General features: G+C 45.5%; 1 protein-coding gene across 1 annotated transcript; it reads left to right on the top strand.

The window, feature by feature from the left end:
- Positions 1 to 11,471: 11,471 nt before the first annotated feature.
- Positions 11,472 to 61,748, top strand: WNT9A (Wnt family member 9A). Its single transcript, XM_057402882.1, has 4 exons — positions 11,472 to 11,625; positions 45,421 to 45,680; positions 49,532 to 49,794; positions 61,140 to 61,748. The coding sequence occupies exons 1-4, from the start codon at positions 11,531 to 11,533 to the stop codon at positions 61,611 to 61,613; spliced, it is 1,092 nt and encodes a 363-aa protein (XP_057258865.1). The 5' UTR covers positions 11,472 to 11,530; the 3' UTR covers positions 61,614 to 61,748.
- Positions 61,749 to 71,288: the final 9,540 nt, after the last annotated feature.

Raw genomic sequence — 71,288 nt, 5'->3', positions numbered from 1 at the left:
ACCAGCAGGTTGAAAGAGGCGATCCTGCCCCTCTACTCTGCTCTCATGAGACCTCACTTGGAGTATTGTGTGTAGTTCTGGTGTCCTCAACACAAAAAGGACATGGAACTGTTGGAACAAGTCCAGAGAAGGGCCACGAGGATGATCAGGAGACTGGAGCACCTCCTGTATGAAGACAACCTGGAGAAGAAAAGGCTGCGTGGAGACCTAATAGTAGCCTTCCGGTATCTGAAGAGGGACTACATGGATGTCAGAGAGAGGCTTTTCATCAGGGACTGTAGTGATAGGACAAAGGGTAATGGATTTAAACTAAAACAGAGGAAGTTCAGGTTAGATATAAGAAAGAAGTTCTTTACTGTGAGAGTAGTGAGGCACTGGAACAGGTTGCTCAAAGAAGTGGTAAATGCTTCATCTCTGGAAGTGGTCAAGGCCAGGGTGGACAGAGCCTTGGGTGATATGGTCTAGTGTGAGATGTCCCTGCCCAAACTAGATGATCTTTAAGGTCATTTCCAACCCTAACCATTCTATGAAAGTCCTGCTCAGGGTGATCGAATGTGTCAAGGGTAGTTATAAAGGACATCTCCCTAGCATATTGGTGATTGGTGTTTCCTTCTATCAACTCATAAACACCTGTCTTGGGAAGGTACAGATCTGGACTCTGCGAGTGACCATCTCAAGAGAGTGGGGTTGGGTGATCAGTTTAGATTGCATGTAGAATTAAACTCCTGACAAATTAGGGGGGTTTGGAGTGAAATCACCATTACCCTCAACCATCTAAAGTGCATATTTGTCACTGTCAGATAAAGACAGGGATTTTTAGGTCAATACGTAATTATGTAGTTTGGTAGTCTGAATACAGTAAACCAGAAAATTTGACCCAGTGATTCCTGCTTTGACCCTGACAAGCTCGGACTTCTTATCTGGATGAGTCCAGGTGCTTTCAGGACTAAAAGTAGTGATGCATTCCCTGTATTAAACATATCCAAGCAAGAGACACCTCCAAAATGTCCTCAGTGAGTAAACTTTGGCCACCTGACTCCGAGATCCACAACATCTCTTCTGAATCTACTCAGATAGCACAGGGTGACATATGCAAGTCTGGGATCCAGAAGGCTACAGTTGTATGGTGTTCAAGCAATCAGTATAAAAGGTATTACTGAGACTCTGAAATCCTCAATGGTGATGGCCCTCAGTCTGATTTGCTGCTTAAAATAGTTTGGAGTGAGCTTTGCTTGCTAGCTTGCAGCCATTTATGTGATATCTGTTAGTCAGCTAATTTAACTGTTGAAAAACGGTCTGGGGTTTGTAATATTCATTTTATGTAGATCTGTGTGTGTGTCTGATCATACAGACATTTTTTCATACACATATAATTGTGTGTATGCACACATCTATGCACTTATATATGTTGTTGCTCCTGTTGTTTCCATCAATCTGAAGTCAGAGCCTCACAGCCTGGAGTTTCTTCTCTCTTATTCTCCCCATGTCAAAAACTTTCTCTGCTCACAGCTGGAAAGTCAGCCTGTCACATGAACTGCAGGCAAGGAACATTATCTGCATGGGTTTACTTGTTGAACAATGTAAGTAGATGATTAACCATTAAAGCAACAGAGTTTGCTGACCCATTAACCAAATAGGAAGGCTCTCTGGTTGGCTAAACAATGGGTCCCATACAGAAAGCACCCCGGTTTGTCCATCTCGTCAGTGCTGTTGCTGACAGACCTGTGCAGATATTGCGATGTAATGACTCAGTTTGGGCTCTCACGCAACAAATTACGTGCCAGAGGCCAGTGCTCCCCACATTCTCATCTGCACTGGTTGACCTTGGAATCTAATCTTGCCCAAATCCATGCTTTGTATCAAACTGTGCGAGACTTAATAGCTGCCATTCACTTTTCAACTTCATTTTTGCATGCTATGTGTCTATGCGTTGGAGACATGCTATGTCTGAATTCAGGAGCTGCTAAAGCATGCATATTTACCATCTGGAGGCACTGGCCAAACACTCATCAATTCTTGCATGAGGAAGAACTAATCATTCCTTTATCACTCATCATTGCTAATTAATCCCTCCACTCCCTGCCATCCTTACCTTGACTGTCAGACACATTCTCAGTCAAATCATCATTCTTGTGTTTTTGCTTTATGAATGCTCAGCTGTCCAGTACTTATTACCTGTCCTTATCCTTGGTGGGTACCACTGGGTATTCAGGAAACTGATTCTCCCATTTTTCTAATTTCAGAATAAAAGGAAACCTGATCATGTGATCACATGAAGGGGGAATATCTTCTATCTGGATGCCATTGAAATCATGATATGACACAAAACCAGATGCTGGAATGGGAATATACTCTATTTTCTTTTTTTTTTTTTTTTTTTTACAGGTTAGTGCATGTATGTGGACTGGGTAGGTCTTCTGCATGCTGTACATTTGTTATATAACATAGTCCTTGTGTACCTCAGGGTTCTCAGAACCTGGGATGAGGGCTCAGGTGCTAAGCAGGCATGGGAAACCTTTGCTGGAGATCTCTGAGTGGAGAGGGCTGGATACCTCCAAGGGTTTTGTTGTATACCCAACCAGATGCATCGTGGCTGACCAGCCCAGTGACTGCAATCTCGACTTCTCAGCTTGAGTTTTCTTTCAAAAGGTTCTCTTTGCTCACAGGAATGGGGACTTATTCATGACAAGCTCCTTTCAGCTCGGGGCTCATGAGCCAAAATATGGCAGTTTACTCATGCTCTAACACAGGTAAAAAGACCTAGCTCCTACACACTCTGGCTGAAGACCAATCAGACAGATGACAGCATTCAAAACAATGACATTTCAGTTACAGCAGTAAACCATAAGCCCAACTTTAAAAGAAGGCTGAAAACTGTGAAATAAAACACTTTTATTAGCATGAAACATCCAAAAGTGAAATAACACAATCAAAATAGCTCTTCATCTAAAAATAAAAACAAAGAGAGAGTGCTGGAAAATACCTGACACACATTCAATGGGTGGGCTTGATATTGTGACTACAAAAATATTTTTGTTCAGTTTGTTTCTGGCTGTTTTGCAGCTGACAGGTTGCCAGATCTCTTGGCTAGATCCTTTCTGCTTCAGGATTCAATAAGATGGGTTTGCTACCTTACTTGTACAGCTTGAAGAGATGGTGGTGTTGCTGGACTTGGGAAATGACCCCCCGGTAAATCTCTTAGAAATACCACCCTGTTTTGAGCCACTGCAACTGTCAACACTTTCAGAGAAACTGCCCAGAGCTGCTTAGAAAACAACCAATGGCTTCTCATCGCTTTGACATTTCAAACAGGGAGTAGCGGGAGTGAGGAACAGTTTTCCCCTTTTGTTTAAATACACATGGCTGCTTGTAGGACGGAGGAGTACAGGAGGACAGGTCCCTGGGGAGATGCCTGCCATCCAAGAGCTGGCAGTGAGTGGTTTTGGACAATGCTTTTGGCTCCTCTTCGCCAGCCCACATGGACTCAGAATAGGGGCAAGAGAGGTGAATCTCCTGAGGGGCAGCCAAAGGGAGGTTGAACCCAAAAAACAGGGACTAGAAAGTGGTAACAGAAGTTCAGGTAGTTTGGAAAGACCAAAGTTATTTGTTTTGGTTTTTGTTTAAGTTTTTTTTTTTCCAGGCTTTCCAGCAAAAAGTGAAATCGGAGAACAGCAAACGTCCTTTTGGCTCAGCTCGTAACAGTCCATTTGATCTCAGTTGCTGGTTGGGTTTCCTTCTGAGGGCATTTCACTCCTCCCTTAATTGCCTTTCCTTTGCACACAGAGATTTTTTTTTTGTTAAGAGAGCATGTAATTTTCAAAAAAAAAGGTCATATTTTGAAATATCCAAGGAAATCACTTGGCATTTTGGACCTGCCTTGAGAATGTTGCAGTGAAATGTTTAATTTTTTCCCCAGAAATTTTCTCTTACCTTTCTTCCAGCCCACAAAATTTCAACATGAATTTATGAATATCCTCTGTCCCCAGTCTCCATTTCCAGAAAATTCACTATTAAAAAAGAAAAAGAAAAGAGAAAGGACACTATCCAGAGCTGCTGTTCATCCACTATTATGATTTCTTGTTCTTTGGCATGTTAAAATCTGATCCAACATGCTGGATCCTTTTCAGTGGAGTCAGTGGAGGTAACCGGATCAACTGAAGCATCCCCAGCCCTGTCTACCAATCCACACCTAAACACTAACAAGCAAGAAACAGCAGCCCATCTCAGCCCTGTGTTACTGTACCCATATGAATAAGCGATGTCCAGGAAAAGCAGATCCTGTGACTTGTTACTTGCCATCAAAGAGAGACCCAAAATGAATTGGTGACAAGAAACTACGAATAAATAAGAGGATACAGTATTATTATGTTATCAGAACAGTAATTAATTAGGGGAACTTCAAATAACCCACAGTGGATGACAATATCCGCAGACAACTGGAATGGCAAGAAACTTACAAACATCAACCAAAGATGATTTTGCAGGGATCTAAAGAGGTTTCTGTGTACTTCTTTCCAACGGGGCAGCAGTGACTGGATCTATGGACACAGAAACAAGGGCCGGCAGGACTCCAGAAACACAACATCATCTCCCATCTCTATTTTATTGTTCTTTTTCTTCTTCTTTCTTTTTTGTCCTTTTTCTTTTTTCACAGATTAGCATCTCCCACCTTTTCCCTCTCAGGGACTGTGTGTGTCCTTCAGTTAGCTGGTTTAATACATGCTCAAGGTCAAAGACCCTTGACTTGGGTATATCCCTGGTCATTGCCATCAGTCCCTAAGATACAGAGACAAGGTGGGTGACCTTAAAGATAGAGGACTAGGTTACCCCAGGTCACCTGTCACCTTAAGGATGAGGTAAACAAGAGGCCCCACAGGAACAGAGCTAATGAAGTCTCCTATAGATCTGCAGACAGCATCCTGACATCCACCCTTACAGTAATCCTTGCATCACCTTCAGCCCCCCTAATGCCTATCCCCACATATGCATAACCTCCATTTCCCAATTTCCCTCCTCCAGTTGCTCCCTTGCCAGGTCTGGTGTCTCCACAGTAAGCCCACGAGCAGTATAGCCAGGGGCTGCTTCAGGCCTGGCACCGCATTAGCAGTATTAATCAGCTCAGAGGCTGCTGAGCTCGCACAGAAGCCTCCCCTTCCAGTGTGCATGAATTCATGTCTCTCCCCTCTACCTGATTTTCCTAAGGAAGCAAACTGTAACCAAATTCCCCAAATAATGACTGGTAAATCATGGTGGTTTACAGTATGGGCTTATGCAGAATGTGAAAAGAGTCCCTGCTTCCTTGGCACTATTTGTTCAGACCTAAAATATACCTCCTGCAGCTCTGTTTAACAAAAACACATTCATTCCTAGCATGCCTGATTGTCATAAAGACAATAAGGACCTTATTTTGCACTGGGACTAATTGCATTAGAAATCATTCTGGTCCAGATTATAAAGTCCCTGATTCTCCATGAAATTACCAGGAGAAAAATGATTTCCGTGTAAAGAACAACCTGCTTGGGTTTACAAAGAAGGGCTATTTTGGTAGTCCTCATGTATTGCTTCAGAAGAAAAATCTTTGCAAAAACTGAGCACAACTCAGGGAAAACCTCATTTTTAGGTGATTTTTAAATAATTCTGCCAGCTCTTGGGAACATTAGTGAAAAGAGATGTCCTTTGCTGCCAGAGAGAAAGCTGAAGAGAAGCATGTACTGGGCTTTCCATGAGTGAGAGATATTTCACAATTTAAATTTTTTAAGGATGAAGGGAAACTAAAAAGTAAAAAGCCCAAAAACTTTCTGTTTCAGACACACATATAATATCAGCAAGCCCCAAGACTTGGAGGAACCCCGATGGTGCTTTCCTGTGGTTCAGGCACATCAAAGCTATTTGGAGGAGTCTCGCTGGGTCATTTTCCCGTCTCCACCTTATGCGTGCTGGTGAAGTCTTTTGAGCTTCTTTTGGTAGGACCGCCTGATCTGGATCTACTGCGAGTCTATGCAGGTGCTGGGTTATCTTTGCTAGTATACATTGCTCCAAAGACCAAGAGCAAATGTAACAGGGCATCTGCAGCTCCTGTGGGTAAATGTTTGTATGGTGTGCCTTGGAATGTAGGAGTCCTTGTAAAGGATGCACAAGGGAAGACCAGCTATGAGCATCTCCACCTGTGTGCAATGCTTATACATGCCTTGGGGACTCCTCAAGCTCACTTGGTACAAATAGGTGATGAACTTGATCCTTCCCTCAGCTTAACTTGCAAGAAATAGCCTCTTCAATTAGGCGGAAAGAGGTGAGTGCTCTTAAAGTTTGTCCCTTGCTCTTCTTGCAAGAGATACTTCCAAAGTATTTTAATATGGGTCCTGTAATCAGTTAAGAGGGGATCTCTGATGGAAGTGAAGTTGAGGGAAACCTATGGCTCATTGAGATTTGGTGTGAGGGGCCCCGCCAAGGTTGAGTCCCATTGCCGCTTAAAAAATTCAACATAGGTAGCCCAATGGGCTATGGTTCTGGCTACAGAATGGTCCCCACAGCAGATGGATCTCAGAGAACAAAGCTGGTCACCCCCTGCCTTCTGCAGCTGGGGACACACACAGCTCTACAGTAGCCCCATGTCCCTGCATCCATCTCTGCCTGATTTGGAAAGAGGGGCCCTATGATGGAGAACTGTGCTTTCAATAATGCTGAAGTAATGAACTTTAACTGGCTTCAGTGCTTTCATATTATTTGGAAAGGTGTGAGACACAGGGCAGGGGTGGGTATGAGAACCATGCTGCTCCTGATTTGCAGTCACATGCACTATCCAGAGCCCTGAGGAAGCAGGGCTGCTCTCACCCCAGCTCTCGGCAGCCTAGCTGAAAGCAACTGCTGTATTTTGACCACATCTCTACCCCTCAAAATCATTGACCCTGACCCTGCCAGGGTGCTGTCAGGATGGAGGGGAGCGATGGAGGTATAATACACCACCACGTTGCCTGGAAGCTTAGAGCTATCCTCGGGTGACTCTAACAGCATTCAAGCCCGATGGAAAAGAAGTGAGAATCTGGCTTCCAGCCGGCGTGTGATCACTCAAAGGGAGGAAACACCCTGGAAGTCCATGTGACGGTGAAAAAAGAGTAACTGGAAATTAAGGCGGTGGCGCAGGGGGGACTTGTACAGCGTGATCCCTGAGATGGTGGAATAAACGACGTCCTGTGGGCAAGTGGCGTTCCCGGGTCTTGTCTGTTATTTCAGACTGTATCCGGAGGGCAGATAAATGCCAGGCCCACTTCTAATTAAGGAAACTGAGGAAGGGAAATGTGAGTGGCTCGTCTCAGAGGCAATCTGTCGGGAGGAAATGCAGCCGAAGGCTTCTCAGCTATCCCAGGCACAGCCTTGGTTACCCAGCCCAGACCCAGCCTGGTGAGGTCCCCACCTCTTGCTGCCTTGCTTGAGTTACTCTGATCTGGGAGCCAGTGCCAAGTATCTGGTGGGGAACCCATGCACGAGTGGGATGAACAAGATGACCTCATGGGTATTTTCCTTCTCTCTCACACTCCTATGACTCAATCACCCCGCTGAGCTGGAGCTGCTGCCCTGGAGAGGTTTGGTTCATGCAGCAAGACCTCGGTGAGCTGGTCAAAGTCCTCTCCTCTCTAACGGGAGCTGTTTGGAGGGCAGAGAGAGCTCAGCTCTGCACTGCAGAGAACACCATAGGTGTTCTCTCACCTGCAAAGCCATAGAGAGGGAATGGGAGCCCCAGGCAAAAGAGATGCTGGTTTCCCTGCAAAACAAACCCTTAAATGAGGATTGTGGCGAGGGCTGCCCTCAGGAGGGGGAGCCTCTGGAGGGATGCAGGCAGTCTGAGCCCTGCTAGAGAACTGAGTCATGGAGAAGGAAAACTTGAAGTCACCCTCCAGACTCCCCTGTGGTCTAATGTGCTAGGGAAGAGTTTGACAGGGCAGCTGCAGCAGGCTGTGCTGTCTGAGGATGACCTGCATGGCTGTCACGTGTTGGTGTCTCCACTGGTACTGGGAAGCAGGGCTCACCCTAACAGCAGGCACAGGATGCCAGGATCTTTGCTTGGATCCTCACAGGTCACCCTCCCAGCTGCTTTGCACTCAGGAGCACATTACAAAAGCACTATGGTGGGGTTAGGGAGAGGAAACAGAATTTCTGCTGTTGCCACAGCAGACAGATCTGGTGACAACTCCTTGCCCAGCATTAGCATGGCACCTTGCTATCTTCTTTTGATCCTAAAGAAGATGGTATGATGCTGGCAGCAGCACCATTCCCTGGTGAGGTTATGGCCCTTTGAAATTGTCACTTGAAACGCCAAACTCCTCAGCTGCTTGGCAGCTTCACTCTGTCTATGGTGTGTTCCCTCCATCCTGGATATAAAACACCCTTCTGAAAAACTGTCGCTTAAAAAAACCAAGCACATGCCAGTATGTCCATCAGCACTGCGCCTGTGTAGCACTGCCATCTGCTGTCGGTGGCTATGAGCAGAAACACCTAGCTTTTGTGTCACCCCAGGGACTGCTGGAAAGGCACAAAGGTGCCCCAGAAGGATGCTGCACCCAGGACTGGTGCATGATCCCCTGGCATGACAAGCAGCACCTGCAGGCAGCAAAGCCCTGGAGCAGCCAATGCCTGCTTGGGCTTCCCCTTTCCCCTGGCTGAAAGCAGAAGTGGTGACTATTTTCAGTGCTGCCTCACTTCGGAAAGAGTCGTGCATGCCCCAGAGCACCACCCTGGCTAAGGCACCTTGCTCTGGGCAGAGGAAATGAGTAATGGCGAGGGTCTCACTGCCGTTCCATGACCCAGCCCTGGCTGTGTGCCCCAGACCTCTGCCTTGGGGCTGCCTGGCGTAATAGGAGTTTCCTTCCACATGCTGGGCACACCGGTTTCGTGGGGACATGCATGAGGAATGACTCTTAAACTGTCTTTTCCAGCAGAGAAACACTTAAGCAAAAAGCCTCCCAATGATATATAAATACGTAACTTTGTCCTCCCCTCCATCCACAGTCCTATATTGCCTTTCCTTAAGCTGGACGAGCTCTGGGTGGGAGGATAAGAACACCAAACTGGACCCCAGAGCTGGCCCTCATGTCCCAAATTCTCCACAATGAAAGGCCTCTAGATGGGGCTTTAATGCAATATTGCTGCTGGCCTCTGCCAGTTTGCCATCGCTCGCAGAGCCCGGGAGCTGCTTTCTTTTCAGCACCCATGGGGGCACACGGTGTTCGTAGTATGGCGCCATTTCACCTCAACCATTTGGGTAAGGACATTGAGATATTCCCAGACTCTGGTGAATCCCGTGGATTTGAGGAAGCTATTTGCTGGGTTGGATTTGACACTTCCCCTCTCCCAGGTTTGTGCACGTGGATGCACACACAGTGCTTTTCCACAAGGCTGTTTTGCAACGGTTCAGTCAGGGATTGGGCAGAGATATTGTACATATTAAGAATTGAAGCAGCGCCCCCCCCCCCCCCCCCCCCGGGCTTTATTCTGCAATAATAAGTGGAACCCAAATAGTTTGCATGGTGCTGGGAATGCTGGAAATACCCCAGCTAATGATCAGTGGTGAAAATAAATGTACCAAGCTCCCAGTGTCACTCAGAGGCTATTCCAAGACAAAAGGTTCATCCCCATTAACCCACCCACTGCGTGGTTCCTTCCATAGAGTATGGGGATCAGAAACATAAGCAGCCTTGCTAGGATTTTCCAAGGGTATCCCTGTCTCATCATGCACCCAGTTGTCACCTTTGCAGAGCTGAATACCTTAACCCCCTGGGGACAGTGATTCCCTGATTCCAGTGACACATACCTACATGTCCTCCTGTTTTTGTCCCTGTGGGGGACACGGGCAGTTCAGTAGCATGACACACACATATGCTCAGGAGGGAAACCTTTTCGTTCTTGGGTGGCAGCGGGTGCAGGAATTACCTCGAGGATGACGATGAGTGACGTCAGCTGACCTGGAACAGCGCTGACACCGGCACCAGCCCCAAAGGGCTGACATTTAGGGCATTAACTACTTCCCAGCTGGAGTGCTCGTTGTCCTGTCTGTGCTTTGGGGTCTCTGTGCTCCTTTCCACTGCGCTGGTGATCGTTGGAATGCGTCACTCTCGCACAGGGCTGGGAGTGTGTGTGCGCTCGGAGTACATGATGCCCGTGCCTTTCCACATCCAGCCTTTGCATTACTTGCGTGCTGGGATCAGCCCTTGCCCACCTTGCCTTTGCACAGCTGTCTAGCCCTTGAAACATTGAGTGGCATGTTTAACCCTTGGACAACCATCCAGCCTTTGCACAGCTGCCCCATTCTTGTATGACGGATCAGCATTTGCACCTGCAGCCCTTATGTGACCACCCAGCCACTGCACATTTAATGTTTGACTGACTGATTGGTGCTTGCATGTCTGGTCCATGCACAGCTGATGAGCCCTTGCTTATCCAACCCTTCCACAACTTTGCAGCTGCCCAGATAAGGCACATCTACCCTTTGTACAACCGCCTGACCCCAGCAAAGATGTCCATCCCTGGCACATTCAGCCCTTGCACAGTTATCCTGCCCTGGCATGTCCAGCCCTCGCATTCCCAGCACTGGCATGGCCACTTCTTTCACATTCAGTCCTTGAACAACTGCTCATCTCAGGCATATCCAGCCCTTTGTACGATTGCCCTACTCTGGCAGATCTGGCCCTTGCACACCAAGCTCTTGCACGACAGCCCACCTCTCCAGATGTGGCACATCTACACCTTACACAAATGTTTGACCTTTGCATGGCTACCCTCCCCTGGCAGATCCAACCCAGCTCTTGTCTGCACAGAGCTGACACAGCCAGAGATTACATACGTGGCTGTTGCACACCTGGCTTCCCTAGCATATCCAGCCCTTGCACACCCAACGCTTGCACAACTGCCAGACCCTTGAACAGCTCCCTGTCCCTGTCCCATCTAGCCCTTAAATGACTGCTCTGCCCTCATACATCCAGATTTTGCACAAGCATTCCTTTAACCACTGCCCGTTTCTTCCCAGCTGCCCATTTGTGGCACAAGCAGCCTTTTCACATCTGACCCTCACACGGCTGCCCATCTGTGGCACATACATCCCTTGCACATCTGGCCCATGCAGGACTACCCAGCTGCCCCGCTGTCCTACACCTAGCCCTTGACAGCTGCCTGTCCTTTCACACCTGCCCATCCCTGTCACTCCCAGCCTGTGCACGTCCGGTCCTTTCTCTCCCGGCAGTGTCACATGCCCACAGCCGGGGACGCCAGTGCCGGTCCCAGTCCTGACCCCGATCCCGATCCCGGTGCCGGTCCCGGTCCGCTCCCTCCCCGCTCTCCCCGCCCCTCCGCGCAGCACTGCACCGCCTCCCGGGGGCGGGTCCCCTCCTCCCGTCCCGCCTCCCCGCCGCTGCTCCGCCCCGCCCCGCCCGCCGCCGGCAGGGCGCTCGCTGCCGGCCGCGCTATAAGAAGCGGCACGGGCGGCGGGGCCGTAGCGGGCGCGGCGGGGGAACGAGATGAGCAGCGCCGGCGCCGCTGCAAGATGCTGGATGGACACGTCCTGCTGGGATGGCTCTCCTCCTGCGCGCTCCTAGGGCTGCTCGCCTGCGCCCCGCGGCCCTCCGCCGCCTACTTCGGGTAGGTGCCCCGCAGCCCTGCTCTTGCTTCGCAACTTTGTCTTTAGTGGATTTTGTCTGTTTCTTTGCACCTTGTCCGTCCCGCCCGAGGTGGGGATGCTGCTGCGCGCCTGCTGACGGCCTCCCTCCCTCGGTGAGTGCGGGCATCCCCTCCTGCCGGCTCTGACAGCCGCTCCGAGTGAGGCACTGGGCAGCGCCGTCTCCCCCGTCGTCCCGGGCAGTCCTGCCGCGGATGGTCTCCAGGGTTGCAGCTTGCCCGAGGCTTCCGAGCTCTGCCCCGGGGCCGCGGGTACAAGCCGCTAAGGGCAGGGAGCGGACTGTCTCGTTCGGTCCTTTCCCGACGGTGGCGGCAGCTCGCAGGAGGAGACCCGTGGTGAGGTGGCTGGGGAGCTCTGGCCTCCATCGTAATGGGACAGCCCTGGAAAAACTTTTTCCCTCTCATTTAAGCTCATACTTCAGCATCAGGTGCTAGGAAGCGAATCCCGGCATTATCCCGGCGGCTTTATTAGTTGTTTGGGTTTTTTTTTGGAGGGATGTGCATGGTGCTGTCACCAGCCCGGGACGGGACAAAACTTATTCCCGAAGGAGATGGGGGTCCCGTCCGGGCTGGGCGCGGAGCCGCTGCATCCCGCTGTGCTCACCTGTGCGCGAGGCAGGGGCGCGGCCGGCAGGGGGCGCTACCAGCCCGGCCCGCACCTCGCAGGTGGATGCCGCTCCCTCACCATCACCCCTGCCGGGACCCCCTTATCCCCATTCCTTGAGCTGTAGGAAGCCAGATAAACGCCTTCACCCACCCTCTTTTAAGCTCCCTGCATCCAGAGCCTCATTGTGAAGCCGCAGCCTTGTGATGGGTCTGCTGGCTTCCTTCTGTGCAGCCCGGCTCTGGTTGGGCATCAGTGTAGCTGCATCTTTGCTTGTCCCCCTTTTGTTAAACAGAAAAACAAACAAACAACAAAAAAAACCAACCAAACAAAAAACCCCACCACAAACACCCAAACCCCCAAAATCTTGTTCCAAAATAAGGTCAGTTTGCTAGAGGAGTGGGATGTGAGCACCTGATGACGAGCTTTCAGTGTAAGTTCACTCAAGAGTGATGATTCTTGCTGCTTTTTGGGCTGCTGTGTTGTGACCGCTGGAAGGAGCCACTGGATCGGCACTGGAGAACGTTTTACCAGACCTGAGGTTTCCCCCCCCCTTTCCAGTAAAACAAATCCTGGTGTTGAGGCTTGTCCATCGCTTGTGGTCTGGCAAAGTTTTCCAAACAGTGCTACTTACATCTTCTGTTTCCAACTCAAGAACCATTTAACTTCCTGCTGCTGTGGCTGGTTTTCTGAGGAAACGGCCTCTCCTATGCGTAGGTTTTTAGGAAAAGCCCTCTTTTCCCCGAGTAGCACACAGGGCTGTGCTGAACCCGTTAGCTCGCGTGTCTGCCGGAGACCACCAGCACTGCAGTTGTACTGTGCCTCAGGGACTGACAGGGCTTGTAAGGAGCTTGGCTGTAGCTTTCCTGTTAATCCATGCAGTGGTCATATCTGCTGTAGGGCTGCAGGTAACTCATTCCAGTTGCTCCTGGGATTTCTCTTCTGGCCTTGTGTGGCTGGTGTAGGTATCAACTTAAGAGCAAACAAGTCAAGCCAAGGGAGTTGTACTGCGAAGTCTGTTCTGACTGCTTTGGGTTATCCTCTTGGTCTCAATACAACTGCTGTTTCTGATTTGAGACTCCCTCTCTGGCAATAAGGAGGGGAGAAGAGATGCTGCCAGAAGTGTACCCAGCCAGATGTGCAGTCCAACTGCTCCAGGGCTGCTGTGGTGCACAGTGAAGTTTGCTTATTGCAAAGCATCCCGTTGTCTGGTAAGAGCCACAGTTGAAGAAGCAGCATCTGCTGCTAATCTCCTCTTTGTTCTTCCAAGAGGCCTAAAGCAGAGATTGCACTTGCTGAGCTGCTGAGGTCCTGGGGAAATGGGCACTGCTGAGGTCCAGGGGGAGTGGGCTGTGCTGAGGTCCAGGGTCCCTGCTAGTCCCTGGTGTGTGTGGAAGAGCAGAGCCCTTCTTGCTGTGGGCTTCTGTATATAAGGAAAGAAAAAATACCTGCTAAAAGCTGTATGATCCTGCAAGTGCCCTTTGAAGGTGAGTATTAACCCTTCTTGCTGTGCTTGGAAAGGTAGGAAAAACTGCTCCATATGAGGAATCATATCTGTTCATTCTAATACAAATCTTTCCTAAAAACCTGGGTGCACCACCCTTTGTTTGGGGGCTGAGCTGAAATACTGAAGTGGGCTCAGTGAATGTGGCACACTTTCTAGGCAGGGGAAGGGGTGCTCCTTCAGGTACAAGGCATCATGAAAGCCTTCAGGTACAAGGCATCATGAAAGCCACCCTGATGCCTTTTTGTGGCCTGCTAGACCCTCTGCTCTCAGTGTTAATATCCCTGTTGCAGGAGGTGGTGGGGTACAGAGTGTGATGTGTGGCTGTGTTAAACAGATGTCACACTGTAGCTGTAGGTTATCTGCTCCGTTCTGCAGTCTTGTTGGGGATAGGGACAGCTGTGGATGATCCCTTCCCCCTTCATCCCTAATGTCTTATTTCAGGGAAAGAATTTGGTGTCTCTAAATGTGTGGCCTGGTGGGGAATTAATACATGGGGACAGGAGTCGGGCATGGTTACATGATAACAAGATTGTGTCAGCATGTAGTTATGTCTGTGTCTGTCCCACTGGGGCAGCTAGTGAGCGGGAGGGATGCTGGGGTAGGAAGACCATGGCTGGAGGCTGCTGCTTCTCTGTATGGATCTGGGGTATGGGGTGGGGGAATGCACAAGTAACCAAAAAAGAAAAATGCCCTCTGGAAGTGGAGCTTGGCGCATGCGATGGGAAGTGTTGGTGCAGATAAGGCCCTTGCTGCTTTCTTGCTCCATCCCTAAGCTGCCTGGTTAGGATGTATGGTGAGGGTAACAGTTCACTGTCTGGGGTAAAGGGAGGGATGGGCTTGTCCCTTGCCAAGGGTTACGCTGCCAGCCTCAGTGCTGCTCCCTGTATGTTGCTTCCTTCCTGCCTGGTGCAGAAGGGAAGCAGGTGCCAGCTTGACCTGAAGCTGGTACACAGTGAAGGACCTGAAGTGATACTGATGATTAGCAGTGGGCAGAGCTGAGTCCCTATAGGCAGCTGCCCCAGCGGGTTTGCTAGCCCTAATAACTGGAAGGCAGCTGAAAGAGCCTGGCTTCAGGGATGTAGTGATGCTACAGCTCCTAAGCCTTGTCTAATATGGGACTTTTTGATGCTGAAGAGGAGAAAGCATGCTTGAAAATCTGAGCAGGACCATGTGGCTTGTGGTAGGTTTGGAGTTGCCCATCAAGATGCCTGATGATGACTTTTTTTAGGGTAGGAGTATGTAAGGCAGACTGTTACTGGCTCAGTCTACACCAGAGGGGGAAGCATTGCCTTAAGTTAAGTGTTAGTTGAGCCTGGCTTGCAGGAGATGCACTGGCTGTTCTGAATGCGATCTTGCTTTCATGTTCAGCCATCTCCTCTGCAGCTGGCCTGTCTGAAAATTAATTTGCACCATATTACAACTGGCTGATGGGGTAGCTTGGAGCAGCCCCAGACTGACGGGATCCCTGAGAAAGCATTGCATTTCACTTCTCCTCCCTGCTCTGCTTTTCTTGTGCCTTAAGCTTTTGGTGTGAGTACCTCCCCTCCCTCCCTTTTCTCTCGCAAATGTGGGTAGGAAAATGGGTGGTAGAAATGCCGTAGCAGCATCTGGGGACTGTGTTGGGTCTTGCACTGCTGGTCTTTAGAAGCAGCAGATGACAGGACTAGCTGTGCTGGGGTGACAGGCGCTTCAGTCCTGCTGTGCCCTGGTGCCAGTGGTAAGGAAAACTGGCCTGGAGGAGCTTGCTGCTTTCCTGAGCTTCCTAGTCTGTGGATCTGAGCTTGCAACCTGTCCAGGCCATAAATCAAACCCCCTCTCTGTCTTTCTATGTGTTCTGATTTATAGCCTGATTTAGTTTTAATGTACCCCTTTTTTTTCTTGCTGGAAGAAGTGTTGCTTTCTGCAGATTGGGATTTGCTCTACTTCCCTTCAGCAGCAGGAGCCCCCTCTGCACACACTTGTCAAGACAGTAGTAAGGTTACAAGTGGCTCATGCTTACATAGTGTTTATATTGACAGATTGCAATGTTCTTCATAAATGTAACTGATCTGTACACTGCACGCAGGCAACAGGAACCCTTAAATGCTCGCGTGGGGGAGAGGAAGGGAGGGGAAGCATAGTTTGCCCTAATTTACCAACACATCACTATCGAGAGCAGGTTGCTTGCTGCACAGTGGAATTTTTTTTTGTTGTGGGAAGTGCAGTGTATTTTTGTTCACATTGGCAGGTGCAGAATAGGTACCCTGCTATGCTTTAGGTGCCGTTGGTGTAGAAACCCTGCAATTCAGGGTGTGATTTATTGCTAAAATTACTTAGAAAACACCTGAATACTGGACTTGAAGGGGTGTTCTTGGGGGGGTGTCAGTTAACATGAGTTTCTGAACTCTGTTTTTGCGAGTGTGTGGCATCAGCTTGAATGTCATCTCCAATAAAAGCAAGCCCACTGGCAGGCTGTGCTGCTGGTTTTCTCCAGCCTGTGGGCTAAGCTAGGTGCTAACATGGCTGTTGCATATCATGCATTTCTGTACCTGTCACTTGATGGTAGTGTGGGGCCACACGCTCACGCCTGCGGCTCCGACCAAAGCCGTGTGAACTTCCCAGGAAGCTGTTGCGTAGCCAGGCCGCAGCGTGCTGGCTTTCCAGACGCGCCGGTCGTCTCTGGCGTGTGTGAGATGGAGCAGCTGGTTCTCAGTGCAACCCAAAAAAACAAAACCTGGGCTCGGGTGGCGAGGGAAGAATGCGGCACACAGGCAAACACAGCTGGAGCGTGAGAAGGCAGCTCCTGGGGCTGGGAGGGTGACTTTGCCATGCCATTCGGTGGTGTTCTGCCTTCTCTAGGCAGCGATGCTGGTGCTTTTAAGACACTGGATTTCTGCTGTCCTTTGGAATAAGAAGGGTGTGCCTGGTGTGGGTGGTTTTTTTTTCCTCCCATGATTCTTTTGAGCTGGATGAATTGTCACGTAGAGACTGATCTGTCTGAGTCCTGACTGGCACTTCTCCCAGAGTTGGCCTCTCTGGGTCAGTTTAGACCAATGCTTAACCTCCATTCATTTGTGAAGGAGACCCCCATGCCCAGAGGAAGCATTTCTTCTGTAGATGCTTGAAGGTGGCATTGGATTTTAAGTGCCTAAGGGTGGTGACAAACCCAGGAGCATGTAAAAATAACTGTACATGAAGATCTTCCAGACCTGAATCTTCAACCCTGGGGACCAGGATCTGTCCAAAATTGGGCAGGAAGTACCCAAAAGTACCTGCAGTGTATGTAGAGGATGGAGCAAAACTTTATCCAAACAGGGCTTAGTATGTCTTAGACTTATGTCTGTTCATGTTTCTTGAGACTGGGGAACAGCTACCTCCTGCCTCTGTTTGCCTTATTTGCAGTGATGCTGGGACTTCCTTCTGAACCTGACTTAATGATGGTTTCTGTTGTTTTCTTTTATTGCAGGGGTTACAAGTGCCACAGATGACTTTGGGGGGTGGGGGGGGGGGGGGGGGGGGAGATGGCTTCTTAGGAGAATGCTAAGTGTATACTTGGCAGAGTAGGAGGCTAGTGGCTGGCTTTAGTGTGACTAGTGATGCAGAACTAGAGACCAGGAATATATAGGACTCTGGTCTCTTGGTGAAAGGCCTGGTCAATGATTAACTTGCTTTCTGGAAGCTGCTAACAACAATAAGAGGGAGTGCAGCCCCATAACCCCAACACAAGAAGCCCAGGAGTGTTTAATAATTAAAGGTCTTGTGCCTTATTGTGGATTAATGAGAATCACCTTAAGGTGTATTCAGTGGTGGGTAATTGAATTAGGTTGTGGGATTGAGCAGCATGAGAGTTAAGTTACATGGAAGGTCTGGAGGACTGCACAGATAAGCCAGTGTGATGCTTCTTAGTTTGAATCTTTCTGTCTGTACTGGGTTTTGTCAGCCTCTCACTGCTTTCTTCATTTTTCTGTTTGCGTAATCCACTGTGGTGGCAGACTTGGTGTAATTGTCTCCTGAAGATGTTCTTGCCCTAGGGATACTCCATTCCCTTCACTGAGAGAGATGCTGACAGTGTTTTTTATTCCTAATGTTTTCCTTAGTGATATGTTGCTATTTAAACACTCCTTAAGACTTTTTCTGGTGAAAAAGCCAAGCCAGAAGACACTGCTGAGCTAAGCAACCATGGAAGTGTCTGAGTAGCCAGGGCAGAGGCTGAACTATTGAGCCTCACTATGGTGTCCACTGCGTGAGGCAGCTCCTGGTGCAGAGCTGATCAGAGCTGCAGAGGGGTGGCTTGTGGAGCTGAAGGCTAGACTTACCTGTCCTGTCTCACTATTACATCCCTGTGCATAGTTTCCCTGTTGGAAAGGGATCTTGAAGCTTTTTTTGAGATGCTCCATTAGAATATTTCCACTAGGGAGACAGTCTTGAATATGGTCTCAGGTCACCAGAGGTGTAGAACTTCTGCTGCCAGAAGCTCCATATCATGGAATGGTTTGGGTTGGAAAGGACCTTGAACCTCATCCAGCTCCAACCCCCTGCCACAGACAGAGATGCCTTCCACTAGACCAGGTTGCTCCAAGCCTGGTCCAACCTGGCCTTGAACACTGCCAGGGATGGGGCGGCCACAGCTTCTCTGTGCAACCTGTGCCAGGGCCTCATGACTCATTCCAGTAACCTTGGGTGATTTGACGCCCTTAGGTCTTGGATTCTCTGGTGACTTAGGTTTTGTAGAATACAAATGGGTCAACTATTATCTTAATGTGTGTCTGAGGCATTTGAGGAGAGGGCTCAATGCACTAAAACTGTGCTAATGTGCTGTATGTGAAGGCATGCTCTCTATGTCCAGTCATTTGGCTACAGCTGCCTCCTGAAAAGGAGCACTCTTGGGTGGGATGGCACTTGCTTAGTTCATACTAAAAGCCTATGTTAAACATGAACTTCTTTACCCTGAGTTCCCTGACTGGACAGGTAACAACATGTCATCTTTCCTGAGGATGTGTGCTGGAGCAATCCAAGAAGCCCCATGTACCTGGCTTTCCAGACTTTCAAACAGGCCGAGCCTTTGCCTTCCCTCTATAATGAAGAAGCCTCTAATGAAGAAGCCTTTCTCTCTGCAGCCAGAATAGTGGCTTGTAGTATGTTAATGTAATTGATTTCTCAATCTGGGCAGTCCTCAAGCAGAGGGCCTTTTGCTTGCAGGGAGACTGGTGCTGCAGGTCCTGGACCAGCACATGATCAGGCTGCAGGCTGAACAGGTAGGATGTATTTTCCTGACTTACTGGACCCAGGGCTGGAGAGTCAGCTCTAGTCAAGCTAAATAGGAGCTAGAAATTATTAGGAAGCTGAGTGGCAAGGGTTAACCCCTTTGAAGCTTTTTTTGACATCTAGCAGCAATTTTTCTTCTGTTTTTAACTGTGCTTTTTAAGGTTCCCTCAGATTGTGGCTGTAAGTGCTAATGAGTCTTATCTCTTGAGATATTGTCATAAAATACACTTACGAAGTTTATCAGCTCAGTAAGATTAACATTTTATTGTAATGCATGTTTGCACTGTGCTGAGTGGAACAGGGAGTATTTTGACTACATGGATAAACATAGCAGTTATGGGATTTGCTTTAGCTGATAGAAAAATCTATTCTGACTTTTCCCTTAGCTGTTGCAAAGAGCTCTTTTTCAAATGGATCAAGCAGCTCCTGCATGTGCTATGTGGTCCTTCAGTCTGCTTGTGACCTTAAATCATTCTTCTGTAAGGTGTGAGGAGTAGTTTTTAATTCAGTTGCTGAACGATTTCTTTTAGGCAAAGAGGAAATGACAGGTTAACAAAACTTGAACTCTTCCCTTGGAAGGAACACAGGGCAAAACAGCTCTTCTATACGTCAATCTAGAACATGCAAACTCAACACTATCTGACATTAATGCTGAGTCTGTGCTGGCTTTGAAGGCAGCATGAAGTGTGATTCATGTTGATGGCCTGTCAGGCTGTATGGGACTTGGCGTGAGTTTTATAAACAGATTCATTTGGCCTAGCTCATTAAAATAGCATTAATTGGATAACTGGATGCTCATGGAGTTTGGGGTGAAAAACTAGCTTGCTCTGACTTCTGCATTTGTTGTGCACTGGGTGGCCAAGTTTTACAATCGGAGCAAAAGTTTCCTTGTAAAAACTGCCGAGTCTTCCAGAGACTGAAGTAACATAATTGGCCATTTCATCTGCATGGTAGGAGGTAGCTGCTTGTGTTGTGGAGCAACGCGTGTTTCCCCTAGATGTGAATGAAGTACTAGATGCCCATAGGAATATCTGAGCTTAGCTTAAAAATCTGTCAAATGGTCCTGTTTGGCCAGGGCATTCCTGGGAGGAATAGGCTTAAGTCTAGTCGGAACCTTGGTCTGCTGTTGAACTTCTCTGAAACCAAACTGTAGAACAGCCTCCTAAAGCAACTCTTACTTTCAAGACCAAGTCTTCTTTGAAGAAGTCAGATGAGCAAAAGGATTAACCTCCATCTGCTCTTGGTCTACCTATTTTTTTTTTCCTCTAATAGAGTCCAGAAAAATTAAGCTTACTTTGAGGTACACAAGGCCATCTTGAGTCTGATCCCGGGGTGATGCTTTCATGTGGAACATACAGACAGGTGAGACAGGTTGCCAAGATGAATTGCTTTGAAGCCCAGTGTCAAACTGCTGCTTTATCTTAAGCACCTTTTAACTTCTTCCCAAAAGGAATTGGTCATGATTCTGCTCCAAAAGCATCAGTGCTGCCAGATGAGCATCTACTGGGGTGGGCTCACATATGTCTTCAATAATACCTGTTTCAGCTTCCAGTCAGAGCAAGTTGCTGCCCATTAAATTCCACTTCCACAAAGTGCCTTATTTATGTTCACTCTTGTTATCAATCAGCTGTATGTGACAGCTTCCCCAGCTCTGCGTGTGGGAACATGTTGTGTGTTGCCATAGCATAGGCAGGAGTGTTCTGGTGCTAGCTGACCCCTCATAGGCTTGGCCAGTGGTGGGGGACTTCAGGATCACCAAGTGCTTGTGTTAGAGGAGTGCCCATCTGCTGAGCTGTAGCGCACACAGCCTGGCAGGCTCCTCTCATGGCTTGCTGTGATCTTTGTAGACTTCCCCACTTGACTGCTTAAACTGCAGAGGCATTGCTATGCTGTAGTCCTCCTGGTTTGTCCACAACTAATTCTCAGTGTTGTGTGAACCCCTGCTGAGTTGGGTACGTTGACTGGCTTTCACTGTTGTGGTGAGCTCAGATCTCTAAATGTCCTCATTGTAATGTCTTCTCTGCTGGTTGCTGATTAAAGATAGGTGATCTCATGCTTGGTGTTGCAACAAAAGACAGACAGGCAGCCCCGGGGGGGGGGGGGGGGGGGGGGGGCATAACTGCACTCCTGTTAGATTGCAAATGAAGATTGCAGGTGAAGCTGGTTCTGCATGTTGCAGGGGACTTCTTGTAGGGCTTCCCAGCTCCATGTGTTATGATTACTGTCACTAAACACCTTGCTCCCTGAAATTGCTAAGGGGAAGTGTTTAGTCTTTGTAGTGTTGAGATAGTGTTCCTTGGCTATCCCTGAAGCTGAGCTTGCAGGAGCTTCATTTTACCGTGGTGACCAATACAATGCCTCACTTGGAATCGGGGCAAAGACCTCTGGTCACTGACTGCTTGTAGGGTGTGTGTTTTTGTGGGTTATTTATTTATTTATTTATTGGGGGGGGGGGGGGGGGGTGGCAGCAATCTACTCTACTTGTCCTTAACACTGATTTTAACACCAATTTTCCCAATTTCTGTGGAAAATCAGTAAGTCATGACTCATGTGGGAGCACAGCCTCTTCTAAGGCAGTGCCTTTCAGTGTTAGGGAGTGTGGGTGAGGGCACATGAGTCAAAGAATTGCAAAACAGGCAGGCAAAGAAAATGTGTTTCCACTTGAGCTTAGCATAGGAAAGTTGCTGTGTATTTTAGTGGTTCTCAGCTTCTTTACATCCTACTGCTCTTTAGCTTCAAGCACAGGTATCCCAAACCACCCAGGTCTGAGGAGGCCCAGGTATCACCTTCAATAATCTCAAAGGAGACTTCTAGTGTCAGGTATTGGAGCATCTGTACCCCACTGATGTGGGTCATGTTGCAACACTGCTCGTACAGCCGAGCTTTTCCATTGTGTGGAACCAGCTTTAGTCTTGCTCTGGTATATGCTGTGAATGAATAAGCAATGACTTGCTAGGACAACAAAGTGTCCAGGAGCCAAGTCCAGCTCGGAGTGGGGTATTCACCTGGGAGCTGGGGTAGCTGATGGGACTGGGTACCTGGGAGACAGCTGAACACTTAGGATGAGGACCCAACTTGGGCCAGTCGTTTGGAGCTGGCTCCACTGGCATTGGCTGCTGGTACCTCTCCCAGTGCAATCGATGACTTCAGTGGAGCTTGTGCTTCTTGGGGATGCAAGTTTAGCTTACTACTCTGCTGTAAGCCCTGCTGTGCTGCATCTCTCCATCTCCTCTGACAAGAAACCCTATCCTGGAGGCCAAATCCCTCTGGGCACAGTTCACCAGAACTGATACTTTATTCAAAAGAACTGGCTTGATTTGCTTAATCTTGACAAAATTCTTTTCTAGCCCTAATCCTCTTCCAGTGTAAGGTGAGATCTTGAAATACCTGGCAATCTTATAGCTCAGCTCTTTTTCTGCATCTCTGGGCCCCTCTGTAATCAAAGGTGGTAATGGTGGGGTAAGGATGCCAAAGATAAATCTCCTGCTGGGAGCTATCAGGGAGCTATTTCCCAGTCTGTGGTTAGCAAGTTGACCTGATGGGCCAGAGGTGAAACAGCCACTTGAGCTGAATTACAGGGTCTAACCAAAGGTCCAGCACTTCCTTTGGCTCATTAGCACAGCTGTGTTGCATCCCTGGTGACTATTTCTATCTTCTGGCTTGTCCCATGTTGACTCCGGAAACCCAGAGGTTTAACATGAATTTGAAGACCGAAGAGCTGCTCTTGGGAGAGTGAACTGGACTGCGCAAAGCTGTGAGCAGTCCCTGTGGTCAGTGTTACAAGCCATCATATCCATGCTGGATTCTGTGGCTGATGAAACTGTGTTTATAAGCAGAGACCTGTCTCTGCAAGATGCAGGACAGAAGATGGACTAATGAGGAGGAGAGTGGGACCAGGCATGATTCTGCATTTTCCTCTTAAGCTTGCAGAGGGATCAACATCCATACAGAAATGAATCTCACTTGATGTAGTGGAGACACCTTAAAGCTAACTGCAGTTTGTCTCTGTGAAGCCTATGGTACCAGTATTCCCCAGTACAAGGACAAGGCTCTGTGTGGGATGTCCCAAACACTCTGGTACCTCCCACAAGGCAATAAGAGCATCATCCCTCAGTGCTGCATCCCTTGAGGCACTTGCTTGGCCTGCTGCAAGACAGATTGGAAACCTAAGAACTGGAGCAGGCACTGGAAGCAGGGAGGTGAGCTTGGCCTTTTCTGAGTCATTGTAATCTGGGACCACATCAGGTTTCATGATCCTGTTATGTGGTGACAGCATATTTTTATGTCCCCTCACAGCTGGCTGGGGTTGGGTGCCCTCCCTTGCTGTGGTGGTGGTGGGGACCCTTGTGGTGTAGAGGTGGGTGGTGATGCCATCTGCTCCAGCACTGAGTGTAGTGTGAGGCTGAACTGCTCTTGGAGATGCTGTGCTTCAGCTGCTGATGAACAGATCAGTAGCACAGGGTCAGAGGCAGGGCTAGTTGAGTAGCCTAGTCCAAACAAGATGCTCTTGCCTGCTTGCATGGGATATTTTACTCTGTTACCAGAGCTCTTTAGAGCTCTCTAAGTGCTTTCAATTGAAGTGACTCCAGAGCTGGTCTCTCCTCTGTCTCAATGTGTTCAGAGGCCTGGGGTAAGTTTTACCTTATTCCATGGGGTGTAAAGGGAGCGGAGATTGCCAAGCATTCTGCATGTCTTTGGTCTTATTTGGTAACCTCAGGATACTTCAGCTTGTAAAACAGAGCTGTTTTCACAGGAAGCAGGCTGTAAGCTGAGTCAGGGACTTGATGCATATCCTTTTGCTCCTCTTAGGACCTCAGAGGGCTGTTGGACTATGGACCATATCTGAATGGTCTTCTATGATGAAGCAGAATCCTCTGAGTTGGAGTTACTGCTCCTGTTGCAGCAAAAAGGGGGATCAGAGACAAATGTACAGGGGATCTACTGATGGCTTAGTGAATGCTGAAATCCTAATAAGTGGGAAACGCCTGTCTTCAGCCTGCAAGATCTTGTGGCAAAGCAAGCTGTGCAGTTGAAGCTTCATTTTAGGGGTGCACTGCTGCACCTGCTATCCTTTTCCAGAGCCTTGCTGGGAGATGCACGGCTGGATTTTCAGTGCAGCTGCTGCCCTTGCTTAAAGCACCATCCACACATTGCTCTTGCTACTGTCAGCTGCCTGAGCGCCTCTGTTTATGTTTCTAAGACTTGAAGGCTAGAGAAGGAAGAAACCTGACCAGTGCAATGGAAACCTTCAATTCCCTGCAGTCCCAGGAGGAGAAGAGTAGCTTCAGGCTGGGGCTAGGAATGAACTTCATTTGTACGCTGCCTCGCCTCTCCAGGAGGATCAGCCAGGAAAAATATCAACAGTTCCATTAAAAAGTCTGCTGGTTTGCTAAAGTAGTGGAATAAACATACCTGTAGGCATAATGTCTTGAACCACACAGGAAACATTAACTAGAATGAACACACACAGACTTGCTCTCTCTCCCCTGTATATCTACCAGATAAAAAACAGTGTGTCCATGGTAATGTGTAAATCAAACAGCAGCTGGGGGGACTATTCTTAGCTGGGGAAGAAGTGGCTTGGATCAGAGGGGCTTGGTGCTTTCGTGGAAAGGCAAAACCTGTGTTGAGCCTGGTCTGATGAGAGACCTGCAATAGAAACTGGGGAAGGATGGGAGTTAGTGGGGTTGTTAGTCCTCTCTTTGCTTTCTATTGTCCTTTCTTAGCTTCTTTTCCCCTATTTCTCTGGGGCTGAACTGCTTTTGTTCTAACCACTTGCATTCAGTTGAAAAGCTGGGGTGGAAACTGTGGGAAGTGGATAAGCACCCTTGGAACTTTAAGAGTGGAGTGGGTCTGCTGACACTGAATGGGGAACCAGCCACCCCAGCCATTAGTGTATGGTGGAGGTGGTCCCTTCAGTCTGCCACTGAACCCACAAATGTCTCCTGACATCTCTGGGATGGTTGAGTGGAAACCTGCAAGCTTGTATTTCCCATTTCAGTGAGGGGGTGTGAGCTTCAAGCATGCCTTGAATGAGAAATGTTTGCCAGCACTTTTTGGACCAGTAGCTTGGTCCCTGAGCTGCCCATAAAAACAGCTTCCCTATGGCTATATCCAGCATATGGTAGGTATAGAAAAATACATGAGGAAAATGCTTTCAGTTTCAACCAGATGGCACCTGTCAGGCACAAGTAGACATTTCTATTAGTGTTTGAGTGTTTTGGACCACTCCCAGCCTCTGGATTGAAAACTAGTCCTGCTGTAGCTGTCCTCCCAGAGCAGCCCCAGAGGTAGACTGATGTGTTATTGCATGCTAGTGACAGTCCCTGTGCTCCCAGGCCTCATCTGCACAGCCACTTAACACAACTAATCTGAACTGACTTTTAAAGTGGATTAGTTCAATTACTCTTAACTAGCCCCAGTGGAAGCACTCTCCTTAGGGATTAAGCATCCTTAATTCACTTTAGCATACTTGATTTCAATGCAAATCAGGCTAAACTGAATTAAGGGCTCTTTAGAGCCTTGTGCAGAGGTGCTCCTTCAAAACTGATGTGGTCTAACCACCCCATTTTGCATTCCTGTGCTCAGTTCATTCCAGTTAGCATTGCTGAAGTGTCCCCTTATGGATGACTAATATAGGCAGCCTTTCAGATATAAAGCTGAAAGCACATTGCCTAGGCTAATGTGTGAACCAGCTTCTGTGAAGAGCTCTGGTATCTGCTGATTCAGTGCTTAAAAGTGCCCAAACAGGGTGTTTTAGAGTTTTTTTTCTCAAATTTCTTTTTTAACTGTTTTTTTTTCCCTTTTTTTTTCCCTTGTGTTTTTCTATTCTTCAAACCAAGCTCTTTGCTTTTGCACTAAAAATGCATGAAGTGAGTCACACACCAGTTTTTCTCTACTGCCCTTAACTCACTGGATGAGATGGCAGTACTTCACCAACAGTGCATTTATCCTCTTAGCTCAGTAATTTAACTTTCCAGTTGAAGATGAGCTGTGGTTGTAAAAGATTGGCCTCTGTTTTCCTGAAGCTTAAGTGAAAACAGTCATTACATGTGATGCCCTGGGCAAGCAGGCAGGGTAACACTTGCTTTGGAGAGAGTGGGATGGGACAAGGTTTTCTTCTGTTTTAAGCGTCAGATGATGTGTGTTCTGGGAAGAAGAGGGGAATCCTGACATCACCCTATGCAGGGAAGATCACTGGGGTGTGTGTGTATGCAATATCACAATGTAGGGTATTTTTTTAGTGTTTTTTCCTTCATACGGACCCTTGGGTGGTCACAGGAGCAGCTGGCAGCTATATGAGGGTTTATTTTTTTGGGGGTATGGTGGGTAACAAACCTTTAGTTTCTTTAGCTTGGGTTTTTCATGGCTCTCACAGGGTCCCCTGGTGCTCTGCAGGCTCCAGAGAAGGGAACAGATGTTGCACACAAGCAAGACATGGATGCTGCTGCCCTGCTGTTCCAGGGCTGTGAGACTGCTCTGTGCTGCAATGCTGCATCTCTGAAATCCCTCAAAAGGGTCCTCTGTGCTGCTGTGCAAAGTCTGCATCTCACTTACAGCTCTGGCTGAACCCTAAGCCAATTTAATCTTATTTTCTTAATGCCAAGGAACCCTTCCCTCTCTGGAGCAGCTTGTGCATGGCTGAAAAATGTCACCACACTGCTCTTCATTCACTGGCCTCCAGACTTGGTCATGAGGTGGGCACAAACCATGACAACATGGATGTTTGATGTGTAGTTATGCATTAAATCTGGTTTCTCTGGCAAAGTTTCCTGGAGTAGTAATGTAAATTAGAGGCCAGGTTTTGGCAGGTCTTTTTCCTCTTTTGCTTGCTCAAAGAATACCCTCAAAAAGGAATACTTGGAGTATTCTGTACCAGCATGGGGAAGAGGCCCAGTCTTATAAATGTATTATAATCTTGGGTTTTTGATTACCTGAGCCAAGACCGCTGTCTCCCTATGTTTTGGTGGTAAGCTCTAATGAGTTTAGCACCACAAGGGGTTGGTGTTTCCGCCTTTAAGATATGAGGCCATTAACTTAATCTTTAGTATCTGTTAAATGTTTCTGGGGGCTCTTGCTCTGGGCCGTACTGAGACAATGCCTACTGAGAACACGTTTTATGTGAGTAGCTAGTTTGTGATTTCACTCTTGAACACCAAGGTCTTCCCAAATGCAGAGGTTTCACCTAGGTGCAATTTTTTACTTGAGGGTGATGCTTTTTATCAACCTCATAGTCTATGAAGAGGTGTGTTAATATATCCTGCCAAACTGTGCGATCTGCAGAACCTCCTCCTCTCCTAGGAATGCCTGGACAAGCCTGGGGAATCTTTTCAGGGTAGTTCTTTGGAGGCATCTCAGAGGCTATGCTTGAAGGCTTCTCAATAGAAGGCAACAAATAGGTTTTCAGGTGCTGGGAGAAATGGTACCCTAACAGAAAAGAGAGGCCAGGTCCCTGGAGGAATTGCCATCCCTCCATGCAGCAAGTTAGAGGTAAGGATCTGCTCATTAGTTCATTAGCTAATTAATTCTCTGCCTCTAACATGGGGGTGTCACCTTCCTCAAAGCTTATGGCCAAAAGACCTCAGTGATGGCAGGCAGCTGGCATTTTAGTTTGTAACCCTTGTCTAAAAGAGGGAGGCTAACAAGCTGCCTTTGAAGTGAGGGTGGCTCACAACTAAGAGCAACCCAGAATGTGGCTTTACATCTCTTGCAACTTCCTAGAGTTGTGGCAGGGAGCTCATCATTCAGTCAGGAGTGCTGGGAACTGAAATGCAGGACTTGTGTAGACCTGCAAGCTGTGAGGTGTGACTTCTTCCATTGTGTGTTGCTATGACCATTAGGCAAAATGGTAAAGGATCTGCTGGAGTGGCACTTCTAATGGGCTTTCACTGTGGAAGAGGCCTGACAATATCTAAATGGAATTCTCCCTTCTGTGAGCCTTCACTCTGAGGTATGCTGTCTGGTGGCATTCATGGGGTCTGTGGGGTTTCCTTGCTTTGCTTTCAGGCTGTGTAAATTGAACTTTTGTTTCTACTGCAACTTGTCCGTAGGATTGGAAAGTATCTGCTGCCAAAGATGCCCAACTTCCATCTACAAAAATGAACTAAGCACTGCCAAAATTGGGAGTAATGGATCAAGTTAGATACTGGTGTAAGGGTTTTATGGCTTTCTGTGATTTCAGGTTGGTAAGTACAAACCTCAGAAGCTAAATTCTTGTAATCAAGTGATGAATAGAAGGGCTGGGTGGAGGAGCTGGCAAGAATAAATCTACGGTAGTATTTAGGCTGCTACCATGGTCTGTCTCTGTGGCTATGAGGACTGGTTTGCAGGATACCCAAAGGACAGGTTTCTTTGCAGACAAAGCTCTTGCGCAGTTAAGTGATGCCAGCATCGTTTTCAGTACTTAAAAATGTACCTTTAACAGAAATGGTGTTCTCAAAATAATTCAAAACTTTAAAAATCAATAAAAATTTTGTGGAATTTTTACATCTTGCTTAATGGGTTCATACTGGAATATTTCTTGATCTCTTGCTGTTCTGTGTTTAGCAGCCCCTGGACACCCTGTGGGCCACTGCACTTAGATGCCAGTATAATTTGGTAGGGATTTGTCCTTTTTAATGGTTTCTTTCCCGCTTCACTTCTTAAAGCTGCTCTAATTCCATATTGCCCTAATTGTGATATGCAAACTTTAAAAGGAAAATTGCAGCCAGTGTATTTTAAGATTCTTATGGGCAAGCAGCCCCTGCTTAACCTGGCAAATTTGGACAGCTTTTCTCACTAAGGCAAATAAAACCCCCTCCAAATCAAGAAAATTATGTAAGCAAATCCAATGAGTGTGCTCTAAAATTAAACCTGCCTTACAAATTCTGGGACTTTCATTGTGAAACCAATGAAGATTATTTTGGGAAGGCTGTAAAGCCTTGCCTTGGTGAATGTTCAGTGGCATCCTGAAACTCTCTCCCTCTGATCCACTTGTCCCTTTGTTGTGACCAAGTGAGTAGGAATGTAAAACTGTCAGAGACCGTCCTTGCCCAGGACCAGCTCCCCATTGTCCTAACTCAGCCATAATAGTTATTGTGCCCAGAAACTTCACAAAAGAACTGGGTAAGTTGTCCTCTGTCATCATGCAGCTCTTGCCATGCAACACCCAACTCAAAGTCAAGACTCCGTAGCACAGTTGTAGCTTGGTGTGGCTTTTCCATGGTGGTGTGAAGCAATGTCTCATCTGTGATCAAAGATGTCTGCTGTGAGCTTCTGAACCCTAGAGTTTGCAAGCTGTGCTATGTGCACTCTGCAAAGGAGAATTATTCTAGAGTGAAGGTGACAAGCTGAGTTAGGCTTTTACTTGTCTTGCCATAAAATGCTGTCCTCACTCCATGCTCATTGTGAGGAATGCTCTATTCTTCCTGCTGTCTTTTCACCATCCCTCCTGATGTATTACCTAAACTTTCCTCCACTTTGCATATAAAGCATGTTTTTCTGCGGTAGGTGGCCAAACCTTCTTTAGAGACCCTCATGCCTATGCTGCAAGCAGTGCTTGGAAAAGGTCAGCGTTATCCTCCAGGGATTTGGGTGTTTTGAGCTTTCCCTGTGGAAACATTGGTGCCTAATTTCCTTCCAGTTTGGGGTGGGAGAAGGGAAGACCCTTGTCTCTGTTTGTTGCTAGCGCAGTATCTCCAGCCATAGTGGGAATTAATTGACCTCTTAGCATTTGTGCTGAGACAGCTTTGGGCTGTTGATAGGCTGGGGTGATCTTGAGGGGTTCATGGCACTTCTAGCTGAAGCCAGATACAAACACGTGGAAAATTTTAGCAGGGAGCACCTGTCCAGTTATGCCCAATAGAGCTGTCAACTCAGCTATGCAAGGTATTTCCATTTGGGAAAACATCCCCCCTGGTTTTGTTTTACTGTTATTTGCAGACTGATGAAAGTTTTGTTTTTTTAAACATACAAAGCATTTGTTAGTGTTGCTATGATTTTCCTTTCTCTGAGTTGTTCTTTATTTCTTGGCCCTTGGTCCTCTGGAGCTCTTGCAGCAGAAGACACTGAAATCACAAATGTGCGAAATACAAGATGTTTATCCATCTTAATCTCATAGATAGTTCAACCTAAACGTTTTCTGAAGCCCTCCTTCAAGGAGGATTAGCCAGTAAAGAATCTGAAAGGTCGTAGCCTTGCTTTGACTTGTGCTGCTACTCAAGATGCTAAATGTGTGTGAAAGCTTCAGCAAAAGGCCTGAGATGCCATCACTGTTTTCTAAGGCTCTGGGGAGCATCTCTATCCTCTTGGGCTTTGGACATTCATCTTGGAGCTCTGCCTGCCTGTATTAGCCATTGTGATAGTGTTGCCTGGAGCACTTAAATGTGGCATGTATCAACTGGCATTTTGGCTGCACTAAGTGTAAGATTTTTCCAGTGTAGGTTTATATCTGTTTTTCTTTTGTTTTGTTTTGTTCTCAAATGTGTGCATGATTTATTTTCAGGCTGTAACTTTGGTTTTGTCCTTGAAATACTTTGGAAACTTGGAGGGCTTTTTCAATTTGTTGCAAACCCTCTAACTTGGAGAAAAATTCCAGTGTGAAGCATGCTTTTGATTCACAAAGAAATTGATATGGAGCTCCGGTAGAAAGGTTTCCTCCCATTTTTGTGTTATTTGGGCCTTACTTTCCTCTCTGAAGCTGCTTTTGCTTCTTGGCAGCTCCAGAACAGATCAGAGGTTATTATGAAATGTCAAGACTTACAATGCTGATATCCTTCAACAGAAAGCTGGGTGAGAAATGAGTCCAGGAAACTAGTTTTGACTACTTAAACTCTTTGACACAGGGTAGAAGACATTAATACAAATAGTGGTTTTAATAAATCATAGTAATATTTGTGTGCTAGGATGTTATTCTTGCTCCCTTCTGTGATGAGACCTGCTAGTCAGCCTTGTAGCGAAAAAAAAGCATGAATGTCTCATGGGTGTTTCTTTGCTATAAAATGTGATTCCCTGATTTTTAGTTTCAGTATTTCTTATTGTTCCAGCTGTGTATGTAAGTTATATGCTGTTGGGGCGCTTTCAACCGCTGCTATTTTGGAGCTGGAGAGGGGTAAACTAGAGGGATTCCTTTCTCCACCACCAAGAAAACGAATGTCACTCTGGGGATTGTGGTGGAGAGAAAGCTGGCAAGGCAAGTGAGATCCTGCCACTCTTGTTCCTGTGGGTTCAGGCTGCAGAATTGCAAAGTGTAACCCATGCTTGCAGGGTTTCAAGGAAGTGAGGTGTGAGACTTGTGGGTTAGCATCCCTTGGGGATGCGGGTTGGGAGATGCTGGATGCCTCTGTAACCTCAGGAGCCAGGGAGGTCGGTGCAAGGCTTGGCAGAAGGCATGTGCTTTTGCAGGGATGGGAGACCAAGGCTGGGGGTGGGACAGCTTCCTTGACATAGGGCCAACTGAAAAGTCTCAAGTGCAGATGAAGGAAAAGGGATGGGAATGCGATACCGTCTACTAGGGAAGATGTAAAACCTAAGAGAAGGATGTAGCCAAGTTTTGTTGCAGTGCTATAAGGTTTCAGCTGCTGCTTCAGCAATGCTGTTGTGCAGTGATTTGCTTAGTGCTGTGAATTCTAGTTCAGTTTGTACAAGAAGCCAAGGAGATCTCATCTTGGTGTATGTATCTGTTTAAGCTTAAGTGTCTTGAACCACCTCATTATTTCTCTTCAACTTGCATTTATACCCTTCATTTCAGATATGCTTTACCGCAGGATTCAAGGGAAATGTACCTCATGCTAAATTGGAGTGCAAGCAGGGTAGAGTTGGTGGTTCAGCCAGCTTTTAACTTCTTTTGCCCTAATTTTTGTCTTCTGTGTGTTATCTAGTATTGGATGGACAGCTCTGGTGCTGCTTATCCCCTGTGGTGAGAGAACCTGCTGGGAAGGCTTCTTCATCAACAATTTGTTTCTTTTCTTGGAAACATAAGCCTACTCTTGCTCTAGTATCGTTATCCATAGGTTTGGGGGATTTAGCTGAGCACCTTTGTGGCACTTCTAAATAAGTTAGATCCTTCTGCTTTAATTTTTTTTTCCTGTTGGCTCAAATTCTGAGACTCCATGTAGTTGTGCCCTGTGTTAACCTGGGAATGATGATTCAGTCTCCAGACCTGCTGAAAGAGGTGGGATGTGGGAATTGTAAAGCAGTCCCACGTGCATTTTGAAGACAGATTGGAAACTCAATTTCAGGCTGGAGCTGCTCTGGGTGTGATTATCTCTAATGAGCATCTGTTGATGGAGTAATCCAGGGAGAGGGTTCTTGATGTTCTTTATCACTGATCGCATTAGGTTATGAAGGGCTAAGCTGAAAAGGAAGATACAAGTTGCTTGTCCAAGCTTACAGAAAAGGTCTTTTGCTTACAGAGTGTTCAATGCATTCATTTTTCTTTTCCTTTTTGTAGTATTTCAATATTGGACAAATTCCACCAGCACTAAAGCATTGTCAGAAATAAGCTTATCTGATTGTTTATGCATGCTGCAGGACTTCCCTAATGTGTATATAGCCCCACAGGTATAGGCTGGAGTCCCTGGAATTTGCTTGTCCCTTGTAGTACTGAACGCAGTTTCTGATCATCCAGCCCTGGACTCCACACAATTAATGTTGTAAGACAGAATATCAACCTGGGTCATTCTTGTAGAGTTAGTTGCAGAAAGTGCGCTGTTTTTTTTCCAAATGTGTAGATTAATGGGACACCTCTGGAGCTTCTGATCTTGCTATAGTTTCCTACAATCAGCTGAAACCTTACACCATTCATTCAACTGTAACTTGATAATATTCTTAAACAAAAAGACTCAAATACTGCACTGTAGGTGTGTTGGAGAATGGACCCAGTGACGCTTCTGGGGTCTAAGGAGTAGAACTGTTAAGACAAAGGGAAATAGGAAGCATTTCCCTTTTTCCTCAAGTTCTTTAGATCTTTATGCTGCATTAGATACATGGCCACCATTTTCCCCCAGTCCTCAGAAGTGGCTATTATACAGCATCTTGATGGGGCATGCTCAGTGTTATGCCATGGGAGTTTTACATCTCTTAATGCTAGTCAGTAGGTGTGGATAGGGAATTATGAAATGTGCACTCATAGAGCTCACAGCTTAGTTCCATTTTCTGTGGGGTAACCAATGATATAAGGACTGTCTTTCAGCTCTGCTTGTTTTGCTAACTGTTGGTGGGTGACTTGGGAAATGACAAATTGCACAAATTGGTTGATGGTGTCTTGGATAGGGTTTGCATGCTGGGATAACTGTAAGCATGTGGATTCTCTTCCCATGAGACAGTTTTTCCTCAAAATGCTTTCTAGCATGTTTTCTTACACTTTTTACTTTGAATGGAAAATGTTTCTCCCTTTAGAAGTCTGCAGGCACTGGGAAAGATTAGTGTACGGCTTGGCATACGAATAATATTGTAGCTCTGCATTTGTTGGGACTTCCATGTCAAGCATGAGTAACTTGCAAATCAAATGGTTTCCTTACCTGATTTGCTGCTTCTGAGGTCTTATTTTATAGACTGAGGTTGTAATTCAAGGCTTGCTCTGAGCTGCTTCTTGGAAATGAGGTGGAACAGTCCCAGCTTCATGAAGCGTGTATCATGGAGCTGGAGACCAGTTCTCTGCTAAATCAATATGGATACAGATGTGGCATCCCACAGTGCTGCATCTTTATGTCCAGTCTTACTGAGGCTCTATCTCCCCCAGAGTGACTTCAAATATGTCAAAATGCTGCGAACAGCTTTCACATTCAGTGAGGATTGGACTGGTTTGAGGTAAAGTGTGACATAATGTCTTTCCCCTCTGTAATCTTTTACCCCTTCTAACATCCAGGCACACAAGAGGCGATTCAATTCTTAATCTTGGTGTAACGAAACCACCTCGTGGTTTCTTTATTTGAGTTGATCTAAATTGGGATGGCAGGAGTTCTTGAATCCAACAGCTTTAGGCTATTTTAGGTGGTGAAAATCTGCCATTGGCACTATGGAGGGCATTTATAAGTAACAAGCTAATTACGTAAAATGCACACTGTCAGCCTGTTAAGATCTTCTTAAAGTTTCATAATATAATCAGAATTTGCTATGTATAACACTTGGCTTGTTGTCCTCCCCTCTGCCTTTTTAATGCAGCTTGATTAGATGGATAGACAGATGATCAATACAGGAAGGAAATTATTTCCTTAATACTAGTTGATTGAGTGTGCCCCACATGCCCTGTAATACAATGCAGAAATTATTTTTCTTTTAATTGCTGAGCACAAATGCATTGTTTTGAAGATGGATAATATGCAGTCCTGTCTGTTCAACAGCGCTCATAGAACAAAGCTTTGGTTCTCCCTTGGACATAGTATTTTGGTTAATATGGCTCTTTATTCATGTGGACTTTATCTAGTATAATAAACAAGATGTATACGCTGAAGTTACCAAGGCTTCTGAGGGTATTTACCTGAAGTGTTGGCAGAGGTGGGTCTGGCTGAGGTCATACCAAAATTCTGTAGTTCAGTCACTTTCAAAAGGTGAAGGTCCTGCCAGCAGCACAGGTCTGTTAAAGACATCTTGACTATCAGTATCAATTTATCCATCACTTGTGTTTAACCACTGTTACAGCATCTGCTTCCCTTCCAGAAAACTGCATGGATTCAGTCCTTTCAGGAAATGTTGCAGCATTCCTATAATGGTGTGGGACCTGGGCCTTTCTTGCTGATGGTGAATGGACTTTGGGAGATTGATAGCAGATGTTTGCATTGCTTCTTCAATCTTCCTTTTTCTGGGACAAGCTGAGGTGTGGAGGAGCAGTGTTTTGGAGTGCTGGGGGAGATGAAAGGAAAGAGGATGCCATCAGTGGATGGCAGTGAGGGAAAGACAATGCAGTGCCCCTGCATCTGCAGCAGAAGACCAGTAAGATTTGTGGTGCTGGCTGGCTCCATGGGAACCTGTTCTAGAATACTTCAAGAACATAGTCTCCTGTACTGGGGACTGATGATTTTAAAATCTTGGCCAGATATAATTTCCTTAGTTGGAGATCTGACCATTGAGGCTTCATTGGAGGCTTGCAAAACCTCAGGACTACAAAACTCCTTCAGACAAACATTTGTGAAACACCTTTTGTCATGGGATGACCTTTATGCAAGAGCTTTTGACTATCCTCCTGTTGGGTTTTGTAAGGAACCAGCCTATGTTCACAGTTCATTCCCACAATCTTTGTTGGGGTTCAGAATGAGAATAAACTTCTACATTCCCATCACCAGAATGTCTCTTGTATCCTGCTCTCTCCAGTGCCCAGAAAGTTTGTTTTTTCACCTGTTTAGTTTTTAAACCTGCTATGAGGATAATATGACATTAGAGTGGAAAAGCTATCGCTGCTGTGCAGGGGAGGAATTGCAGAGCCGTAAACTGCTCCCAAAATAGATCAGATGATGTGTCAAACCGCCCAACCATCTAAATACTCCATGAACTGACCTCCATGCGATATATAATAGGGGCTGGGTAAAATGTTTTGAGGGGAGGGGGAGGTGAAACCCCCCCTTCTGCCTGAATCTGCATGCTTGTTTCTGCAAGTTGTCATTTGTCCAGAAGTTGACTGGAAGCCAGTCTCTGCCTCCAGCTGGGACCTTCAGGTCCTGAATATAAAATCTGGGGCTGGGAAAGGAAGAAGAAGCTCTGCTTCCCTCAGAGGTTCAATTTCAAATGCCTAGCTCCTGGATTTGTCAGGAAAGTAACCTTTATTTTCTCTTTAGCTGCTGTACTACTTGAGTGTGTGTGCATAGGGATATCTGCAGACAGTGAGGGAAGCTGTCTTCCTTGGCTACAAGAAGTTTCTTCCCTGGCTGCCAGTCTCTGTGGTCTGGGCAAGGGCAGCTATATAACTGCAGCATCTGCTGAGAACAGACCAGGCAGTGTTCAGGAGGGACAGCACGATTTATCCGTCAGACAGGACGGGGAGGAGGAAAGCAACAGGCGAAGTCCTGCTGTATGATGAGTGCTGTGGAGCTGTTGAGCCTTTATCTCCCAGATTTAACAAACGTGCTGGCTGAGGTGTTAGGAAGACAAATGGGCGATTCATTATGAAGTCAGATGTGTTCCCTGGCAGGGGTGGGTGGGAGAGACTGACACTAACACATGGCTGGCCATGCTGTTGCTGAAGCTGTGCGAGGCATGCCCACGTCCCGATGCGCTGAGGGCTGTTGTGGGTGGGAGGCTTGCTGGGGATGTGGAAGGATTGCTGCTGGGACCATGGAGGTGGGGCTGCTGACAGCGAGCACAGCAGTGATAGCTTCTCCAAGGAACGAGCAGGGTGCACTGCATGTATGAGTCCAGCAAAGTGTTAGTGTGGCGTGTGCTTGACACCACTGGGGCAGTTCTTGCTGTCATCCAAGGGGTTGGAGAGTGCAGGAGGGTTAAATGCTGCAGCTGAAGCAAGGTCCTGTAGTGCATCGTACAGGTGTCTGTCTTGGTGCTGAGAACATAACTGCTATTAAGGGTTGAACCAAAGGTTTCTTCAGTCAGGCATGGACATCTGGGGAAGCCAAGGAGAAGTGGGACAAGTGAGGTGTCTCCTGGCATGTCCTGCTTGCTCCTGGCAGTCAGTGGTTTAGAACCTTCCTGAGCCAGAGGCTGTGTTCAAGCCCTCATGTTTCATCACCCACCTGAATGAACCTCCCTTTCCTAAATTTGTCTAATCCCTTCTGGAATCTATTCATAGTTTTGGGCTTCACAACATCCGGTGGCAATAAGCCTTCAGTTTAATGATGTGCTGTTTGGAAAAAATGCTTCAATCTCAGTGTGTAGTATCTATTATTTGCTTCATACTGTGTCTTGCCCGAGTCCAAAGGTCTGATCCATGCATTGCCCTGAGTGAGGTGCTCCTGTGGAGCCCCCAGCCCCTGGGCAGATCTGCAAGGACTTGGTCGGCCTTCATGTCAGTAGCTTGAGCTGGAGAGAGCCAGAAGGATGGGCAGGAGGCGTTTTGGGACCTAGGAGTGCCCTTACCCATGAGTGATGCTTTCCAATCCTGCCTTCATAAACCTGCTGGAATAAAGCAGCAGCAGTACAAAAATCAATGAATAAAATGTGGGGGTTTTGGTTCTCTTTGTTTAGATTTCAAATGCTAAAAATCCTTGCTATGTGCATCTCCCCTCTCCCCTCTCCCCAGACAAGGGAAGTTACTGAGAAAGGTCATGGACTTCATGAATTTTCTATGCTTGGAACATATCATGCTGTTGAGCACCTAGCCTGTTTCCTTTGGTATGCTGGCTTTAAAATCTGATATAAATTCTTTTGTTGTAGTCCTCTGTGTGATCCATTACATCTTCTCTTGATCCTCAATGCCACCAAAGCTATTCAAAGGCAAGGCATAGGAGGGATGGTTATGTATATTTTTTACAAGTATGATCTAGGAATGTCATTTTTCTGTCATGCAGATGTTGGGCAGGGTTTTCAGCAGGGTAAAAATAAAAAAAGAAAAATAAAACCAAAATCAAACAAACAAACCCAACTCACCCCCAAACCTCCGCACAAAACATCCAGGCTGCAAAAGAACAAAAAATACCTCACCACAATCAACCCCCCTACCTTATGGTAGTTTTGTCTTCATCTTGTCAGAAGATGTTATTATAGGGTGTGGATATGTTTTGCATGTGTGTCTTGCCTGTTCATCCTATCATGGAAAATATTCTGGAAATATTAATTTTCCTTCCCTCCATACCATGTGGAGCTAAATGGGAGAAAAAAAAAAAAACAACAACAAACCATGTTGCTTTTTTTTTTCTTTTAGTGATTTTTTTTTTTTAAATTCTCTGGACTTCTCATCTTCCACCTCATTGCTCCCCTTTTAACTGCTTCCCTGCACCAAAGCGCTCAGCTACACATTGCCAATGGTCTAGAGGGACTCATGGCAATATAATGTTAAGCTAAAAAAATAAAAGCGGGCAGTGATCAGGATAAAGAGCACCCATGGGTCATAAGGTGGGGGTCCAGGAGCTGTCCAGCCAAGGAGAGGGACACTGGTGGGAGGTTAATTCCTGGCACAGGCTGCCAAGGGCAAAGCTAATGCTGTCTTAAATCAGGAGTGAAAGCCCCTGTTGCTGCCTAGCCCATGCATTCCACTGGCACCGCAGTTCACCGGCTGGTTTTAAGTTGAGTTGAAAATCCTTTGTAAATCTTGCTGATTGCTGTTTCATTCTTGAGAGGATGAAGGGGAGAGGAAACAACCTTCCCCTCCCCTCTTCCTTTCTCCACCTCTTCTTGCTTATGGGCAAAATTGCGCCAGCAGGATTAGTATGCAGGCAGCTCTTGGGCCAAGCTACCTGGGACCTTCCAGTCAAGGGCAGCTAATAGTCCGTGAGCTGTAAAAACTGAACACCTCAAAAACCCATCAGAGTTTTTTAAAGGTGGCTTGGTGCTGGAGCTGTTCAGCACAAGCCGTAGAATTGCAAGTGCCTGTAGAGCTGGTCCTGATATTTGCCTTCTCTTTGTATAATTTCTATGCTGGTGAATATTAATGTTGTAACTGAGATATTTACCTAAAATAAAGTTTTCCTCTGAACTGGAAACTTCTTGAATAAGGTTTGCTGTAAGGGGAGGGTGTGGGGGGAGGAGGAGAGGTAATTCAGCCTTGTGGTTCAGGAACACCAGCAAGAGTTGAAAGACCCAAGTCTGATTCCTTCTTCTGCTGTGGGGTTCTTCTGTGCTTGTGCCCTTCTCATTGGGCAGAAGGGAAGACAATGCTTCCTTCAGTAGAGTGCTATTAGCTGTAATTCATAACCTGTGTAGGTCTTATGCCTTGCATGAGTGGGAAGTGCTGCAGCAACTTGAAGTATTTTCTTGTGGTGCTTCTGATTGCCACAGGGCAAAAATAGTTGTTCCTCATGGCATCTTGGCTCCATGGATCCTATGCAGGATTTCACCGTATCGAGAACATCTCCAGCCCTCCACATCTGAACTGAGTCACGTATTCCCCGCTCATTCACTGAAGTATTTTTCCTTCAGTTGCTAAATTTTGCCCTTATAGACTCTGTGCCAAACTTCTCTTTGGTAATTTGTACAGGAGAAGTTGAGGGCATGTTTTGGCAGGAAAATTGCATGGAAGCTTATTTATACATGCAGGAACCATACTGCATCTGGGAGTCACCCATCTGTGTCTTGCCTCATTCACAGAAAAATCCCTTCTGAAGTGATGTGACAACTCTGTTAAGGGTTTTGGGGGTCTAGCCCTCTTAAGACAGGACAGCTGGTCTGGGGAGATTTCACTTGAGCTGCTCTGCTCAGCAGCCTGGGAGAAGTCCTCTGACTTGGGTGATCTTCAGCTATAAGGCTGAAATGGGAAACTTGGGCATAAATTGTCTCTGTGGTAACACCTGGGCCTGAAAATAGCTTAATTATTTGAGATCAGAGTAGCTGCTGTGAATGCTAGTAGCATTCAGGGAGGTGGTGTTGGAAGGGGAAGAGCTGGAGATTTGCACCAGCAAATTCTTTCTTCCAGAAGCAGCTGTTAGTCCTCTCTTTGCTGGATGCTGGAAATAACTGTTGATAGGACTCAGAAGCCTGGCAGGTTTGTGTAGCAGATCCTTACAAGCCTGCTTGTCCATCCCCTTGCCCACAATCCTCAGAGAAGAGGCCCGGAGGGAGCCACTGTCTAGATCTATATAGGCAGAGGAGTGATTGCAGACAAGTTTGAATGACTGAAGCCTACAAGAATCTGTACCTTTGTGTCTTACAAAAAAAGAAAAATCTGTTTAAGCATACTTCATCAGGAGTCTGATGGAGCTGGGTGCTTTCTTGCCTCATAAGTGGGATCTATTGGGTTGGAAATTCCCCCGTTCTGTAGCTTTTCTCTTCTCCCTATCCTCAAAATTGCCACCCTTCAGAAACTGATCCAAGAAGTTGAAACCGATGTTCTCTGAGATATGTGTGAGCTACGGCCACTTTCTGCCTGCATGCAGGGAGGTTGCAAGGGCCTATTGCTCCTACCATGTGTTGGTGGAAGCACTTAATATTGTAGTGGTCCCCATGGTGGGAGCTGTTAATTGTTTTTTTTTGCAAGTGGAAGCTGCAGCTGAGATTTTGGCACTATTAAGAAGCCCATATTTGAGGGGTTGCCATCTAAAGAAAAGGTTTGGGTATGTGTACTGTGCTATCAAAAGGAAAATAAGGATCAAAATAGCGATTGGGAAAAAATTGTGATGACAATAGCTGTATTTTATTGCTGAAGTTTCCAGATGTGTTTGCCTTTTTAATGGTCCTCAGCAGCAAGACACATTGTTTATAGTGAATAACGTGAACAGCAAAAAGGAGAGGTAAGCCCAGAGCAGAGTTGTCTGGGAGTGACCTTGGAGGAAGATAATCAGCATGCGCATAAAGTGCAGTGTCTGTGGATAAGGGGAGGAAACCTTTTAAACTGCCAGCATAGATGGAGTTTTAGCAAACATGTTTTTGATTTCTAGGTGGAGTGTAGGCTGTTCAGCTCTGCTCTGTAAAGCCCTGCATGGTCTACATCTTGGGCTGGGAGAAACAATTATCCCACAGTGTTATACTACCAATCCAGAGGAGATCAGTGGAAAAACTACACTGAGGAAGGGTTAGGATAGAAGTGAATAACTCTAACAGAGCAATTTTCATGAAGTGTCTTAACACTTGCTGAGATGGCAGGATATTGTGGAAGCCAAGAAATCCTTGCTGAGGCTTGGAGAATGCCTTGCCTTATTTTTTGAAAGGACTTAATGGGATATGCATTCTTTTTTGCACATGTATGTATTAATCAAAGTAGGAAACCTTTGGCTTTCTAGCTCAGAATGGTAAAAAATTTAAAACCTAGCATGCATGGCTCTGAATTTTGTGGTTTAAGCAAGGCAGCAATAAACATGAATGCCTGCATGCTGGGGTGAGCAATGTATTTTGGAGTAAGTATACTTAGACCGGACTTTAAGGGGTAGAAAGAAAATAGAGAACTAATTATTTAGTAGCAAAGAGAATAAAGCAGCCTCTTATCCCAGATGACACTGGGGATCATTGGGTAACATGGTCTGGTGTGAGGTGTCCCTGCCCATGGCAGGGGGTTAGAACTAGATGATATTAAGGTCCTTTCCGACCCTAACTATTCTATGATCCTGATAACTCTGGGAGGAGCAGAACTGAGGTTGGTTTCCTCCAAAGGGTGTTGAGTTAGTGTGAGCACAACGATGGTATCTCTGAACACTTAAAAACTCAAACATAGTGCAGAATGAGGTAGGTGATTCTTCAATGGCCAGCTCTTGCTCCAAATATCAAGTTTTCATCACTTGCCATGGAATTCAGAATTTTCTTGGACTTTTGGCTTCTTGCACTTCAAATAGCAAATTAGCGTTTTTGGGATGGGGGAGAACTTCTTCATAGTGTGGGAGAGCTATTGTGAGGGAGAGATGGCAACACAAGGTTGTTGGATACAAAAGAAATGTAGGCCTGGTGTGCAGCATAACTCACTGATTTGAATCATTAATTTATGTATTGCAGTGAAGGTCAGTGTTCATGTTGTAAACTTTTTGTAACTTTTTAATTATTAAAAAGAAGAAGTGGTGGAAAGAGAAGGAAAAGAGTTTGAAGAGCAGCAATATTGCAGAGAAAATGTTAATGTATGAAGGGAAAATATAAATCAATTTGGTCATTGTACAGATGTACCAAAGATTAATCTCCCAACAGAGAAGGAAGTGACGGGATAGGAATGCAATATTTCAGCAGGCCTGTCATTCCAGGCGGTAGAGCAGAGGTATTTCCTTGCAGGAAAGCAGCTCACCTTGGCTCGCATCTCTGGCGGCACTTGCAAAAGAAACTCTTGAGCATGTCAAAAACGAGAATGCACTCACAGGTCTGTGCAGGCGCCTTACTTCTGTCTCATCCCCCTCAAATTCTCATTGGGAAAATCCCCAGTTAAACAAGGGAAAATACAGGGACACTGATGAAAGTGTGAACTGACAAGGCAATAAAATATCTTGACTTCTGAGATGAGCTGAAAGCAGGATTCGGTTTGAATTGCCTCTCTGGAAGAGCAATATTTCCATGGTGCTACAGATAAAACTTGGCTATTCAGCTATCGGTGTGAGTTGTGCAGTGGCAGGGACTCCAAAATAACACAATTGCAGAGTGCTGGCTGGCAGTGTAATCACAACAGTTGTGAATAGGGTGTGTATAAAATAAAATATAAATTATAAAATATAACATAAAAACCACCCCCCCTTCCTGAAAATTTTCCTTGGAAAGAACAGCTTGGTCTTTGTGAGGTGCTGAGAAAGCATCAGACTGACACCGTTGCCTTACAGGACCTCACTCAGCCTAGGTTGCATAAAAGGGCTTTATAGGATTATAAAGGTTCCATGCAGCGGCAGCTCCAAGGCAATGTGTCAGGTGGGGCACAGGCGCTCCCTGGCTCTGCCTGCACTTGTTTGTTGGTGCCATGCTCTGAAAAGTGCCACCTCACCCCTGGAACATGTCTACAGAGCTAAGGCTGCTGCACTGGTCCCCTCGCTGCTAAAATAGGCATCCATCCAGTGCTAGGGAGGGAGATGTATGGGTGTGCATGCACATATGCTGCTTTTGCTCATGGAGGTCTTAGCCTGGAAGAGCTTCATTGCTTGCTGGCTAGTAAAAGCCTCTTTCCTCTAAATTTACTTCTTGTCTCTCTCTGGAGATGTTTTCCTAGTATACTTGCCTCACTCTGATTCAGATCAGCTTGAAAGCCAGTGAAATTGGTCTGAGCAGTAGACACAGACCAGGCACTGGTGATGGGTCTGTTCAGCACGTGCACTGCATATGCATCATTTTTTACTAATTTGGACTTTCAAGTCCCTTTCTGTGATGCATGAGGGCAGGGCAGAGTTGAGTTGGGAAACAGGAGATGGGAAAAAGTGTATTCTGCTTTTACAGGGCATCATCTTGGTGTCTTGTTTTTGGGTGTTTTTCAGGAAGGCATGAAAGGTGTGCTGGCACTGCTTCTCAGCTCACTGTGGCTGTTGTCAATGTGTCACAGATATTAGGTGAGCTCCTACCAAAGCCTTTTGCAGAAAGCGGTGAAAATGTACATTGCTGACAATTAGTCAGTTTAATGCTTCGATTTTCTGTTGTTTCCCAAGGCTTCCCAACCATTCAGAGTGGCTGTTGGAGGCCAGTCCTCTGGTATTGTGCAGCACTGCAAATTCTATTTTTCTTTCTTCTCCCTATTCCTCACTCTTTGGTTTTTTATTTAGATGTCTTCTGTTGGAGATACATGCAATTGGACTGTGCCATCAACAAGTTTTGCAGGGCTGATCTTGTGGGAAGCCATACTTTGAAGTATTTCAATGCCAAACGCCTAACAGGGAAGATGGAGAAGGGGTTCAAAATCAGCAGTTGCTCTGCAGAGATCTTTCTATAGAATCCATTCCTGTATCTCTCCTCACTGCAGTAGACATCTGCTACATGATACTTGGAGCTTATGTTTTCCAGAACCCTTAGCTGAACAGTACCTGCTTAGTTGGACAGGTTAACTGGGGAGGGGGAGCTGTAGAAATTGCTTTTATGCCTCCCTCTGTCTTTGCCATCTGAGGGTATCTCTTGTGCCAACTGTGAAAGCTTGCAGCAATGAATCTCCAGAGCAGAATAATTGATGAAGGCCAGGAATGAATGTCCTGGAGACTTCATTACAGGTGTTTACCACTGCGAAGCTCAGACCAAGCCACCTTTCTCACAAACAAGCCTGCTTGGAGCTTTGGTTAACAAGGTGCCAGGGCTGGATGATGTCCTATCTGTTTGGGAAGCAGCTGTGACCAAATCCACACACTGTCCGAGTTGAAACGAAATGAAAATATAACAGCTAAAACTTGTCAGTTCTTCAGATGGAGCTTGCTGTTTGGCCTTTTGGATACTTTTATAATTTTTCTGGTGAGCAGAATTTTGGGAAGAACTATTTTTTGGAAGTTCTTCACTGGGTTACACTAGCTTTCCATGTTCCCCACAAATCACCAACTTTTCATTTTTACCATTGCAGTTTTTCTGGAAATCCTAATTTCCAGATATTACCTGAAGGTAACTGAAAGAGAACATTTCCCTGCTTGTCTTTTTTAGTCTCTCCTGTGGAGACAGGCTGAGAGACCTGGGCTTCTTCACCCTGGAGAAGGCTCTGGGGAGACCTTAGAGCAGCTTCCAGTGCCTAAAAGGGCTTTTGACAAGGGGCAGGTAGGGACAGGAGAAGAGAGAGAAATTGTCATTAAAAAAGGAAAGCACAAACTGCCACTGGGTGGGGGTTTAAATGCTTTCCAGGATTCCTCTGCATTCGGTAAAGGTGGGGGGGGGGGGGGGGTGAGTGTGTGCTCCCCTCTTGTGCCTATCACCCCATTTTCCCCAGTGGTTCTGCAGCAATGGAGATGTTTGAACCTGCGGCCCATCCCCATGCTTACCTGTGCAGGATTGCAGCATTTCAGCAGGTTTTCAATTCAGGCTTTAAGCAATTCTTCCTTTTTGGCTCGGGAAATGTCTTCAGGTCCTTAGAAACCCTGCATAGTTATTCCCATTGACTGTGTGGACTGGCACCTGGCCGGAAAAAGACAGAGCCAGGAGAGTGGGGTGTGGGCAGCCTGGCCAACAAACGGCTCATGAGCCCAGCAGATGTTTCTGAAGCCTCTCTGCTCCCTGGGGCTGATGCCAGCCTGGTCCTCTTCCAGCAGCTCATCACTTGATACTGGGAACAGTATGCTGGCTTCTTTTTGTTGCACATTGTATGAGTCAAGGACCTTGTGTTTAGAGAAGGCAGAGGAGGGGAGAAGGCAATGGGACATGCATTTCTTCAGGCCATTTTTTAGGTTTCTGGGCTAATCCTGCCTTGCAAAGCTTTTGGCAGATTCTCCTGGAAAGTGTCTCCTGCTCTCAAGCCTCAGGCTGTGGCTTACCAAGTTTTATGTCAGAATCAATTCTGCTGAAGGCAAGATGGCTATACATGCTTTCCTGATGTGCCTCTTGGTTTGGTGGGACAAATTATCCTCTATACCTTCACAAGCCAGTTCTAGCTCTGCTTGATGTGCTAAAATGATTTTTTGTCTATGCACAGGAGAGTGACTGTAGTGCTCTTATTTTTGCTAGTTTCCCAAGTTCATGCAGTTAGGTACCTTCAATCATTTCTTTCGCATTTCAGTTTTCAACACAGTCCTGGGGTGAAGATTGCCAAGAACTTAAGTCCAAGCAAGCTGTAAGAGCTGGTAGAGAACATAAATTCAAATATTGCTTCTTACCCTTCTCTTGCTCCCACCTTGCACATTCACTGCAAAGAGCCTTGCCTAGACATCAGCAAGCCCCATGTGGTTGTTCAACTAGGGAGAGCCCGCCATGGCTCCCACTTGTACCGCAGGCTGTATTTTCTCTATCCTCACTGCTGTGCTGCTCTTTTCCTCTGCAGGCTGACAGGGAACGAACCCCTGACCATCCTCCCTCTGACCTCAGAAATGGAGGAAGCTGCCGTCAAAGCCCACTACAAAGTCTGTGATCGCCTGAAGCTGGAGAAGAAGCAGCGCAGGATGTGCCGGCGGGACCCCGGCGTGGCTGAGACCTTGATGGAGGCAATCAGCATGAGTGCACTGGAGTGCCAGTACCAGTTTCGCTTTGAGCGCTGGAACTGCACCCTTGAGGGTCGCTATCGGGCCAGCTTGCTAAAGAGAGGTGAGTAGGGTGAGGGGGTCTTGGATGAAGGTGCTGGCACCAACCGCACACATTGGCTACCCTGGCATTTTTCAGGGTGGTCATCCTGGCGCATCCTTTGCCAGTGATGGGTCACCACCTCACCAGAAGCTTGTAGAAGGAAACCACTGAGCCAGGCTCAGCTCATCCTTGAAAATTCAGACCAAGCAAAAGATGTGCTATATGGTAGTATTGTATATGCTTGTATCACTTAAGCAACCCCTGTTTGAATCCCATGGCTTCTTTCCTTAGAGGCTGGAGGTATTCCTGCATGTGTCTGTTGCCAGTAACTTCTGATGGAAGTTGAGTTGTTGCTGGAGGGGAAGGTGTTGGCGTTCCCAAAGCTGTTTCAGTCCTCCCCCACCCCCATTTCTTATATCAACTTCTCAGGAAAGAAGTTGAGAAAATGCCTCAAGGGGAATACAACTAAATGGATTGTTCTGTGCTGTCCTGTTAGTGGTGGCAAGGGGACCCCTATCATAGTGCAGGGCAAAATGGGCAAATGCTTGTGTCCTCTTGTTGCTCTACCCAGGGAAAAGCTCCCTGGATGCAAGTGGTGGGTAATTCCCACAATCCTTCCAGCAGTTCAGGTGGAGATGACCAGAAGCTGAGAGAGTACTGGAGGACCAGGTGATATTTTTATCTCCTTCCTTTGTGCTACCTCATAGTCTGGTTTCCTGCACCCTCCTAGTAAAATCCAGTTTTTATTTCTGGACTGCAGCTAATGGTGCAGCAGGACCATTTTACAAATAGCTTGCATGGGTCTTGAGGACTTTAGTGACTTGTAGAAAGTTCCATGCTCAGCAATGGACCTGGACATAGAAATCCAGGATCTGATGTACTCAAAGATAAGAGCAGATGTTTGCAAGGTGCCCTCCCTCCCTTGCTAATTAGTGAGGAGGAGTAATTCAGAAGTGCTAGGGCTTAACTAATGCACTGTCACTGATTGCAGTGGAAACAAGGAAAGTCCTTATGAAACCCAAGAGGTCCAGCCAGAGCTGCAAGACATTTAAAAATAGCCCTGCATGCCAGAGGAGTCCCTGGATTAGTGTTGTCTTGGGAAAGCCAAGCACTTTCTCATGCTGACACCTGGAGGCCACAGCTTGTTCCTTCAGACGTGCCGGCCCCTGTGGGTAGCCCTTGGCAAGGGGTATTTTAAAGCAGCCTGAATGTGAGCTGCCTTAAAACACCCTTGAGAACCCCCCTCCCTTGTCAGGACCCCATGTAATAAATACAACTCTGAGGGTTGCAAGGTTCTGTCTGCTGTCTCATTCTTCCATGTTTTATGCCCCTGCAACATCTCTGCTCTCCACTGATGCTGTAAATCCTTCAGAAGTCGTTCCTGCAGCATAACACACGACCTTGTAAATCTTTCTCCTTCTCTCCGGGAGCTGCTGGTTCCTGGTTCAGCACTGCAGCAAGTGATACCCCAGGGCAAAGGCGCACATGTATCACCTACTAAGACGCAGTTATCCAAATATGCTGGTGCGGGCTTTCTTCCTCTCCTTCAGGGCCATTGCAGCTTTTAAAGGAGAGAAGGGGGGTGGGGGGGAGGGAAGAAAGGCCCCCCCCCCCCAGTTTCACTTAAGTTTCTCCCTCCATTTTTACACTTGGTCGCTGGAGCAGCCCGGCTGCTGGTTTGCAACTTGGGCTGATGCAGCCTGTTTCTTAAAATAACAGGGGATTGTTTAAGGGACTTGTTATCCTCTTTGGATACTCACAAACAATTTTGGAAATGTCTGAAACTGGATAGCTGTGGATGGCAGGCTGTCAATGCACCGGGGGTTAGAATGCCTGCATTGATTTAAACCTCATTATCTTGTTACGAAATATCTTGGTGCAATCAAATAGTGCATGGCGGAGATGGCTTTAAATCTGGCCGGAGCCAAATGTCACATGGACTTGCTTGGAAGCTGCCTGAGCTGGCTGTGGGCAAGATGATGCCTGTGCTGATGGGCACTGGGAATCTGTGAAGCTTTAAGTGATGGAGAATGGAAGGAGTAGAGCAAAGCTTGATGAGGAGATTCATGGAGGGGGAAAATCTGGCAACTGAACCATTCCTCCTGTCTTTCCATCAAACACTGCATCCAGTGTGGTTGCTTGGCACTGACTTTGTGCTGAGTTTTCACAATTGCTCTGAATTCAGTCCTTCTACAACCTACTTGAAGGCTTCCTGGCTTGATCTGGGCTGTCTACTAAACTGGACCATAGCCAGACTGTTTGCTGCTAATTGCAGTGTCTCAGAGGAAGGTTTACACACCCTATTCTATCAAGGACTTTCTATTAGCAAACTGATGTCCCTCCATTTCGTAGCACAAACTGTAGGACTGGCCTCTTGCCACCACTATCAGGAGAATGGAGGCTTGGGAGCATCTGTCTCTAGCATCAGCAACCCTTGACAGGCATGTGGGCAGTCTGACCTAGGGCACAATCTAGAAAAAGCTAGCCTTCAAAAGATGAAAACTGCTTAGAAGGCATTTTCTGTCTGGAAGAGTTTGGTGGTCTGCACACCCATGTGTTTTATTGTGTGACTTAAGTAAGGACTTCTCCCACCACTCCCACTGAGGTTTGCAATGCTGAAGGCTTTTCTGGGGTGCCAGAGGACATCATCTAACCTGGGGAGAAAACAAAGAGGGAAAACCCCTGAAAATTTGCTTTCTTGACCTTGACCATTCTTTACAATGTCCTGGTAAGCGTGTTCCTTCCAGTGAGGGAAAGGTTCCTGCTCTCTTTTTCCAGGTAAGCAATAGGAATGACTGGACAACTTCAACCACAATCTGGTTTGAGTCAGCCCCATTGGGAGGACCAGACCTCAGTCTCCTGGACTGGATTTTTGTCAGTCTCCTGCTGAAGTTCAACATCACGCACCTGGGAGTGCTTTGGGAAGGCAGGATCTGGGTATGGGCCAGGGCAGTGCCCTGTGAGCTTGCTTGGATGACCATGCACCTCCTAAGGAACAGTTCCAAAAACGACCTGGCAGTGTCTCTGCATGTCCTTGGTTGACACACCAGCTTACAGATATATCCACTACTGTCACCATCCACTTGTGTTATTTTTGAGTGGGGGATTTCTTGAGTCAGATCCAAAGCTGTTCTGGAATTGCATCTCAAATATGCAGTCGTTTATGGCTTCCATAGCTGGAGAATAAGGAGCTATAAATACTGGCATGTTTGCTTTTTATTTCTGGATTTAATAATTTGGATTGAAATCATGGGGGGTCTCTGGACCTCAGTTACTGGGGGCATCAGATGCTGTTGCGTTCCTGCAGGTGAGCATGGAGGTGTAGAAAAGGGTTGTACATTAAAAACTTGAGTGGTAAACTGCTTTTTGAGGCATTTGAGGTGCTGTGACAGGTTGCCTACTGTGTGCTTCCAAGCCCTCAGGTGTCTTGTTAACAACTGTGTTGAACTGCAGTAGGACCTAGTGATTATTTTTTCTTCAGGGGGTGCGGAAAGAACAAGCAGTGCTCATGGCTTCTTTCCCAGCCATCAGACTGGAAGGCTATGCTGGATTCCTGCTATTTGGTGTCACTTTGGTTGCAGTATTTCTGTACCATGGTGAGGATACCTTCATGGCCTGTCAAGCGCTTGCTCGCCTCTGTCTGTTTTCAGGCAGAGATTGTAGAGTGACAGTTACAGAGATGGCTGAATTTAATTTGCATTCTTGAATCCTGGCTCATGCCACCTCTATCTGTCATTCCTTGGCCTCCACCATAGTGATGCTTTATCACTCAAGTTTTTCTCATGCTGGATTTTGCCTTGATTTCCTCACTCTTTCTTTCTTTAACCTGTGCTCCAGCTGTAGCTAAAGCTGCCACCTCCTCTCTCCTGCAGGTTTTAAAGAGACAGCCTTCTTGTATGCCATCTCCTCCGCCGGGCTGACACATGCCATGGCCAAGGCATGCAGTGCAGGGCGGATGGAGCGTTGCACCTGCGATGAGGCCCCTGATCTGGAGAACCGTGAGGCTTGGCAGTGGGGTGGCTGCGGTGACAACCTGAAATACAGCAACAAGTTTGTCAAGGAGTTCCTGGGGAGGAAGCCCAACAAGGATCTGCGAGCCAGGGTGGACTTCCACAATAACCTTGTGGGCATGAAGGTGCGTTGCAGACTGCTTGGGGATTGTGGGGGGCAATAAGATGTGTGGAAACAAGGTATGTTGGATAGGAAATGTATGGAGTTGTCCTTCTGCTGGACAAGTGAAATCTTAGTTACTGGACTATGGCCTGGTTTTGTTACTGTGCTTCAAGAGTTGTGGAAAATGGGAAAGAGGGAAAGAAACAGGACTGTCCAGGTCTAGGAAACATGAGATGGCAACAAAGGTTGCTGGCTCTCCATAGAGAGGAGAGGGTCTTATGCTGCAAAGGGATGGAAGGACAGGTTCTTCAGGCTTACATAAGGAAGGGAGTTATGCTGCCACACACAGGTTGAGGGATGCTTTTCTTGCACCAGTTCAGTACAACATGGAAAGTATATCGTGTCCTTAGCATAAAGGTTTCTTAAACTGTCTGGACAAACAGCTGGCAGGAAACCAGGCTGGAGATTACTCTCTGACCTCAGTCCTAAAAGTCCCTTCTGCCTTGTTTTCTGGCAGAGCCTTCCACATTGCCTGGAGCTGCTGGACTTGCAGCAGATAGTGCTTGACTGTATAGTCCCTTTGTTTCCTTTTGCTATCCTTATCCTCCCTGCTGAAGGACTTTCTGCTCTTTATGCCATGCTCTTCCTATGAGGCTTTACCTTCCTGCCTGAGGGCCTCCCTGCAGGACTGATGTAAAGGACAAAGTGACTGCAATTGCTGGGTCATCCCAGCAAGGGAGGGGAAAGGAAGGGACTTTCCACCTTCTCCCATAATCTGCTTAGCTGTACCTAGCCTAGATTTTTCTTGAACACTAAAATTCTGCAGATTGGCCAGCACAGGTGCCTAGGATCAGTGTTTCATTGCACCAACCTCAGAGGGGGACATACTGTAAGGCTATAAATAACTTTCCAGCCTTGTTATTGTCTGTGTGATTGGATGGATGGTTGGGACTGGGATGAGGGGGACCTGTGTCTCTAGTTTCCCAGGCAAATGCAGCCCAGCCAGTTGTGCATTCTAGGAATCGCCACCCCAGCTCAGTTGTTCCTGTGCGTATGCATAAAATGCCATTCCTCACAGTGGAGTTGAAGCATTGGAGAATGCCACCAGTGAGTGCTGGCCAGCAAAATGTCTCCCCCTCTCTTCACCACCAGATACTCCTAGACAGCGCAGAGATCAGGATTAGACATGTCCTGGATTTAGCTGGTGTCTGGCTTTGGCTGACAGCTTTTCTGCCTCTGAATTAAAAGGCTCAGTGCCTCTGAACTCCTGTTGTAGCTCTTTGACATGTGAAACAGGCTTTGCAGGGTGAGGAAATTTGTTTTAATCCTTGTGGTTCGTTGTTCCCTAGGGCCTGTCCCAATTCTTTGGAGCTGGCTGTGTAGCAGATGGGACTGAAAATGGAGAAAGTGGTCCGTAGAGGCTGTGATTTCATGCTGGATAATGCTGTGAGATGTCCCAGCTTTCCTTCCTTTCCAGAGTCATCATAATATAGTCTTGCCAACACCTACAAGGCTGTGGCCTGAGGAGCCATTTATATGTTCTCGTAACTCCGTGGATGTCTCCCTTCCACAGTGGTGGGGCTAAATAACTTGCCCAACAGATCTGACTTAACTCCCACGCTCTCCACCCCAGTAGCTGCAGTCAGGATGCACGTGTGGCTGAGATCTGGTCTTAGATTTAGGTTAGATGCCCTTATTTGTCATTGCTGCTCTACACATTGCCGATATAACTTTGAGCTAAACCTCCAAGAGTGAGCTGGAGGGAATGAATATCCTCTTTCTTTCTGCCCTCCCTTGTCCTCATTCCACTGAGTTAGTGGGAGTCTCTTGCATCTTCTGTCCCCCCCTTTACTTGGCATAGTCAGGCTCTGGTCATTTACAGTGGTTTCTAAGCACTAAACAGTGTAGATTGTGGTGGTTGTCTGGAGACGGAGAGCCGTCATGACCATCCAAGTCAAAGACCTTTGCTCTGCAGGTCAGTAATCCAGCGTTCCTATTTTTGTTCACCCATGCCGTGTCTGTTGAGTTGGTATTAGTGTCTGATAGCTTTCCTTGCCTGCTTGCAGCAGCAGTTAAAAGGATTTATCTGTTTATGCTCTTAACAATAATTGTACCATAATCTGGTTGAAAGGCAAGCCAAGCTGCCCACCAGATTCACAATACTATCATTGAAGCCAGACAAACTGCTTGTTGAAAAGGAAGGTTTTTGGAGGGTGGTGGTCCAAGATTAAGAGAACATATGTCTAAATAGTCAGGATATGTGGACCTAAACCAATGGCACAGCATAGTGTCATTAAGGTCATAATCAGATGTTAGAGTCAGATGAGGCAGGCTTTGTAATTGCAAGGTCAGAACTGAAGCACTTGCTTCAGGCTTCAAAATACTGAATCTGATTTGAAGCCTGAGCATTAACTTTAGTGGGGCTGATGGATTGTCTCTGACATTGCTTACACTTCGGTGTAGATTACTATGAGGTTCAATTTGCTTCCTTCCTTCTGGTCCTGCTGCAAGTGCAGCATTGGTGGAAGATGAGGGTTTCACACTAGGCAGTAGTAGGTTCTCTCACTGAATTTATTGTTGTTTTCCTTGATGAAGGTAGTGGGTTAAACTGATGCTCATCATGTTTCCTCTACTTATCTTTCTCCAACAAAGCTACTCATCAACTAACTGCTGCTGTATAGACTTTCCAAACATTGAGTTGGGGGAGATGCTATGATAGTCTAAATGCATTAGTTTGGTTATTGAATAAGTCATATACATTTGATGTGAATTAAAGGCAATTCAGGAGGAGCACAGATAGCCTTTGTTTGTGCCAATTTGGAACTGAACAATTTTGAATATTATATAACTAGATTGATCTTATGGCCTCTAATGTGTTAAATGTCCTTGTGAGTTCCAAAAAGATGATTATGGCCATTTCAAGCAGGATCTGAGATGCAAACTGAATGGCTTTCCCAAGGTTGTGCAGCAAACTGATGGTGGAGCAGGAGATTGAAGCCAGCTGTGCTGCACTCCTACTCGGCACCTGCTATGTTTTTTCTCTAACCAAACCACAGATTTTATGTTTTAGTGAAGCCACACATACATGAACCAAAATCTTTGCTATGCTACAGGCTGATTTGGACTGAGCTGAGAATGGACAGAGACTTTCTCGTCCAGTGCTTGGTTTTGCTATGGGAACTTGCTCCAGAGCCAGCCTATGCTGGTGTACTTAGAGCGTATGTATGGATGTGCATGTGTGTGTTTGCTGAGGGAGTGGAGAAATACCTATTAAAGATACAGCCCAAGCCTGGTGTTCTCTCACTGATTCTTAATGACATATAATCCTTACCATCTAATTACTCCCAACCATGGCAAAACATATAAATATTCCCTTGAGACCCAGAAAAAAGTCCTGTGCTTAATTGCCTGATTTGGCAACCAACCCTACACCCTTCTTCTGGTCAACATGGCATTTTCTCCATGGTGTCACACTGACAAACAATCTGTTTATTTCTATGAGGGTGACATTATCCTATCCTGCCTATTTTTAATGTCTCTTGGTAGATGTTCTCATTTAATTATTATTTTACTTCTGTTTTTTTATAACCTTCGTGGGCCGACTCCAATTTTGCTGCCTCCAATGAAATAATCACTGAGCATGTTGTGCCCATGATGGCTCACAAAGTTATATGATATGACCTCAATTGCTAAAGAAAGGGCAAGCTTGTCTAGTGTGAGGATGAGGTAATTAGACCAGGACTTCTCCAGCCTCCTCTTTATTGAAAAGTAGGAGCTCTGAATAGGCCACTTATTAAAAAAGCAATTTCCCTTCCTTTGCCAAATCTACTCATGCTCATTCAGCTATTCTTTCAGAGGGGTCTTGGGTGGAGAGGGTGTATGTTGGGGGGGGGGGAGATGTGGGTATGTGTCAAGGGGATGGGGGGTGGCAGTGGTGGTGAGAGAAGTCAACTGTATTAAAGCTCTGTTTCCAGCAATGAAGTTTCCTGGTTATATTAAATGAAACACAGGCAGCCTTGCTAAAACTCTTCTCTATATCCTCCTCCCCCTTCACACCCCCCCCCCCCCGGTACACACAAGTGCAGCCCTCTTTTGTAGCCCATTAATGAAAAGTCAGAATATTAGAGCACTCAATTAGTTCCACTGGGCTTGAGTAAGTGATGTTTTAATTAAATTTGCCCAGTTTCTCAGCAAAGTATCATTAAACATGACTTTCCAACTCCCTCTCTGGAGCGTTGCTAAGTTTCTTAATCCCAGGAGTGCTGACCTCTTCCAGAGGTATGTCTGGTCAAGCATGTCTTACAGATTCAAGGGGCACTATTAAAGGGGGCTGCTGTTACCCAAGGGAAAAAAATTGTCATGTTCCCATTCCCTTTCCCCTTTATTCTTCCAGAATGAGGGACAAAAATGAGCCTTTGCATTCAGGACCCTGAAGTCAGGGCTATAACCATAGTCTCCTTCTGAGCCAAGAGTGTTTAGTGCACAAGTATGAGAGGACAGAAACTAAGAACAAAATTCCTCCCTCCTCAAAGGTATCTCTTTAGGCAATATCCCCCTTTGAAACTGGTTCCTTTCATGGGGCTTCATTAATTGTATTCACACAGTATCAACCCATATGTTTTGGTTTGCACAATGTGCGTGTTCCTGGAGGACGGGTCACTCTTGTTGCTGTAGGGTTCAAGTCCAGACTCATCCTGAGGCAGGTTATACCTACATCTCTGAAACCATGTGAGATGCTCTGGAAAAGACAGTGGGAGGTGCATGGACTTTTCCTTGCTGTTGACTTGTTTTGGAAGTCCATGCAAGGAATGGCTTTTCCCCTTAGGCGGTGCTGGCAGGGATCTATCTCAAAGGCTGAACGTGCCTTCTGCACTGGAGATGGACTTTCCATATCAGGTAGATGTTTGCCCCAGCTATCATCTGTCTGAGGAACTTCATGAGCTATCACATAACATGTTATCAGAGCATACCACCCTCTTCATTTCTGTATCTCCATTTTACAGAGGGGAAATTGAGACCCAGAAAGATTAAGTGACTTACTAAAGGTCACACACAAGCATAGCAAAGCAGAGACTAGAACTCTGGTCTCCTGTTGCAGAGACAGTGTTTACAAGCACTGCCCATACTGTCTCTTATGGTTCCTAGTAGCAAACATAATTCCAGTCAAGCTCCAGAGCTGTTGAACCGGCAAGCTTAAGCGCTAATACCTCTGTTTTTCTACACCCTCAGAAAGTGTAATAATTGCTCTTTTTTGAGATAAATCTGTATGAGCTTACTAATACAGTTTGTGCATGGAAAAAAGGAGATAAATTGCATTCTCTAGGCAGTTTCTTTAGGGGTATGTTTGCAGTTAGAAATCTAGCATCACACTTTTGCTGGGTTTTATTCATACCTCGGTATAATAGCAGCCTCTCTGAGACTAGCTCTTGACTGTCTGTGAACAGATCAGTTTGCAGGGCCACCACCAGTATTAATAGCACCAGGTTATGACAGGTAGGAATGTATAAGTATGCTCTTTAGATTTTCCCCTCCTTTCATGCTGAGATTGGCTCAGGCAAAGTCTTTCTAAGGCCTGGAAATCAACACTATGGAAAAAATTGCTTGCAGTGTCCCATAAGTAATTGCAGTTGTTTATGTGGAGCTTTTTTAGTATGTGAAGCACGCTAGGAATACTGAAGGGGGAAAAATACTTTTAAAGTTATCAATTTAAAGTAGGGTTATGTTATTCTATGCTTAAATTTATTTTAATGCATATTTCACTGAAATCTGAGTGTTCATATTTTTAAAGGGTAGTGGAAAGGGAAAACTTCTGAAAAAACAGTTTGAGAGCAGGCTCAGAAAGGCTTTTTTTTAAAAAAAAAAACAAGAGAGAAGGGAAAAAGGGAGGGAAAAAGAAATCCTCTAACAATGTGTGAAACTTTTATAATTCAACCAATGGCAATAGCCAGTGTTAAGGAACAAGTCTGGTCTTTGGGCCCTGTGAAGAAATGGGGACCATGGCTGCTGTCTAAACATTTATACTTGAACTGAGAGAATAACTAAGCCTATTTAAATTGAAAGAGGATATGTACCTAGAGGATGGAAGAGATTTGATTTGTACAGAAGCATCCCAAAGACCTTTCTGAAGTAAGACAAGATGAGGGCAGGCTTTTTCCTGGATGGCCTGACTGTAAGGAGGTTCATTTGCTCCCTCCTCTGCCCCAAACCATGGCGAATGGTTTGAAGCCTTGAAGCTGCAGACCAGCCATGACGACAGCGGGGCTATAACTGAGGAATTCCCACGGCTGCGTGTCCGCTTTGGACTGCTGCTGCCCAGACAAGAGTTGTCTGAAAACCACTGCCAGAGCCCCATGACCCAGCTGGGAATGAATGGGAATCTGTCCTCAGTGTTTCAGCTAAAACACTGAGAAATTGTGTGTTGCAGCATGTCTGAGACTGATCATTATGGGGGCACTTAGTCTGAGCTTCGTAGCAAGCCATTGTTGTGAGGAAGGATTACATGTTGCATAGCAATGCTCTGCTGTGATCCCTTCTCCCTATGGCTCTTGTAAAGCCATTTGGGCAGGCGCTCCTGTGGTGCTATCTAATTTCCTCTTAACAGCAAGTACCAATAAAGACTGTTCAGCCTTGCTCTATCATAATTGTTTTCCTCATTGTGCCTTTGTCAGTATTTGGTATTCTCACGACAAGATCAATGGCAGTTTGTGTTCCTAAGTCAAACAAACTAATTTGCTCAAAGAGCTTTATTTTCCTACCAAACTGTTCTCGTATTTGTGAGATTGCCAGACCAGGTGGTTGTTCAGAGGAGAGTGGGAGGACATAATTTCAGTATGATGCTATCCCTGACCAACTAGTTTTCTTAATTGCATTTTGCTTAGCAGCTCTCTACAGCATATACTATAATAAGGGTTCAAATGTGTTGTTACTCCCGAGTTACTATAGCTCTGCTGATGTGTGGTAGCTATGATGTATTTAAGCCATAGGGAGCATGAAATATTTTGTGCGTTGGATTTAAGGTAGTGCCTTTTGCTTCACATCTGTGATGACACAGAATCAGAATCAGTTTGGTTGGAAAAGACCTGCAAGATCATCAAATCCAACCATTACCCTAGGACTGTAATGACTACCACTAGACTATGTCACTGAGGGCCTCATTTACACTGTTTTTGAACACTTCCAGGGATGGTGACTCCACCACTTTCCTGGGCAGCCTGTTCCAATGCCTGAGAACCCTCTCTGTGGGGAGATTTCTCTTAATACCCAGTCTAAACCTTCCCAGGTGCGGCTTGAGGCTGTTACCCCTTGTCCTATCTCTTGTTGCATGGGAGAAGAGACTGACCCCACCTTGCTTACAACCTCCTTTCAGGTGGTTATAAAGAGCAATAATGTCCCCCCTGAGTCTTCTCCAGACTAAACAACCCCAGTTCTCCCAGCTATTCCTCATCAGACTTATTCTTCAGACCCTTCACCAGCCTTTTTGCCCTTTTCTGTACCTGCTCCAGTACCTCACTGTCTGTCTTGCTGTGAAGGGCCCAGAACTGAATACTGTATTCAAGGTGCAGCTTCACCAGCATTCATGTGGCCACTTACCTTGCTGTAAATGCAATGCGGTTATTTAATAAGTGGGGATGCCATGGGTGTTCAGGAGAAGTTCAGGTTGATGTAGGATGGAGGCAGATTAGGCTCTGAACAGTGATGTGCCTTGAAAAGAAAACAGGAGCTACCTCCAGCTCTTGAAATAAGCCTTTTTTTAACTTTTCCTTTATTTAAGAAAAATAAAAGGAGTCTTACTCTGCCTTACATACTCTAAAATCATTTAGATAATAAAAGCTAAATTATTCTACCCTGGGAGCCCCTACACATTTGAAAGCATGACCTAGACATTTACCCATTTGTCCCATGACCCAGCCAGAAAAGGTTTCTCCAACACTGCTCCAAGCAACCTGCTGACTCGAATAAGTCTTGCTCTGCTTCTTGGAGGAATGAGGTGGATTTAAGTGTCTCTGACAGGAGCATGAAATAAGAAGAGAAACATCTTTGTGGAAGCTGGAGAATGAGACTGGAAACAGAGGGGCTTCGCCAAGATTCATTTTGGCTTGTGGGTGGTTAGGGGCCTGTAGGCAGCAGTTCTCCATCATGCATCACCCTGAGTAGCTGCATCGTGACTGACAGCAGCAGGGGAGGCTGGCTGGGGAAGAAATTTTTCTAGTATTTTCACTATAGCTGCCTCGTAAAATTCTTGAGCCCTTCCCTATGCTTCAAGGAGAAGGTTTATGGGGCAGTTGGGATGCACCAAACTTGTACAGTGGCCATATGAAAATCCATATGCTGGATTTCATGAACTGATGCATTTATGAGAATGAGGACAATGGAAACCTTTTATGCTTTGGTCTACCAGCTCATGACATGTAAGCTGTCCTAGCCACTGCTTAACAAGGAGTTAGAAGTGAGTCAGGAAAAGAATGAGCTGGGAGTCGTTAGGGGTTTTGTTCATCACTGTTTAAGCACAGAAGGAGAATAGGATTCATCTACTTAAGTATATGCATTGGTACTCTTTGAGTACCAATTATGGTCCTTCAGGGGCAGTTGGTGAAAAGCTGTGTTTTACAGTACCCCAAATAATGCTAGATGCTGATATATTAGACACCTGCATTAGTCCCAGAATGTGGGATTCTCCTTGCAGTTTAAGATCTCTAAACTGAAGTGCCTCTGTGTGAGTTGGGTCCCTAGACTTGCGTAAGCAAGTAGAGATGTAGTCAGTCAGTGGAGCCTGAAGAGCTGCTCAGTGGAGCATGTGCAGGTGTCTGATTTGGCTCCACTGAGTCAGGCTGCAATTTAGAGGTGTTTCTCAAATGTAGGCATTTAAACTCAAACGCATGCCTTAGTTAAGTCAACCCCTAGTTTGATGGTGTGATTCAGGTACCTAAACCAGCACACCTGTTCCTGACTGAAGGTTTGCTGCCATCTGCTAGTTGCCAGTCCATCAGCATTTGTATCTCCCATTTGTAGTGTGCCATATCTACCAGCCCTATGTGGATGCCTTAAACATGCTGTGTATGTATGTATTTTATATACACACAATACTTGCAATGTCAGCTTTCCCACTGAGCTCTGGAGAGGTGGCTACTGGCAAGAATAGCCCTGTCTCCAGGTTCTCTTCCTGTGTTTCATGACTATGCCATGTCCAACCAGCTCCAAATCCAGTCAAGCCTCTGCACAGGCGTGGGTCTACTGTCTGAGCCAGTTCCTGCTGGTGTCTTGCTTTCCCATCTCCTGTTCAACAGTGGTTGTCTCCTGTTCCAGGTGGAGCAGATGCAAATAGGTTGGTGGAGGTGGGAGGGTTGAGAAAAGGCTGAGCTGATGAATGACTGCAGTGTGCAGCCGTTCTGCAAGTACCCCAGCAATTTTTCCCAATTTGCTGATGGTCTGGGTGTGAAATCAGGTACAGGAGCTTTGTTTCGCATGAACTCAGCTCTCACTTCTGGACAACCAGTGAAATGTGACTTTACATAAGGGGTAGTATGGGTGAGGGGTTTAGTTTTCTTTCTTTTGGTGTTGAAACGTGTTCTGTATGCTCTTGTCTAACATTGTGGGATTTCTTGCAGAGTTGGCTAGACACTTTGGCATGCAGAGCGTGACAGCCCCTGACCAAGCCGGCCCAGCTGAGTACTATAAGCAGTAACACATCTCTCTCTGTAACCCGTCACTTGTTTGAATGCTACTGTGTATTATTGGATTGCATTTGAAAAGGTCTTGGCTGTCGCAGGCATGAAGTGTGACCATTGGCCAGGCTTTGCTGAAGGCCGTATTATGCATATTGTCTTTCTAAAAACATCTCTCTAATATCAGAATTGGACCAGACCCCAATTCTGAGTCCATGACCTATTGCACATTTGCACATGGTGCTCAGCAGGACTCATGCAGCCAAATAATTAGGAACTGGATGGTCAGGAAATGGACTGGAGCCAGTCCTCTGCTGTCATGAGGCCATAATGTATGTATTAGATGCCCTAATGGACAGAGGGGGGAAGATTTATTTTTTTGTTTTTTAAATACCATAGATCCCCCAAAGAAGGGCACTTTCAGTAGTACTTTGACAGGAGGCAGCTCTGTAAAACAAACTCTGGTCTAACTTGCTATTTTAAGGGGTGGTTATACCTTATGCATTTAAAATCCAAATGTAACCTATTCTGGGGGAAGGGACAGGGAGGGAGGACTAGAACTATAAATATCTGTTTATAATCAGTGGACAAAATGCAGGTTATTTGTGACTGTCCAAATAATATGTCTGCTCTCATGTTGCCCGTAGAGGAGTCCCAGGTATAAATCTCTTTCTGAAGAAGATGGTGGGGGGGGGGTGGGGGTGGGGTGGGTCTGTTTTCTGTTTCTTCACATCTTAATTTTTCAGAGAAAGGGAGGGCACAGAGAAGAATGAGGAAGCCTTAGGCTTCATCCTACATGAAAATGCACTTTATTAAACATGTGTGTGGCCAGCAGGCAATGAATCTTTTTGTTTTAAAAAATACATGCACGCTTCTTCATTACTAGCAGAAGAAAATTGACATGTCCTTTTGAACATACTACTGCACTCTGGAATAGAATCCTGAACACAGGATGGAGAGGCAGAAGCTGCCTGGATGTTTTTAGAGCTGCTGGTTTTGGTGAAGGTGAATTCGAGCTGTGTTCCTGAGAACTATGTATATATATGTATATATATTTCAGCTACATGAAGCTCAGTCACAAAATGGGTGGGATACTATACCTCATCGCTACTGGTGGAGACAACACAGCTTAACCATGTTTTCACTGAGCCTGTGCTCAGTGTGAGTTTACAGTGGTATCTGATGTGATCTGGTATGGAGAAAGTTCCTACTTTCCACGCTCATGTTCTGGAGCATGTGCCACACCATATGTGTGTTTGTGTGTGTTACAGCAGCAATCTCCCTCTTTTCTCCACTAAACCACCTCCTTCCATGGTTGTTACATCTTATCTCCTTGTTCTTGCTAAAATAAATAAGTGCTAAAAGTTGTATTGATCTCTTAGTTGCATCACAGCTTCCGACCTTTATCTACATAAATGAGTGCCAGCACCAGACAGCCTTTGTACGCCTTACTAGTATAATTAACTAGCCAATAAAGCATTATCCTAGCAGGTAAATATCATATTCTGTATTGTCATAACTGGGACCCTTCTGAAGCAAATATTTCTTGTAATATGTGTCCTCTTTCCTCTTTCAACATATATTTTTTGTACTGCCATTGACTTTGTGTTCCACGAGTGTCTTCTAGCATGTTTTGTTTTTTCCTCTGTAACTTGATGGTTTTCCCCCATAACTGATTTTATATTTGGGCTGTGTGTGTCTGCAGGTCATCAAAGCTGGAGTGGAGACAACCTGTAAATGCCATGGTGTATCCGGATCCTGTACTGTTCGAACGTGCTGGAGGCAGCTCTCTCCATTCCATGAAATAGGGAAGCAGCTGAAACAGAAGTACGAGACATCGCTCAAAGTGGGCAGCACTACCAACGAGGCCACAGGAGAAGGAGACATCTCCCCACCCAAGAAGTCCATCCCTGGTCACAGTGATCAAATCCCAAGGACTACGGATCTTGTCTACATTGACGATTCCCCAAGCTTCTGTATGATGAGTAGATACTCACCTGGGACTTCGGGAAGGAAATGTTACAAAGACAAGAACTGTGACAGCATCTGCTGTGGGCGAGGGCACAATACACAGAGTCGGGTGGTCACCCGTCCATGCCAGTGCCAGGTCCGTTGGTGCTGCTATGTGGAATGCAAGCAATGCACCCAGAGAGAAGAGGTTTATACCTGCAAAGACTGACATGTCTTCTGCTCAATGGCAACCCTTGGTGACGGGTGATGGCGATCTATAAGAACTGCATATGGAGACAAACAGGGTTTGATTGACCTTCTGGGATCTGAAAGCTATGTTGAGACATAAGCACTTTGTAGGGTACAGGTGACCCAGCTGTGTTGCTGTTTTGTTTTTGTTTTGTTTTGTTTTCCCGTAGACTGAATTTTAATGAGGTCCAACTTTGTGGAAATAAGTGCCTGTCACTCTGGGGTTAGACACCAGTTGACCTTCACCTTAGTCTACGCAGTTTGATGGATCATTTATCCTTGGAATGTATTGATCGTTCCACCAACCCTCCATGAACTCCTGGGTTAGTATATTCTCTTTAACCCATACTACTTTATTCCTGAAGCTTACCCAGCAGGTTAGAGAGATAAGCAGCTAGGAAAGAAAAATCTGCTTCAAACATGATGGTACAGGAAGTGGTCATATATATCCCCTTCTAAAACTGGAGAGATGTGTGTAGGGTAAGCAGGAACAGGCCTGATGGCTCCTTTAAGGGAGTTTCTGCACATTGAGCAAATAAGGCTCTGACAAAAAAGACCCACTGGGAGGGTTAGCTTCTAATGACGGCTCCATATCCACATGCATTGATCACCAAATACAGCTCAAAAAATGTTGGGTCCACCATGTTACAAACAGAAATATATCCAAGAAAGAGGTTGGGAAGACTAGAAAACCAGATGTGCCTGTCCCCTTCAGTCCACTCACGTGTTCTTTTTCTACAACTGGTTTCTTCAAATGCAGTTTCTTTAGCACTATTGTCCTTTTTTTTTTTTTTTTAACAAAACCACTAGTTATTTTTTAAATTTTATTTTCACTTTGTGCATGATTTATTTTTTCTGTCCTCTTTCCACCTCTTATTGATCAAATTCACCCTGTGGCAACTGCTTCAGAAATCTGAACTGGAACTTTCGAGTCTTATGCCAGCTGAATGTGGACACATATTTCTGAGTAGAACAAGAGAAATTCAAGTGCATCTTGGAACACAGTGGTGTCTTGCATTTTATAGCAGCCATTTTGGACTGGATCAGACCTCTGGAGGAGTTGACTTTTCTGTTACTAGGTCATCATTCCATTTACTCTAAACCATGGCAGTGGTACATCCACAAGCTGTATGTAAGCCCTATGACCTTAAGTTTTTTCTTTTTTTTTTTTTTTTTTTAACCACTAGATTGAGGACTGTATTTAAAGAGTACAACTGCTAAATGGTAACTAACTCTTGGATTCTGAACAACCAATCGACACAAAGACAAACTGTCAAGTGGCCAGAGAAGCCACAAATTGACTGCAGTTGTAGATGGCTCTGATGCTGTGAAATAGATGGCAACCATCAGTGTTTCTTCTTTTGTTTGAAGAGGATACTTACAATCCAGGACTTGATGCAACAATGTTCTTCAGTCATATAAAAGTAGATTGGAAGCAGCCAGTGGATGCCTCAAAGAAGTTTTCTAAGGAGACATTGGAGAGCAGAGGGCATTTTGTTCTATTTTTGGTAGCAATTTTTGACTGTCCAGTAGTAGCGATTTCCACCAGTTCTATGTAAACCATTGATCTGGTTCTCAAAAGAGGAAAGCTGGCTGGAGTTCTTCAACTGGTAGTAAATGTTAGCCAAGCAGAAAGAGAGCAGTTTTCCAAGATGGACCATTATATTTCAAGGTGGTTTTAATTTTCCTTTTTTTTTTTTTTTTTCTCCCAAAATAGTAGCCACTAATATTTAAGCTGTTCATGTGCATCTACTGGGAGGAGAAAAGATATGTTTAACAGATACCTGCAGTCCAGCCTGGCTTGTTGGCATGAAATCTTGAGGTGTGAGCATGGGGATGGACAGGATGGTATTGTTAATAGCGCTAAGGTCCTGCAAAGTGAAGTTGCTGTCTCTTTTTTTGCTGTTTGCTTATTTGCTGTACAATTCTGGAGGCTGGGGTAGTGCTGGAAAAGGAGGAACCCACATATGGTGTCTGTCCCTTCCACAGCAGCAAATGTGCAGCAGTGCATTCAATGCAGGGAGTTTGCAAGAAGGTCTCACAGCTTCTGGGAGATGCACAGCTTTGAGAGTCACCCACACGCAGTTTATCTAAATGGTTCAAAAAATAAACTGACTAGAAACCTATTATTCAGCATGTGTGTGTATATACACACACATGCCTTCACAAAAAAAAAAATATATAAATATTGAATGAACATTTATTTATTTTAAAGCCCTTCAGAAGGACCTAGTAAATGGTTTTAATGTGGTATTATGTTAAATTGTTTCTCCCCCTGTCTCTCACACATATGTGCAAAGTCACTGTTACATTTTCGTGTGTGTGATAGAATAGCTCTTCCCCTCCAAAGTAAAGCCAGATCCAAACTTGCTCAAAATATGAGGATTTTGGGGTCTGAATTACTATTTCTGGCTCCACTCTTTAAAAAAAAAAAAAAAAAGTTCTTAATTAAAGAATCAACCACAACTTATGTGCATTATTATTACTAATTATTGTTATATTTAAACCATGGGCCTCATTTTCCTTCTTTTCACTTGTGTCTCTGTCTCCATTGACCTCGCTGGAGTAACTCCACATTGCACTGGTGTGAGAGGAGAATAAGTCCCTAGATGTAGAAGAGAAGGCATTGTGGGCATAAATATTGTTGTGAAGAAAATGCCTGGGTCAGATGGGATAGGGTAGCTTGGTGTGTTTGGCAGCGGGGGGGAGAGAGAAATGGGTGGGCAATAAGACAGACTGTCAAAGCTTGACTAGAGGAAGTCAGCAAAGAGTGAATGAACTACTGAGTGAAAGAGCTCTTCTGTGTATTATAACTCACGCACTGAAGCCTGGATGCTTTCTGTAAGTATTTAAAAAAAAAACAAAACCAACAAAAAAACCCACACAAAAAGCAAATTGTATTTATGTTAATGTGGATATATTACTTGCCTGTTATATATTGTAAATAGCAAGGTTTATTCTCCTGTGGTTAAAAAAAATATAAATAACTAAATAGTAGCGAGGCACATGTGTTAAATGTATAGGCAGTGTATAAAATATACTAACACTCTGAAATCAGGAGAACTTGTCTTCTTGGCCTTTTGACCTAGGGTGGTAAAACATATGTGGGTTATTTTTCTTCTCCCCCCCCCCCCCATGTTATATGTGTGTTGGGTGTTGGGGGGTGTTTAGTTCCAGCATTTTCCAATGTTTGCCTTACCTTTGAAGAAAGAATGGGGGGAAAAGCCTCATTCTGGAAAAATCCAGTGGAGCTTGAGTAGGATGAAACAAGTAGCAACTGGTAGAAAAGATGTCAGACCCTCTCAAAATTCTCTCAGGTGCTTGACTTGGGTTGTCTGCTGGTAATAATGTGTGTTGGGATTGAATTAAGCCATGGAGCAGGAGTTTCTGCTTGTGTTACTCCATATGTGAGTTCAGAAAACCCTAGACAGCAGACCCTGAAGCCCTCTATAAAACATTGGGCAGTGTCCTGTAAACCGCTTTTTATTCCAGCTGCATGAAATTGGATTTTTCCAGAGAGGCTGATTCTACCACTACATCACTGCATCTCTAGTGCAATTCAATTTAATTGCTCATTTTTGTTAAACTACTACAAGAATGGATTTGGGTCCCTGATCTTTCACAGTGTCATTTGATAGATATATATAAAAAAAAAAAAGTGCAAAGCAACTTTTTCCTTTTTCTTACCCCCATAGAAACAGGTTTTTGCAGCAGATGTAACTGGAGAAGGACAGATGGGTGACTGGGGGATTTTCTGGTTTCCTATCCCCTTTCACCCGTTGTCTCCCAAAAGTGTCAAAGTGTTGGTTCTCCTAAGCTGATCCAGCAAAACTTGTGAGATCAGTTTTGGGGTGGGGGGGGGGGTGGGGGTGGGGTGCAACCATTATTTATATAACTTTTTAATTAATTTTTTAAAAGAGAAGTTAGTTGATGGAAGAATATTTTTATTGAATAGTGCATTTAGTTATGTCAGAAATATAAAAAATATATATAATATTTTTGTAAACAAGGCAAACTGAAAATGTTTGCTGTTTTATATTAGAATTTTCTATTAAAAGAAATAAAACCCCACACAAATAATTGTTGCACCCGTCATCTGTTTTTTAACAAGCTTCTGTTCTGTGTGACTGACTCATATATGCTGGATGTGGAGACATGCAAAACAAGTCCTAAACATTACATTCTCATTGTTTTCCAGCTCTCAAAAGACTCCAGTTGGTGAATCAACTAACAAAGGGGCACTTTTTTTATTCTTGACACTAAAAATGAGTTATGAAGAATGAGTAGCTTGTGAATAAATACAAAAACCTACCCTGAAACTTCAAGCTTACCCTTTTTTAGTTATGCATCCTGGTTGTGAGATGGCTTGAAAGCCAAAACCTATTTATAATAACTAGATATTTGCTGTTGATCTCAGTTGTCCTGGGAAGAATGACTCTTAAAAAGGTTATGGGGGGGGGGGGGGGGGGGGGGGAATAAAAGTCTGATACATGGGATGGTTAAATGAAGAGGACCAAATCCCAGGCTTGACTTAATATAAACAATTTTTATCTATTTGAATGGGGTAGTGTAAAACTTGGGAGCTGGGAACTTGGTCTGCTGTGGTTTAGGAAGCCTGTTGTTCACCTTGGGAAGCACCTTTGAGTTATGGACTGTTTTCAAAAGAGCTTTTGGAATTGAAGACCTGAGCAGGGGAAAGATAATTTCTGAGGATTTTTTTGTGGTCAGCCAGCTTGCACACATCTGCCTTCCTTCAGCCCAGGTCTTGAATTTCTTTGTTAATTGTTTTTCAGCTGCCCTATTTTAGTGAACATATATTAGGTTGGTTTGGCTGTGGTAGGGTTCGATGCGAACCCAGATGAAGGGACAGATTTCTCAAGGGTACTTTCATGGAGTAGATGCTGCTTAAGGTAATTTCCTGGTGGATTATAGTGCCTGTGAAAAATTCCTCAGTTGATGTTTCAGTAAAATTAGGTCTGTTCTGTGCTCAATAAAACAGGTGCAGCAAAGCTCTCCATTCCCGGTTTATTTGGCTCTGCATGCACATCTGTTGGGTAGACTCTGGCTTCTATGGTCAGCTAGTCCTGGTTTTCAGTTTTCAGAATGCTAAGTAGGTGATGACTTTTGGAGAGCAATATTGTCCTGCAAGAGAAATTGTGCCTTTTATGACCATTACTGCTCATGTAACTTGAAGGATGCTCAGTATGGCATAGAGTCAGGCCCATAGAAATCTGGCCATTGCTGAAGCAGTCAAGCTGAGGGCCATAGATATTAGTGTTGAATAGTTTTCAGATCTATTTTTCACTGATGTGCACTGGATTTGGCCAAGCTCTTTACAGGTGCCAGGAAAGAGAGTGTTTCTGCACACCAAAAAAAGGGAAATCTCTAGTACTTGTGAGTGGAGAGGTAAAGCAAATGTCTATTGCAAGCACAGTTTAACTCTGGCAACATGGTAAGCTTCCTGTAACTACGTTTATTCACATGCAGGGAGTGAGTAGGGTCTAAGTTAAGGCCGTAAATGATTTAGACACATAAAATTCAGCAGGCTTTCTGAATAACACTGTTGTTGCTGAATGTTTTCAGAAATGGGCAAAACCCTTCCCCAGCAGCATTGGATAACAGAATTGATCAGGAAAGCTGGGACATGCTTGTTGTAGTGGGGCATTTGTAATGCTTCTGGAATTATCCCCCTTTAGATAAGGAGCCTCTAGAAGGTGTTTTGGACCAGATGGATGTGCCAGTTTGTCACCACTGACAATGGAAGAGGATAAAAACATAGACATGGAGGTTAATAGATGTTTATAAATGTGGGGATGAATTCAGGACTAATCAATGTATGTATGGATATCTCAGCCAGCTCCCTTTGGGCACAGACCTATCTGAAAGAGCAATCACCAAATTAACACAGGAATTTTCTTTTGGTCCGCCCCATCCCTAAGAATGCCCTTTGAGGCCTGAATGTAAAGTCTAGGATTTGTTTTGCACACCTGGGATGGCTTTTCCTTTTAAAGGGAGGTGGGAATACTAACATGAAGGATTAGTATTTTTCTTTTTGTTTGTTTGTTTTTTTTCTTTTTTCTTTTTTTTTCTTTCCAATGTCTTATGGGAGCCTAAGTTATTTTTCTCTACCTCATATGTACAGCTTGTAGGTATAAATCTGATTCTGAGTGACTGTTGAGAATGTATTTAAGTTATTTAACATCTTTGTATAACAAAAAAGCCAGAACAAATGAAACAATAAATGTATTTTAAATTATAGTTGATGTGTGCTCTTCTTTCTTTGCATCCTGAAGAACTTCTACGTTCAGTGGTTGCAGAAATCCCTGTACTTCCCTCAGCACTAGTCTGGACCTCTGGTGCTGGAGCTAGCCTGTCTCTCCTCTGGGACTGGGGTGAGGGGAAGAAGGAATGCAAGTGAGTGAGTGCCCGAGTGGTTCTGAGTTACTGGCTGGGCTTAAAACCATGACACTAATGTAAGCCCCAAAGACTTTTGAGCAGTATAATGTTAAACAAGCTCAGGAGGCTGATGGACTCCATCAGCTTTTCATGGGGTTGCATTAGTCATCATTCTTTACTGGAGAAGTCATGATACTTTGGCAGAATGTCACTCTCATGATGTGATTGCAAAGGTACTCTGATCAAGTAACTGTCTGGAGCTCAAAATAGGGAGGATGTGGCCAAATTTAGTCTGGCTGAATGACAACAATTAAAAAAATTGTCATTATCCTGGGCTATGTGTTGTCTTGCTTGATCAAATGTCTTTTTCTTCACAATGGACCCCTGGAGATATTTACTATCTAAAATTCATTTTAGCTGAGCTTTAAATAACTAGAGAGTGTTGCTGTTCATCTTACAACTTAATAATGACTCAAACATGAGTGATTTGGGTTTGCAAAGCCTCTGAGAAATAACATGGTGCCCCATATGTGGATGCATGCAATGAGGTGCTGCTTCTCAGGACCACAGCTGTGGGATGGTTCACAGATACTACTCTTTCATGTGGATGAGCAGAAAGCTTAGAGATCAACCTGAGGTCCAACTGCTCAAGATGTTTAAAACAAAGAAAGAAACAACCCCACTGAAACCCTAGCCCTGGGGCCGACAAAACTTGTGGCAGAGAAGACCTTACTGAGATAGCAGGTGGTGGGCTATTAAGTAAGGGGCCGTTTAGATTAGTAGGCTACTGTCTTTTGAGGCAGGCAACCAGGCACAAGCATCCTATCATCTCCCTCAGTGGTCACCGTGTTAACATAAATATAACATAAAGGGGAGGGGTAAGAAAAATCACATGACCAATAATGGTAGTTCATCTGACAGAAAGTAACTTCCTACTCTGTGCTAACTTACTGGCTGTCACTCATATGTCCAGGTTCTCCTTCTCAATAGTTTGGCACCCTGTCAAGGCAGCAGGTCCAAATGATTCAAACAAGCTGCCAGCCAAGAAAAGCTGCTTGTCAGGCTGACTGGGCATGTGATAGAAGAACCAAACTTAGAATGAGCTTTAGCCACAGTTGTCCTTTCAGTCCTTTGGCAGACTTCTGTACATCCCAGGTTAGACTATTAAACAAGGGTTACTGTGTTCGTGATGGTGTGCTGGAGGACTGTGAAAACTCTGCCATATGTCTCCAAAGTGCTTTACAAAGTCAGAAGTGGTTATCCAATTCTCTCCTTCCCATGCGTGTAAAACTCTCACATCTATTTTACCTTCTAATCTCATTTTCTGCTATGGTGCATGAATTGCATCCAGACATTTAATTAACCCCTTTAAGAGATGGCTGCTCTGTACTTTACACAGAATCAGCAGTGTCCATCGTCAAACAGATGTGCTGGTACCTTTATCCAGTATCATGGTAATGTTGGTATCATATCCCACTGTTGCACTCCTCGCAGCTTATTATCTGTATCACCCACCCAAGGAAATACTTACTAAATCAGTGAGAACTTTGCTCAACCAATGCACCTTCTGTTTTTGTTTTGCTTTGACCCTTCTGTGATAAGAAATTTCAGCACAAAGCTCTGAGGAACCAGGCAGATACTTTGGTGAATGTTTGGTCTAGGTAGTTTAATGCAAGAATAGTGATGATTGGAGATGATGGGATTGGAGATGGGGATCCAAGGAGCTACCTCTGGTCTACATCCTGTCAAACCCTGCAGCATACCTCCCTGTCTTCTTCAGCTTCCCAACTGACCTTAGCCTACACTTCCTGGCAGTTGGGTAATGACAAATCGCAGGCTTGAAACCTCACAGCCAGCCTCCGCCAGACCCTTAAAGAGCTGCTAATGTGAGTCGTAAAGCCGCAGTAGCCTAGGATGTAACAGCGTTTTGACAGCTGTTCCCACAGAGGAAGTGGGTGAAGCTAGAATGCATATTGTAAGAATTTGGGATTAAAAAAAAAGTAAAATAGAGAGCATCAAATGAGAAACTTCACCTCTAGAAAAATAAAATAGGTTTCCTTTCCTCTTCTCTCCCGTTGCTTTCCTCAGGGCTGCTGCTATGTCTTTTTTTGCAAGAAGGTGGTTTCAGCATCTGTGGGTGTGCTGAGCAGCAGTGGAGTGTGAGAACTAGGTAATATCCAATAAAAAAATAGAGGTGCTTTTAGCTTAGAAAGAAGAAAGGACTTGCCTGAATATCTTAAAAGCTTCTAAACACATCTCTGAGAAATACGCTTTGTGTGAAACTGTGTGTGTAACACAGCTAGGAATGTAGAAGAGCATGTGCATTTGTGAGCAAAAGAAACCCAGAATGAGGAGAGGAAAAATAATGAGGAGACAAATTTTACATAGAGCTCTCTCTTAAAAAAGCACTGAAGATGAAAATCTGACTGCTACTTGGACAAAAATAAGTTAACTCCCAAGAGATGAGAAGGGAGAGTCAGGGCCCCCACAACTTCCTACTGTTGATTCGTCATTATCATTAACATAGCTCAAGCTCTGTAGGCACTTTTGGACATCTCCTTGTATGGGTCCTGAGTTATTTAGGAGACGCGCAATACCTATTCTCTTTCAGTCTAAATAGAAGCACAAACTCAGAGTCAGAGATAAAAGAGGGCTAGAAAGATGTGACTTGCCCAAACTCATACCTTGGTCATTTTGAGACCTGGGCCTATAACCGGGTAGTGGTAAGTGCCCTCAACACTATTTGAGATGTGGGGGTACCACAGGTGGCCAAGAAAGAGACGCAAATCATGCTACATTTCGGTGTTCATACCCTGTGTTTCTGCAATGGGAAGCAGATGGGATAGCAGCGTGATTTGTGTATTTCCCTATGGATTTGCTTCAAAGCTGGCTGGAGATGACACTGAATATATGAATCCCTCAGTGTTATTTGCTACAGCACTGGAGGGCTGTAGCCAGGATAATAAAGGGGTATAGCTGTTGTCAAATGAAAAATTGAACATTTCCTTCAGGACTTGGGATATAGAGATAGTGAGAGAAGATGCTTCCAGTTGCTTGGAAAAGAGGAGGAGCTTTTTAACTTCCTACATCCTCTCCCAAGTCATCTCTGCTTCTGCTTGCAAGAGTCACAGCATCAATATAGGGAGTGGATTAGACTTTCTGGCTACATCTCCAGTTGTTACTGGATCTCATGCTGATGGCATAAAGCAGCCCACATCTTACCTATTAAATACACTTGCCTTCCAGAACAGGGTGGCTC

The sequence above is a fragment of the Pezoporus wallicus genome, unplaced genomic scaffold, assembly GCF_028554395.1.
Source record: "Pezoporus wallicus isolate ANWC-B61680 ecotype Strahan unplaced genomic scaffold, APGP_CSIRO_Pwel_v1 contig_8057, whole genome shotgun sequence".
Taxonomy (NCBI): Eukaryota; Metazoa; Chordata; class Aves; order Psittaciformes; family Psittacidae; genus Pezoporus; species Pezoporus wallicus.
This window is presented reverse-complemented; position numbering and strand designations above follow the sequence as displayed.

Bases quoted from the DNA above. Each gene is read 5' to 3' on its own strand.
- WNT9A (XM_057402882.1), top strand. From the start codon at position 11,531: ATGCTGGATGGACACGTCCTGCTGGGATGGCTCTCCTCCTGCGCGCTC. The intron at 45,681-49,531 runs GTGAGTAGGGTG...TCTCTCCTGCAG, and splicing joins GGCCAGCTTGCTAAAGAGAG to GTTTTAAAGAGACAGCCTTC. The intron at 49,795-61,139 runs GTGCGTTGCAGA...GTGTGTCTGCAG, and splicing joins ATAACCTTGTGGGCATGAAG to GTCATCAAAGCTGGAGTGGA.